General features: G+C 32.1%; 4 protein-coding genes across 9 annotated transcripts; 1 reads left to right on the top strand and 3 right to left on the bottom strand.

Annotated features, from left to right (window-relative positions):
• Nucleotides 1-22,545: 22,545 nt before the first annotated feature.
• On the top strand, nucleotides 22,546-25,957 carry LOC145955324 (uncharacterized). Of its 3 annotated transcripts, none has more exons than XM_083069986.1 (7): nucleotides 22,546-23,091; nucleotides 23,220-23,285; nucleotides 23,969-24,111; nucleotides 24,274-24,352; nucleotides 24,473-24,663; nucleotides 25,430-25,563; nucleotides 25,656-25,957. In XM_083069986.1, the coding sequence occupies exons 4-6, from the start codon at nucleotides 24,325-24,327 to the stop codon at nucleotides 25,511-25,513; spliced, it is 303 nt and encodes a 100-aa protein (XP_082926112.1). In that variant the 5' UTR covers nucleotides 22,546-23,091; nucleotides 23,220-23,285; nucleotides 23,969-24,111; nucleotides 24,274-24,324; the 3' UTR covers nucleotides 25,514-25,563; nucleotides 25,656-25,957. The 3 variants fall into 3 exon arrangements, with proteins under 3 accessions (XP_082926112.1, XP_082926113.1, XP_082926114.1); XM_083069988.1 differs by having other exon boundaries at nucleotides 22,828-23,091; nucleotides 25,469-25,563; nucleotides 25,656-25,938; XM_083069987.1 differs by lacking the exon at nucleotides 23,220-23,285.
• Nucleotides 25,958-26,941: 984 nt separating this feature from the next.
• Nucleotides 26,942-30,773, bottom strand: LOC109817871 ((3S,6E)-nerolidol synthase 1). 2 transcript variants are annotated; one of them, XM_020383220.3, is made up of 7 exons: nucleotides 30,546-30,773; nucleotides 30,148-30,418; nucleotides 29,406-29,778; nucleotides 28,520-28,738; nucleotides 28,294-28,432; nucleotides 27,723-27,971; nucleotides 26,942-27,354 (listed from the first exon to the last, which is right to left on the bottom strand). In XM_020383220.3, the coding sequence occupies exons 1-7, from the start codon at nucleotides 30,699-30,701 to the stop codon at nucleotides 27,067-27,069; spliced, it is 1,695 nt and encodes a 564-aa protein (XP_020238809.1). In that variant the 5' UTR covers nucleotides 30,702-30,773; the 3' UTR covers nucleotides 26,942-27,066. The 2 variants fall into 2 exon arrangements, with proteins under 2 accessions (XP_020238809.1, XP_020238808.1); XM_020383219.3 differs by having other exon boundaries at nucleotides 30,537-30,771.
• Nucleotides 30,774-42,234: 11,461 nt separating this feature from the next.
• Nucleotides 42,235-48,216, bottom strand: LOC109817866 (phosphoinositide binding protein). 3 transcript variants are annotated; one of them, XM_083068639.1, is made up of 4 exons: nucleotides 47,907-48,216; nucleotides 46,207-46,369; nucleotides 43,674-46,082; nucleotides 42,235-43,565 (listed from the first exon to the last, which is right to left on the bottom strand). In XM_083068639.1, the coding sequence occupies exons 1-4, from the start codon at nucleotides 48,018-48,020 to the stop codon at nucleotides 42,508-42,510; spliced, it is 3,744 nt and encodes a 1,247-aa protein (XP_082924765.1). In that variant the 5' UTR covers nucleotides 48,021-48,216; the 3' UTR covers nucleotides 42,235-42,507. The 3 variants fall into 3 exon arrangements, with proteins under 3 accessions (XP_082924765.1, XP_082924763.1, XP_082924764.1); XM_083068637.1 differs by having other exon boundaries at nucleotides 42,235-46,082; nucleotides 47,907-48,215; XM_083068638.1 differs by lacking the exon at nucleotides 47,907-48,216 and adding an exon at nucleotides 47,184-47,785 and having other exon boundaries at nucleotides 42,235-46,082.
• A 2,753-nt stretch (nucleotides 48,217-50,969) lies between these two features.
• LOC109817867 (eukaryotic translation initiation factor-like protein) lies at nucleotides 50,970-58,997 on the bottom strand. The gene is made up of 6 exons (XM_020383216.3): nucleotides 58,625-58,997; nucleotides 57,306-58,326; nucleotides 56,987-57,174; nucleotides 52,253-52,289; nucleotides 51,982-52,049; nucleotides 50,970-51,884 (listed from the first exon to the last, which is right to left on the bottom strand). The coding sequence occupies exons 1-6, from the start codon at nucleotides 58,720-58,722 to the stop codon at nucleotides 51,398-51,400; spliced, it is 1,899 nt and encodes a 632-aa protein (XP_020238805.1). The 5' UTR covers nucleotides 58,723-58,997; the 3' UTR covers nucleotides 50,970-51,397.
• Nucleotides 58,998-72,089: the final 13,092 nt, after the last annotated feature.

Here is a 72,089-nt window from a genome sequence, read left to right on the forward strand (position 1 = left end):
TAACGTCTAGTGTCGCACCAAAATCTCCTAATTCTGCAGAAAAAGAAAACACATCCAATACACATAAATTTCATTTCAAGGATCTTAATCGATAAAAAGGTTCTCCAAACCAATGAAATGCATCTACAAACCAATATTTACACATTTGAACATAAGCATTTAAATTTCTACTCACAAACCTAAAACATTCTTTCCTTAGGGTTACCATAGGAACCCAAGGACAATCTAAGATCAGCAAAATTAGTTAATTATAGTCAATTAAACATACATACATATCAAAAACATCAATTAGACCATTGAAGAATCATATGGAAAGCATAAACATAAGTTAAGGCAAGGTTTGGGATTTATCCCCCATAATGCATATAGCAAAGAAGAGATTAGGGTCAATCTCACAACTTGACATACATCTCATGCCCAAAGTGAGATTACTCATTCCTCTCTTATCTTGATGAACACTAGATGTAGTGTGAAGCACATCAAATTTTCTAAAATTATTAAAATGATATTTTAATCAATTAAATGAGTTTTAAAAAATACTTTAAAGGCCTCTAATAATTATGACTGTTTTAATTGAATGATAAATGTTTGTGAAATTTTTTTTGTATAATATTTATTGGAGAAATATGTATTTTTATGTTATATTGTTATAGAAAGTATTTGGAGAAAATATATGTTTTTATTATAATTTTTTTTATGTATTTTATTTTATTTATAATTGTGTTAGAATAAATATGTTTATTTTATATATTAATTATGTGTTATTTTAATATTTGAGGGGAAGGAAGTACAACCATGATTTATTTGATTAACTAATGGGTTAAATGTGTGTTAAGAAGTTTTATGAGGGGTTATGCTAGTTTTATGTTTTTATGTTTCTCATTCACTATTTATGTTTTTGTACTTTGAAGAACTGGAAGAACCAAAGATCATTCCAAAGATTTGCGCCCTATTCATCGAGGTAAACAAAATGAGTAGTCTCGCTCTAGACATGAGATATATGTTGGGTAATGAGATTGATCCCTAATCTCTTATCTGCTCATGTATGTTGAGAGGGAGAAATCCCAATTCTAATTTATAAATTGTGAATTTGTGTTCTATGCTCTTCTTATGTGTCTTATTTGGGAAGAAAATTATACATGTAATTAATTTCATGTAATTTGAATTGTTAGAGAATCTTTGAATGCTTGTAATTCTTGTAAGTAATCCTTGACTTATCGATTAAAGTAAACATTGATGTTAATTGCATGAATATCTGAAATTGATATTGAGTAATTGATGATATAATAAAGTAGCATTAAGCTTTAATTATGATTTTTATCAATTGGTTTAGAGTTTTGGAGTTTTAGGAATTGTGTGATTTTTGTGCAATCTGTAGGTAATTCACTAATTAGTATTGTGTTGGGCATCAAATGGGCCATGTCGGGTGCCAATTGATGGATTTCCTATTTAGTTTCACCCTGAGCATGACCTTAGCCATGTTAGGTGCATGTGTTATAGAAAAAGGTGTTGTCCTCTCTGCACCGAACATGATAACATTAGAATTAGGTATCATTGTCTTCATATGAATTATCTCCTTGAATGTTACCTTTCCAATGTAGTTGGAGTCACTCAAAAAGGATGTATATAAGTCAAGTTATGATCAAATTAGTGAGCTAAAGTTAGGTTGTTAAATTTAGGTTGAAATGCTACGAATTTGTAATTTTTAAAAATAATAGATGACATAATTAACTCTTAAGGTCAAGATAGAAGTTTTATATAATTATCTTAACTTTATAAAATAATTAAGATGAACTTGATAACATGTATATAACTCTAGACATCGTGTTTGGACCAAACAATGTCATAGAAGATTTAGTTATGGAAATGCAATTTGTGAATAATGATGATGAATGACTTTACCCTTTAAGTATTTGATCTTATAAATAGTTTGAGGTACCTATATTAATGTTTAGGAAATAGAATTCACCAGAGAGAACAATTGTGAATAAGTTATAATGAGAGTTGATTGTTAATGACTTGAGGTGTTTTGGTGATAGCGATGCCCAAGGAATTAATGTGTGATACCAATAATATTGCTAGACTAGTTAAGTTATTAATGTAAATGCTTAGTTTGATGATGATCTCTTAGTGAATACGGTTGAGGTGTTAATATATATGATTAGATAATTTCATAATAATTCTATCTTAAGGTATATCGGATGATGTTGTGCATGAACTGCGAATATGTGACTCTTGTACTAATTGATATTGATAATAAGTATGATATGTTGAGTATGTATTTATTTTAATGTGAGACATGATTGATGTAAAAGGATTTGAATCGGTATTCGTGTTGACCAATTGTTGTGTGTGGATCTTTTGAGGTTCATGTGATGACAAATTGGCAAATCATTATGAATATGTGTAATGATAACATGATATTATATTGAATATCATGTGGCATGCATCATATGCATCCAAATCAGTAAATTTAAAAATTGTTACATATGCATGATATATATATATATATATATATATAATTGATTGCCACCACATGCATATACACATTGAAATCCATGTCCATTACATTATGTGTGTCAATTTGTATTGGTGTGATGAACATTATTGTTAATCATGATTGATCTTGTTGCTCCATCTTATTATTCATATACATATCTACTATTGTTGTATATCTTGTTGTTGTGTGTTTGACTATCCGTCTTTATTCTACATCGTGAGATAAAGTGAGATGTTTCTTACTCCTTATTTTCTATGTTGTCTTTGATATGTATGTCGCTACAGGTGTGGTTCATCATGATATTAATGATGCTAGTGATGAGGCCTAGACCTTGTATGAGAGTGCTCTAATAGAATGTGACACTAGGGTTTAGCTAGGATTCTATTTTGTTAGTTTCTATATGTTTAGGATTTCATGTTAGATTTCATTTTGTAATTGCTATATTGGAATTTCTTTTTGTTCTTTTGTTGGCATATTATTATGTGATATCTCTATCTAAAGGGATTTGTGATTTTTTTTAATCACTTAATTTTATTTCCGAACACTTTTCTATCGTTGTTATTTTATACATATATGTGGGGAAGAAGGTGTCACACAAGGCGCAAATCTTCAAGGTGATCTCCTATAGTCTCTGATTCTCCCAGTTCTTTAGAGCATGAAGCGTAAAGAGAGAAAAAATGAAAAGTGTAAGAATGAAATTGACATAACCCATTTTAACTCCTTAACCCAAAATTAATCCTCTAGTAAAACAATTAATCCATAGTTATACTTCCCTCCCATCAATATTAAAATAAAACATAATTAATTAAAACCCATATATTTCATATTAATAAAATGCACTTATTAAAATCAACCTAATTAATTATTATAAAAACTATTATATATTTATTTAGCAAATATTTCAGGGTGCTTTAACTCTCCCCTTCCCCCTCCCTTTTTGGAATTTTGCTCCCAAAATTACCTAAAACGAACAAATAAGGATAGGACTCCCACATCTAACTCTTCAACTCCCAAATGGCACTCTCCTCAATATTATCTCCCCAAACAACTTTAGCCAAAAGAAGTTTCTTACCTCTCAGCTATTTAACCCTCTTGTCCGCAATCTTTAAAGGAACATTTTTATAGGTGAGATTATCTTTCAACTAAATGATGTCGAATTCAAGAATATGAAAACAATCGTTACATATTTTCAAGTTAGGAAACGTGGACGGCACATGAAAATTTGAAAGAGATAGTGGTAAGGCTATTTGATAGGCTACATCACCAATCCTTTTAGGAGATGTTTGGTAGAAGTTAAGTTTTTTCATACACAGGAATCATGATTCTTGGGTATACCTAAAAGAGTTAATCACCTATACAATGACAATGTAAAAATTTTTTACACTGGAAACCAATCATATCTTTTAATAGTGCCATGTCATTTACTTATTTAATCAAATAAAAATAAAATAAAATAATTTAAAAGATATGATTGGTTGTCAGTGTAAAAAACTTTACACTGGTAGTGTATGGATGATTAACTCTACCTAAAATATGTTTGATTACTCATAAACCTTGGAATATTGATACAAAATTCTCGTGAATTAAATATTTTCATGTTTGGTTACAATAATATATTTTTGAGTATATAAATGTTGTTTTACAAAGATATCTTTGATTAAATTAACCTCATTAGATATATTTATTTACCCAAATCTTATTACAAATATGATATTAAACTTTTCTTATGATCTAATTACTCTTTGAAGATAATAAAAATTAATTATATATAAATAATTTATATAAAAATATTTTCATTTGATAAAACTTAAACTATTTTAAGAAGTTGAAAACTTATAGTTAAAATGATTTAAATACATAACTCAACTAAAGAAATAAACAAAGAAAAATTCTACCTTATAATTAAAATTGACAATGTTAAAAAATAATGAGATATAAGAAAGAGGGAGAGAGAGAGAGAAATTGAGATATGAGAGGGAGAGAGAGGGGAGAGGAGAAGAGAGAGAAGGGGGAGTGAGAGTGAGAAAAATAACAAGAAAGAGAGAGAGAGAGATAAATAAAGAAAGAGAAAAAGACAATGAGAAAGAGCGAGAGAGATACTTTAAAAAAGATGAAACTCAAATATATATATATATATATATATATATATTAAAAGAGATATTGTGACTTTTTATATAATTAAAACATTCTCTCAAAATTGGGAAAGTTAGTTTCACAACCCCCTCTAAGAATGTTTTTGTGGAAGAATAAGAAAAAAATGATTCCTGGAAAATAATATTTCCTAGAAATTTTTTTTATATAATAAATACTAAACATGAGAAACTAAAATATCCTTAATCTAAAATTCTTAGGAAACTAAAAACTTCTTTCTTACCAAACGTTCCCTTAAGGATTTGATAGAGTCCACTAATAAAACACGGGATAAATTTGCAACACTTTAAAGCTCTACCGATCCCAATTCAATGAGTTTCCTTAGAGCACCTCCAATAGGGGGTGCTTATTGTGTATCTTAAGAATAAGCATCAGTGCTTACAAAAAACTCCCACTAGAGTGATCCTACTTGGCAAGACAATTTCTTAAATTTTTTGCTCAGTTGCTTGGAGAAGCAACAGTGCTTAGCACTCAAAAATATGAAATAAAGAGGTTTGATTGGCTGATATTCATCCAAGGTGGAACATGGGCAGAGGTTTTGGAAACCAAAAAATAGAAAAAAACTTCCTTCACCTGGTTCTCCTTCCGGTGGCCAAGTTCTTAGTCGTCGTCGCACGTCCGGGCGGAGTGTTGTCGTCGCCGGCCGCGCGAAGCTAGCTGGGCACACGATGGTGGTGGCGGAAACCCTCTCACGCGGGCGCGGCTCTGCCCGTCATATCTGTAACGACCCGCCATGGTCTCTACACTTAGTGGAATCGCACTACTACTAGTGAACTAAGGAAAATATTAAATTGGATAACTCATACATACAGGTATAGATAAGAATAAAAATAACCAAATTCTTTAAATACAAAATAAAATGCCATATATGTACAGTCATCCCAAAAATAATATTTCCTAGTGCCGGTCAAACAGACAAAAATCGCTACCCAAAATGGTAACCCTAACACGAGGATCAAACTCCCCGTCTCGCAGCGGTCACCTCGACTCCAAGCTAGCCCTGATCTGCTCCCATACCAAGTATGATGATCGCAGTTCCACCACATGGAAACAGAAGGGTAAGCTAGAATTCACAAATGAATCATAATAATCTATATTACACAATCGTATTCATAGAGTCACACCATACACTCTATCCAATACTACTCATGCATAAAATACAATCCACCAATCATGAAGTCAAACACCACACTTCATCATATTAATAATCATACAATAAATGCATCTCATGACAGATATCAATGCATATCAATCATCTAATGCGTCGTCACGCATACACCTAGGAGATCTCCACAACAATAGAGCTGTATAAGTGACATTCCATCCTACCGAAACCACCCCAACCGTTTTCACGCCCAATGCGCCCGCTCGGTCACAGCTAAACAGGATATATAATCCTCACTCGGGTTTACTCGGATGATGTCACTTACACACTTGGAAGTCCAGATCCACCGTCAGGTATAGCACAGCTGGGTACGGGCTTACCACGACCTTGGCATGCATTAACCAAGTCAATTGTGGAGTTCGCCCACCGACTATCCGCAAGGATCCACGCACCTTCCCGAGTACTTGGTTAAGGGAATAACCCTCGACCTCATACCCCGCTCCAACACTAGCTAAGGACTTAGAGGAGACTCACCCAACCCAGTGGCCTATCTGAGCACCACTCTCCCAAATCTAGTGGCCTCCCAGAGCACCACTCTCATATATTAGTGGCCTATCCAAGCACCACTCTCAAGAGACTCTATGTGAGCTCTTCCAGTTCGAAATATTTTTCCTCTCCTCAAGTCCTAGGCTAGACTCATGCCATAGGCATCACATGCAATCATGCATCATACATCATAATGGTCTGCCCACCATCATGATCAACAATCATACACATGTCATAAGACATCACATGCAATAATGCATCATACATCATAATGGTCTGCCCACCATCATGATCAACAATCATACACATGTCATAAGACATCACATGCAATAATGCATCATACATCATAATGGTCTGCCCACCATTATGACCAACAATCATACTCATATGAACATATACGCATGTCATATCATATTCAAACATTCATACGTATCATCACAAAGCATACATATGAATCACACCTCACCATACATCATATATCATACATACATGATCTAAAACTTTAACTTTAAACATGCATAAGCATCAATTCATTCATAAACTTATTCACGCTCGGCGTAGCCTGAGCTCGCCCAGCCTAATCCCAGCCTGAGAGTCCCAAGACTCATCCACGCCTAGCGCATTCAACCTGCGCCCGGCCTAAATTCCAATAACAGAGTTCACAAACTCTCATCCACACCAACAAATCCAGCCACATGCAAACACAAAATACAATGCATAGACTCCATACAACTTAAATAAACCTAGAATCAACATGCACCCATCTGATGCATCAAATTCACTAGAACCCCCATTTTTCCAAGACTTTGAACAATTAGCGAATTCTCCGATCCAGCCATAGATCCTCAACTTTCATGCATCAATTGAGTTTCTAAACTCACATGCAACTTAAATAACAAACATTCTAGCTTCCCTTACCTGAAGATTGGCTCAGATAGCCAAAGACTGAACAAAAGTATAATTTTCCCTCGAGGCTCAACTCGAAACTTCAGTCCTTCCAAAACAAGCTTTCTAATCTGAATTTCAAGAAAAGTCAGAAGGAGTTAGTGATCTAGAGGAGAAAAGGAGTCAAACAGAGAAATTTGGGAGAGAAAGGAGCTCACTGACCCAGAGACCTTCTCTCTAAAACTTCTCTCTAAAAACTCCAAAACTCCTGAAGGCCCCCAACCCCCTATTTATAGACTTTCGGATTGGCCCAGAACGGCCCGTACCGAATTCGGAACGGCCCGTTCCGAACTCCCAAATCACGCACAAAATTAACGCCCAGAACGGCCAGTTCTGAAATCAGAACGGCCCGTTCCGGAACTCATCCGGAACGGCCCGTTCTCCCTCCGGAACGACCCGTTCTCCCTCCAGAACGTCCCGTTCTCCCTCCAGAACTTCCCGTTCTCCCTCCAGAACGGCCCGTTCTCCCTCCAGAACGGTCCGTTCTCCTTCCCAGAACGGCCCGTTCTCAACTACAATATGTAGTTCAATTCAGTAGCTTGGAACGGCCCGTTCCAATTTGGGAACGGCCCGTTCTGGGCAACTGAATCAGCCTCTTCTTCTTTTTTTTTTTTTTTTTTTTTTTTTTTTAACAATGTTACAATACTCCCCAACAAATAGGAATTTTCGTCCCCGAAAATAGGTCTACCTGAAGAGAGGAATGGATACTGTTCCTTGAATTGACTCTCCACCTCCCAGGTAACCTCACCAGTAGCTGCATCCCAAACAATTCTCACCAAGCTGATGGATTTGCCACAAAGTTTCTTCAACTTGTGATCAACCACAGCTACCGGTCTCTTCTCATAGGTCAAGTTCTCTCTAACTTGCACCTCATCCATCTCTACCACTTGACTCAGATCTGGGATTTACTTCCTCAACTATAAAATGTGAAACACATGCTCTCCCTCATCAAATTCTAGAGGTCTCCTCCTCTTATCGGCATAGGACTTTCATCAACTCTGGGTAGCCCTCAACCTTTGCTGAATTTATCTCACCATCTCAGTAGTCTGAAGAACTAACTCTGGACCAACCACTACTGGCTCACCCTCTTGATACCAACATAATGGAGTCATACACCTCCTGCCAAATAAAGCCTCAAAAAGTGTCATGCCAATAATCAAGTGATAACTGTTATTATAAATAAACTTTACCAATGGTAACACCTCTTCCCAGCTACCCAGATGATCCAACACATAAGCTCTCAAGAGATCCTCCATTGACTGAATTGTCCTCTCCGACTGACCATCTATCTGTGGATGATAAACAGAGCTCAACCTCAACCTTGTTCCCAAAGCCTGATGCAGAGTCTGCCCACCGGGAAGTAAACCTTGGATCTCTGTTAGAGATAATACTGTAAGACACTCCATGCAACCGTACTATCTCTCTGATATACAACTGTGCAAGCCTCTCCAAGGACCACCTCTTGATAGGAAGAAAGTGCGCACACTTTAACAACCTATCAACAATCACTCAGATAGAGTCACTGTTCCTAGCTATCCTAGGCAACTCAACCACAAAGTCCTTAGTGACACTATCACACTTCCACTTGAAAATCTCCATCAGCATTAAGCTCAAAGCACTAAGCTCAAAAACAGCTGCCCTCTTAATACCAAGCAATCCCAAAATCCTCAACAATTCTAGATCATGTAATTGCTTAGTTCCCACCTGTCTTAAGAAATCATTAGTTATGGTGATCATACCACAACTAATGTGATCTTGGACAATCTCCACTTCTAGTCTCAAATCTCTAAACTACTCAATCAGCTCCAAGTCCTTAATCAACATAACCGACACATGAATGAATTTCCTACTCAATACATTTGCTACCACACTCGCCTTTCCAGGATATACATCAACTTTGAAATCAAAATCCTTTAGGAATTACATCCACCTCCTCTGCCTCATATTCAAACTCCTTTTTATCCTTAAATACATTGAATCTCGCATCATACAGATAGTGCCTCCACGACTTCAAGGCAACCACCATAGCTATGCAAGCTCCAAATCATGAGTAGGATAATTCCTCTCATGAGTCTTATGTTGCCTCGAAGCATACACTACTATTCTTCCTTCCTGTATCAACACACAGCCCAACCCCTGGTGAAAAGCATCACAACACACATCAAAATACTCACCAGTATTAGGTAACACCAAAACTGGAGAAGTATTCAATCACTCCTTCAATTCCTGAAAACTCTGCTCACAAGCGTCCATCCAAACTAAAAGCTGATCTTTCCAAGTCAGTTAAGTCAAAGGCATTACTATTCGAGAGAAACTCTTCATGAATCTCTGATAGTTACCCATTAACCCAACAAAACTCCTAATCCCCGTAACAGTCCTCTGACGCTCCCACTGGATCACAGCCCCCACCTTGGCTGGATCTCCTGTAATCCCCTCTATCGATATCACATGCCCCAAATCTCACCTCAGACAGTCAAAACTCACCCTTGGACAGCTTGGCATACAACTACCTCTCTCTCAGTACCTGTAAAACCAACCTCAAATGCTCATAGTGATCCTCCAAAGATTTAGAATACACCAATATATCATCAAAACATCGAAGCTCCCCTCAGTGGATCCATCAACTCATCAATTCTCAATAGCGGATACCTATTCCTTATCGTCAATTTATTCAGTTACCGATTGCCGATAATCACACAAACGGGCCCCACCATCTTTCTCTACTAACAGTACCAAGGCACCCCAAGGAGAAACATTGGACCTCACTACTATTTCTCCAACAAATCCTCGATCTGTTTCTTCAGCTTTACCAACTTAGCTTGAACCATCCTATAAGAAGCCACTGATACCGATCTTGCACCCAATACCAGGTCAATGCTAAATACAACATCACGCATAGGTAACAATCCCGACACATCATCTGGGAACACCTCAGGAAACTCACTGACAATCTCAATCCTAGTGATGGCCCTCTCCATCTCAATCATTCAAAACGACAAACAACATGAAGCACTCAGCTCCATCTTTCATCAACTACTCAGCCTGACCCGCTGACAACAACACCTCATCCTCCAACTGAGGAAATACCAATCTTCTCCGAGCACAATCTATAAGGATGTGATGGACAGATAACCAATCCATCCCTAAGATTATGTTAATATCTATCATGAGCAACCCAATCAGGTTCACTCAGAACCTCCTACCAAAACACCTCTATTAGGAATCTCACACACATCTCCAATGTCATCAAAGAAATTGAAGCCAGAGTAGATACATACAAAACAACGTGCCCTGCAAACACCAACAACCCAATCTCCCCACACAATCAACAAAAAATAAATGAATGTGTGGCACCAGAATCGAACAAAAATAAAACATCCTCACCTGTTGCCTTCCCTATCCCCTTCACCAAGTCTGATGAAGTGGAAGCCTCTACACCTGATAATGTAAACACTATCCCCGCAGTTGTAGGTCTAGGTGGCCTCGGGGCACTCCCAGATGAAGTCGGCGGTGTTTGACAATCTCTAGAGATGTGGCCTGGCCTACCAAATCTGAAGCAAACATTCCCCGGATGAGAACAATCTCTAACCATATGTGCTCTTCCACATCTGTAGTACCGCACCGACTGTGCTCCGCCCTGAGCAGTAACAGGTCGAGGTTCTCTACTAACAGCTCCTCTCTGAGACTATACCGGTCTGTCATAGGGTCCCCTCTACTGGCCTCCCCTCCTGAACTCTAGCAGCCTTACCACTGCTACTACCACCCTCCAAACTCTCAACAGTCTTTGCCTTCTCAACCAAGGCAGGAAACTTCACTATGGACATAGGGACTATGACCCTCTTCAGCTCGTGCCTCAATCCCTCTGCAAACTTTCTACATCTCCAAGCCTCAGATATGGCCTGAGAGTAGAAACGAGTTAAATGCTCAAACCTCATAGCATAATCTGGAACAGACAGGCTCTCTTAATGCAATCCCTATCAACAGGTACACTCCTGTTCTTTAACATTTGTTTGGTGTCTCTCCACCAGTACTCAGCCTCGCCTGCCAGTATACATATTGCATAGGCCAACTTCCTTTCCTCAGAAGATCTCAAAACACTGAAGATCTTCTCCATCTCACACAACCACTAATATGCCACATCAAGATCTGAATCCCCCTTGAACTGAAGAAGCTAACATCTCCTAAACTCTGCCTGAGAGACCACCGGTCTAGCTGCCTCAACCGCAGCTCTACCCACCTCCATCTAAGCAAAGTAAGCACTTTACTATTGCATCACTATGGCCATCATCTCCATAGTTCTAGCGATATGATCAAACTGAGACCTCACCATACTAAAAGAATTCAAACATTCTTTTACTAACACTTTACCACTACAACTCACCAAAATTAACACATATCAAAGATAAGACACAACAGAAACATAGAAGGATCACTCCCCACAGAGCATCCTAACAGACTCGACCGGCTCTGATACCATAAAAGTGTAACGACCCGCCATGGTCTCTACACTTAGTGGAATCGCACTACTACTAGTGAACTAAGGAAAATATTAAATTGGATAACTCATACATACAGGTATAGATAAGAATAAAAATAACCAAATTCTTTAAATACAAAATAAAATGCCATATATGTACAGTCATCCCAAAAATAATATTTCCTAGTGCCGGTCAAACAGACAAAAATCGCTACCCAAAATGGTAACCCTAACACGAGGATCAAACTCCCCGTCTCGCAGCGGTCACCTCGACTCCAAGCTAGCCCTGATCTGCTCCCATACCAAGTATGATGATCGCAGTTCCACCACATGGAAACAGAAGGGTAAGCTAGAATTCACAAATGAATCATAATAATCTATATTACACAATCGTATTCATAGAGTCACACCATACACTCTATCCAATACTACTCATGCATAAAATACAATCCACCAATCATGAAGTCAAACACCACACTTCATCATATTAATAATCATACAATAAATGCATCTCATGACAGATATCAATGCATATCAATCATCTAATGCGTCGTCACGCATACACCTAGGAGATCTCCACAACAATAGAGCTGTATAAGTGACATTCCATCCTACCGAAACCACCCCAACCGTTTTCACGCCCAATGCGCCCGCTCGGTCACAGCTAAACAGGATATATAATCCTCACTCGGGTTTACTCGGATGATGTCACTTACACACTTGGAAGTCCAGATCCACCGTCAGGTATAGCACAGCTGGGTACGGGCTTACCACGACCTTGGCATGCATTAACCAAGTCAATTGTGGAGTTCGCCCACCGACTATCCGCAAGGATCCACGCACCTTCCCGAGTACTTGGTTAAGGGAATAACCCTCGACCTCATACCCCGCTCCAACACTAGCTAAGGACTTAGAGGAGACTCACCCAACCCAGTGGCCTATCTGAGCACCACTCTCCCAAATCTAGTGGCCTCCCAGAGCACCACTCTCATATATTAGTGGCCTATCCAAGCACCACTCTCAAGAGACTCTATGTGAGCTCTTCCAGTTCGAAATATTTTTCCTCTCCTCAAGTCCTAGGCTAGACTCATGCCATAGGCATCACATGCAATCATGCATCATACATCATAATGGTCTGCCCACCATCATGATCAACAATCATACACATGTCATAAGACATCACATGCAATAATGCATCATACATCATAATGGTCTGCCCACCATCATGATCAACAATCATACACATGTCATAAGACATCACATGCAATAATGCATCATACATCATAATGGTCTGCCCACCATTATGACCAACAATCATACTCATATGAACATATACGCATGTCATATCATATTCAAACATTCATACGTATCATCACAAAGCATACATATGAATCACACCTCACCATACATCATATATCATACATACATGATCTAAAACTTTAACTTTAAACATGCATAAGCATCAATTCATTCATAAACTTATTCACGCTCGGCGTAGCCTGAGCTCGCCCAGCCTAATCCCAGCCTGAGAGTCCCAAGACTCATCCACGCCTAGCGCATTCAACCTGCGCCCGGCCTAAATTCCAATAACAGAGTTCACAAACTCTCATCCACACCAACAAATCCAGCCACATGCAAACACAAAATACAATGCATAGACTCCATACAACTTAAATAAACCTAGAATCAACATGCACCCATCTGATGCATCAAATTCACTAGAACCCCCATTTTTCCAAGACTTTGAACAATTAGCGAATTCTCCGATCCAGCCATAGATCCTCAACTTTCATGCATCAATTGAGTTTCTAAACTCACATGCAACTTAAATAACAAACATTCTAGCTTCCCTTACCTGAAGATTGGCTCAGATAGCCAAAGACTGAACAAAAGTATAATTTTCCCTCGAGGCTCAACTCGAAACTTCAGTCCTTCCAAAACAAGCTTTCTAATCTGAATTTCAAGAAAAGTCAGAAGGAGTTAGTGATCTAGAGGAGAAAAGGAGTCAAACAGAGAAATTTGGGAGAGAAAGGAGCTCACTGACCCAGAGACCTTCTCTCTAAAACTTCTCTCTAAAAACTCCAAAACTCCTGAAGGCCCCCAACCCCCTATTTATAGACTTTCGGATTGGCCCAGAACGGCCCGTACCGAATTCGGAACGGCCCGTTCCGAACTCCCAAATCACGCACAAAATTAACGCCCAGAACGGCCAGTTCTGAAATCAGAACGGCCCGTTCCGGAACTCATCCGGAACGGCCCGTTCTCCCTCCGGAACGACCCGTTCTCCCTCCAGAACGTCCCGTTCTCCCTCCAGAACTTCCCGTTCTCCCTCCAGAACGGCCCGTTCTCCCTCCAGAACGGTCCGTTCTCCTTCCCAGAACGGCCCGTTCTCAACTACAATATGTAGTTCAATTCAGTAGCTTGGAACGGCCCGTTCCAATTTGGGAACGGCCCGTTCTGGGCAACTGAATCAGCCTCTTCTTCTTTTTTTTTTTTTTTTTTTTTTTTTTTTTAACAATGTTACAATATCCCTCTCGCGCGCGACTCCGTAGAAGCCTTTTCCTTCTTGGCCTTATCTTCTTCGCAAGCTTCATCCTCGCCCTCTACTTAGGGATGGCAACGAGGCAGGTCGGGTACGGGTTTCATGATACCCGTCCCCGTCCCCGCGACTCAAACCCATCCCCGTCCCCATACCCGTACTTGTCGGGTACGTAATTTTCATCCCCATCCCCGTCCCCGTCGGGTATCGGGTTACCCGTACCCGTACCCATACCCGTACTCGTACCCATACCCGTACTCGTCAAAAAAAATTTTTAATAAAAATATATGATATTTTTTAATTTTTTTTATTTATTATATTATAATTATAATTAAGTTATTTCTCTATCTCATATTATAATAAATAATCACACATAAAATATTAAAATTCTTTAATATAATTAAATTGAAAGTGAGTATTAAATTAAAAATGGGAACGGGTACGGGTACGGGTACGGGGCGGGTAAGTACATACCTGTACCCGTACCCGATTTAAAGTATCGGGTTTTACCCATACCCGTACTCGGTCAAACTGGGTATTCCTCGTCAAAGTTGGGACGGGTTCAAGTATTACCCGTGGGTACGGGTACATTTCTCATCCCTACCTCTACTCCTCCCATTCCTTCACCTTCGACTCTAGCGAAAGCTTATCCGCCGACTGAGGAAGCCCTTCCTCCTCCGTGCTAGAAGCCTCACCCTCGACGGTGGCGGCGGAGACAATCAGCGAGTGTTTGTTCCTCTGGGGTGCGGAGAGGCGAGCTTCGGTGAAGGGCTTGGAGGGAAGAGAAAGGTGCAGTCTTGAAGTTGAAAGAGAGGGAGAAAAATGAGAAGAAAAAAGAGAAAAGAGGAAAGTTAGGGAGAGTGAAGGGATGGTTATAGTGTTTGAAATTTTTTCTTCTATTAACATTTTGATTCGTAGTATTAAAACATGAAAAAAAAAATTTATGATTAAAATTAAATAAAATTTGTTTAAAAATTAAAAACAAAATTTGACAAAATTTTAAATATTAAAATCATATTTTATTTTATTTTATTATAATTGAAACAAGTTGTCATGACCTATTATGGGAGACTTGTCGAGAATTATTAACTGCTAACATAATTATCATTTTGACTATAAAATTTCATGTGTTATGTTTTGTTATATGAGACTTTTTTTATTTTTTTTTATTTTAAAAATAAAAATAAATTATAAATGACATAAAATTAGCTGTTGTTATTGATAATTTGACACTTAACCAAATCAAAAAAGTTCTATATGAGTAATATATTTTGAAAGGCCCTATATATATATATGTATATATATAAATTGCCTGGGCATAACAATTCAATACACGACATATCAATGTTTGTAATTTTATTAAGTATAGGAGAATAAATATTATTATAATTTTAATTTAAGCAAATTAGACTAGTTTTATTGTAATTGAATTTATATTGTTTTGTAATTTTATTAGTGCGTATTTAATTTTTATATTTAATTTTGTTGTAATTTTTGGTAATTCTTTTGTTTGTTATTCATATTTATATATTATCCATAATAATTAATTTTATAAAAATTTATCATAAAATGTAGTGTGAGGTGTCAAAAAGTGTAGTATGAGTTGTAAAAAAGTAGGAGTGCTTATAAACAATTTCTATTAGAGCAAAAATTATAAAAATATAATATAAGTTGCTTATAAGTGACATGGTACAGTAGAACCCATTTAAAATGGTTGAAAGTTACTTATAAGCAACTCTCATTGTAGATACTCTAAAGAAATATATGACTTTTCTCTTTAAATTCAATAACATTGACAAAAAAGGCATAATTAGACTAAATATCCTAGACCGTACGTGAACCCACCTAACCGTCCATGTTTAGATAGATCATAAGTGTAATGTTCAGCTGTTCCTTTTTCAACTTATCTGTAGGTAGAGATAGTGACCCTCGTGGTCATGGATGCTTCAAAAAGACGAAGTCGAATAGATGTATGTTTTGAATCTCATGGGACATAAATGCTTCAACAAACCAATATTTGACAGCATTTCCATAACTAGCAAAATAGGAACCTTTGACATAAAATTGTGGACCACGCACGCTTTTGATTTCTCCGGCCGGCCGGAAAATATAAACCCCAACTTTTGATTTGAGACTAGGGATGGTAACGGGGCGGGGCAGGGCGGGTACGGGTTTCATGATACCCGTACCCGTTCCTGCGAGCTAAATTCATCCCCGTCCGTGTACCCGTACTTGTCGAGTATGTGATTTTTATTTCCATCCCCGTCCCCGTCGGGTATCGGGTATATCCGTACCTGTCAATTTTTTTTATTTTTTATTTTTTTTAAAAAATAATATTTTTAAATTATTTTTTAATTATATTATAATTATAATTAGGTTATTTTTTTATCTCATATTATAATAAATAATCACACATAAAAAAATATTAATTTTTTTAATATAATTAAATTGAAAGTGAGTATTAAATTAAAAATAGGAACGGGGACGGGTACGGGTACGGGTACGGGTACGGGTACGGGTACGGGTACGGGTACGGGTACGGGGCGGGTAAGTACATACCTGTACTCGTATCCGTACCTGATTTAATATATCGGGTTTTATCCGTACCCGTACCCGTATCTGGTCAAACCGGGTATTCCCCGTCAAAGTCGAGACGGGTTCGAGTATTACCCGCAGGTACGGATATATTTATCATCCCTATTTAAGGCTCTTATAAGTGTCTTGTTTAGAGGGCGTGGACAAAGGTGAGTCGTGGATACAGTTGTTGGGATTTGTTTTCCCTTTTTTTATTCGTTCAATTTAGAACATAACACATAAATTGGAAGGAAAAAAATCCATTTTTATGTTTTAATTTTTAATATAATTTTTTTACTATACTTTTCTCTCTTATGACAAATGTTTAAAATATTTTTAAAAGATAAGCAGAGATTAGAATACAATTAAAATAATTATTGTTGTCTTGAATTTTTAAATAAATGAATAAAAATAAAAGTATCTTAGTTATTCAACTTTTGCTGATATTTATTTTTAGTTATTCAACTTTTTCTTCCATTAATATATTTTAGTTTCTAATGTCAAACAATTTTGTAACTAAAAAAATCAAGAACTAAAACTAAATAAAATGTAAAGAGAGAGTTAAAAACAAAAAATTGAGACAAATTTAAATGCTAAAAATATATTTAATTCTATTTAAAAATAGGGCTATTGTGTGGTGCTTTGAGAATTTACTTAGCATTGGTATGTACTTTGTGGATAACTATCATATAATTAATGGATAAACTGGAACTTGCAGGTAATGGTAAAATTTAGATGACATAGCCTTCCCAAGCTCTTCAAGATGCATTATGCTTTTGTGATTCTTGAACTGTACTAGTGTTGGAGCTTGATCATGATCCTTGCACTGATCATTCGTTGTTGTTAAAACATCCTCCGCAGTTAAATTTTCAAAATGTGCGAAATATCATAAATGGGTACTTTGGAATGAACGGGATACATTTAGCAATTACAGGTTGTATTTAGTAATTTGCAAATTAAAAATCCAAATCAGAATAACGCTACCAAGCATAGCACACGAGTCGGGCCGAGCCCAAAGGATGAACGGGACATATCTGGAGGGGCTTGGCACCAATGCTCCACATAATAAATAAATAAATAAAACCTTTGAAATTTAATTTACCAATAGTATTGGACCGCTTATTAAATGTGAGCCAATGTTTTTAAGCAGATGATAAACACACCTCCAACCTCGTATAAGCACACCCCCTTTTTAAAAAAAAATATATAAAATGTCTAAATTACCCTTAAAAAAAATGAAATTCCTAAATTTACACCTCTTTTCCCGCACCCCGCACCCCCCTTCCCCGTGCCCCACACCCCACCTAACCCAAACCCATTTCAATTCTCGCACTCCCCATTTTTTTTAATCGTTGTTATATACGTGGTTTCTGATCTGGGATTGATTCAATTTGGGGGTTTCTGGGTTTGTGATTGAAATGGTCTATTTTCATAGCTCAATCTCTCTCTACAACTCCTCCGTTGACCAACCCATGGCGATTTCGGCTCGAAATCGAGGCACCGGAAAACCCCCAATTCCCTCCAGGCTCCGCCGGCACAGCATATCCTTAAGAAGTTTCAGCAGCACGCACCTTCCACCCCCGAGTGGACAGCTTAACCCCTATTATCATGAGAAACCGCGTTCCCACTAATCATGGTAAGATGTGACGTTCTGGACCGGGCATGAGAGGATGCGGCGAAGGCATGTAGCGGCATACGTAGGGAATGGAAGCACCTTAGTCGGGGGATAAGAGTCCCGTCCCTTACCGCCTAACCGAAGATGAATGGGGGTGCTACGAGCCTCGCTTTCCATGCTGCTTTCCTAGTTCGTTCGCTTCCATGCCATTTCCATCCGCAATTATTAATAGTTTCAGTTTGATCTCGTTCCGCAAGAGGCGTGCAAACAGGTTTGCGCATGCTGAAGGTTCGGGCGCAACCCTTCTCTACCGCATTTATGGCCCAAAGCCAATACAAAGGATTTCGGTTCCATCTTGCTCGAATCTTACTGTACCCCCTCCCGATCAGTGGTGGCCGACGTTGTGATTTTCGTGGCGGTCATCACGGCGTTCGGATTCTTATTGTTCCCCTACGCCCAATTTGTGGCCAGTGTTTAGGGTTTAGGGTTTAGTGTCAAAATTGGTGTTGTGGTTGTGAATTTGATCAAAGAAGAGGTTTCTGTGAATTTGGGATGCGGGGAAGGGGGGTGTGGAGTGCCAGGAAGGGGGATGCGAGGTACCGGCGGTGTGGGGAAAGAGGGTGTAAATTTAGGAATTTTATTTTTTTTAAGGATAATTTAGATATTATATATATATTTTTTAAAAAAGGAGGTGTGTTTATACTAGGGTAGAGGTGTGTTTATCATCTGCCATGTTTTTATAAGAGCAACCTTTGTAATTTAATTTAGCAACTTTGGCCCTTCATAGTTCATGGAGAGGTTTTTGTCTTTTAAGTAGCTCCCGTTTCTCTTTCTATGGAGGATTCTAAGTTATAAAAATTATTTCTCTCACCAAAATGGTTGTCCTTTTTCTTCTTGTTATTCACAAAATATAGGATTTAGTCGTTAAACCTTTTTTAATATTCACCTTTAGTCTCTCGAATTTTTTTTTTAATTTTTGTAATATTTCAAAATTTTAAGAAAATGTTTAAATCTATTATTATAATTTTAATTGTTCTTAATTTAATTTAATATTTTAATTATAATATCTAATTTTTAATAAAATAAATTCAAATTAAAGTCATAGTTAATTGTTATAATATTTTTATTTTTTTTGGTAATATTCTAAAAAATTTATAAAATTTTAAATGATAAAAATATTTTATTATTTGAAAAATAAAATAAATCAGTACTCTAAAATTACCTATTAGATATAAAGTACAAGATATCATTCACCAACAATATTACATGTGTTAATTATGCATATTTTTTTATTTATTAATTTTTTGGTTACAAATACTTAAGTTAAAGTTTTCATGAATAAGTTTGAATTATATGAAATAATAATTTATCAAAATTTTAATGTTTTTTCAGAGTTCTAAATATAAAGAAATATAATAAATTAATAGTATATTATATAAATATATAAGGAGTTTTCCTTATATACATACGTAATGTATATAAATTTATTATAATAGAAATAATGTTATATATATAATTATTAGAACATAATACAAATTAAAATGCTAATAATAATAATAATAATAACGTATTAAATAAACGTACGAAATCCTATTGTCACCCTTTTTTTATTATTCCCTATGTTATTATTTATTTCTACGAAATCTTATGTTAATTTTTAATCTTACTACGATATGCTATTATCCAATTTTACTATGAAATTTTATGCTATTATTAGATACTACGAAATCTTATGCTATTATCCATCTTTAAGTAATCTTATGCTACGTAATCTTACTGACACCTTTGCTATTCACTCCTGCAGTAATAAATTAAACCAACTAAAACTTATGTCTGTGTAATACTTAGTTGGGTACCAAATGAAAAGAAAAAAAATACTTATTCAATACTAACTAAGTAATGATTACCCATTTCCCTATGAATAGATATGAAAGCATCAAATATGGGAAGTAGAAAATAAAAGAGAAAGAGTGAAAACCGTGAGAGAAAGCAAGAAGAAAGGAGAAAGAGTAATAACGAGATAAAGATAAATTTTTACTCAATTTTTTTTTACATTAAAATAAGGGGAGGAGACTTTTATTCTTTTAAATTTTCTATACTATTATATTTGTTTCTTTCATGTTATATTTATGTGTATTTACTTAGAGAGGTGTTCCTAACCTCATTTACTTGTTTTACCTAAGATATTTTTTACTCGTAATAATTAATGAAATGTTCATAGTTTATGTTATTTAATTATTTTATAATATTTATCACTGTCATTCACTAAATTAATATTTTTTAATACATTCCATTTTTGTAAACTATATTATATTAAATTTTAAATAATTAAAAATACTCAAACTTATTTAGTTTAATTATTTTTATATTAATATTAACTATAATATAGATTTGTTAAAATATCTTAAGCTTATATTGTTGTTATTTCTTCATTCATTATAAAGATAAATATTATTCTATGGTCATAGGGAATAAAGTTTGAATTAATTTATAGTTGGAGGTTTGACCTTGTGGATTTAAATGAGTAAGGACTTGAGGTGAAATATCCTTTTATTGGTTGATATTATATGATAATGTTCATTTATCCTAACTAGTCACTACTAAAATAATTCAAATTTTATTATAACATAAAAACCTAATATATATATATATATATATATATATATATATTTAATGTTAGTTATAAATAATTCTGTATATTTTATTGAATTAATTGTATTTATTGGATAATTGTTCTCACTCCTAATTTTTCTTTGTTTTTTAAAAAAATTGAATTAATTATAATACAAAATAGATGGATCTACCCGCGATTCCAAGCCTTTTTCCTTCGGTTATTCAGTAGTATTTTCTGTAACAAGTTGGAGCGTGGACGCAGTTGCGAATTTGGTTACCTTCCACGGTGTGGCATTGTCGACTTTTTCAACTTTTACATTTTCTCCGACCCAAGAATTTCTCACGATTATTGATGGTCGTATAATTAGTTACCTTCTATCTACCTCCAGCCAACCATGTTAACCTTATAGTAAATATTGTAATAGAAGTGGGAGAAATAAATAATGTGTAAAATAGTATGAGGTTTTAAATATTTTTAGAATAGTATGTAATGTAAATATCAGCTAACAACTATATGTAAATAAGTTTACAAAATTTTCTTTATCTTTATGTAAAATATTATTAATGATATAGTTGTGTTAATAATATATAAGAAATATATATTTAATATTATGCCTGATATTATATAAATTGGGTGTTACAGTTTTAACTCTTAATTTTTTTTATGAACAAAATTTTTTGACATTGGAACTTCAAATTGTTAATAGAAAAAAAATGTAAGACTAAAAGTTAAAAAATTTAAGGACTAAGAATATATTTAATTCTAAAATATAATTTAAATTTATGTTTCACCAAGCTTTCTCTTGCACTAGAAATGTAGAGAACTTATATGTATGTATGTATGTATGTATGTATGTATGTATGTATGTATGTATGTATGTATGTATGTGTGCGTGTATATATATATATAGAGAGAGAGAGAAAAAAAAGTTTAAATAACACCGATATAATTTTTACCAACTACTGTATCACTCAATAACTTTCAATTAAATGTGAATCTTGTCAATCCAATCGCTAAATTGTAACTTCATATCACATTACATGTTTATATCAAATTTTGTTAAAATTGAACAATAATTTGAAACTAATCAAAACTTTCATATTTTAGTATATTTTAAAATGTATATATTATGTTATCCTATAAGAATGGGATATCAAATCACCTTGAATTAATATAAAATTTTATAAATATAATTTAGGGACAAGGAACTTTCGATCTAATCACTACAAGAAATTCATTAAATAGAAACTGATTTAGAGACTAAATTTATATAGTCACTTTAGCAACTTATTTAAATACTATTTTAGAGATCGACTATAATTGGTCTCTAATTCAATCTCCATTATCATTAATATTTTTAATGTAATCAGAGACCAAACTTTTAGTAACTAATAGTTTAAAAAATATTATTTATTTAATTAGATACAACTTTTTTAGTCTCTAATTAAAATCTAATCTGAGACAAAATTATTGGTCACTATTAAAACACTTTAGAAACTAATATTTTAGTCTCAAGATGCACCACAATTAGAGACTAAATTTTCTAGTTTCTAATTTAAATATTACTAGAGATTGATTTTTTTGTCACTATTGACTCAATTTACATACCATTTTTTCAATATCTAATTGGTTTTTTTATTAGAAACCAATGTATCAGTCTCTAATAAAAATATAATAAGAAACTAATATTTCAGTCTATTAAATTATTTTAGACACAAAAATATTTGGTCTCTAATTAAAATACACTAGTAAATAATAATTGATTTTTTAGTCATTATTAACTCATTTTAATTTCTTTTTAGTATCTAATTGTGTTATATTCACTAAAAAAAATAGGTAATTAGTAGGGATTTTTTTCTCTCAAACTTATTTCTCTTGCAGCAAAATGAAGCGGTTTCAACACTTTTCCTTTTCGATTTCTCGATGTTGATTTTTTTTTCTCCTTGAACAGAGAGTTTCTTCGATGCAAACGTTCAGGGAGAAGGACAAGAAAAGATCGTAAACGAGGCGCAATCGCCGTCAGAGGTGCGTGCGCGTGGTGTTCTTGGTTTGTGGATTTGATTTTGTGATTTTTGCATGAACTATGCTAGCGATCGAAAGAGAGTGAAATTGAGAAACATACCTTTGTTTTTGTGTTGAGAATGTGAAAACAGAGGAAACGGAGGCGACCTAGGAATCGAAATCTGTTGGAGGCGAATGCCAAGTTCTGCAGAGTCTAGGTTCAGCTTATTCACAAACTCATACTACACACACAAAATCAGATAGTTAGTTAAGCTTTATGGAATTTTCTATACATAATTTCTCATTATGTTTTTTCTTTTTTAATTTATGTGACTTTCACATTGCAAATTGTACTTATTTTTTATTATTGTTGCATTTTTTAGAAATAAAATGGCTCACAGTGTTTTGTTATTGCTCTATAATAGAAAAATATGTATATGATTTCAACTGAAATGGGGTGGGAAATTAGAATTAAAGTTCCTCCAAGCTTCACTATATATAGATCAATTTGATTTTGTCCCAAAATTTCGTTTGGTTGCATTGTGGAGAGAAAAATATATAAAAATTGGGAAGCCATAAATAGTTATGGTGTTATTGAAAAAAAAAGAAAAAAACTAATTGTTAAGAGTTTCTTCAAACAGTGAACCTGTGTTTTCTCCCTGCTTTAGATCCAAAGTACTTCTACGTGGAGGAGTGTCTTGGAGTCATAAATCAAAATCCATTCTTGACCGTCTACTGTAGCTACTTTTGACGAAATAAAAAAGAAAACTATATCTCAAGTTATATTAAATAAATATTACTTGAATTCTTAACTGAGTTTGTACTAAAGTAATAATGGTGAGAAAATATTTGTTCTCTATAAAATTTTTTCTGTTGAATTTGGAAATTTTGTTCGGTTCAGGGACATACAGAGGGTTATATGGCGCTGCTTCATGTAAATACTTCTGCGCGAATCTTACTTCGTTGAATTTGAGCTATGCTGATGTCAATGTGCTTCAGCTTAAATCAATTATTCGACACGGTCATAAGCTGCAAATATTGTGGGTATGTATTGTGCCATTATGTGTTTTGATTGCATTCTTGTGGATTTGAATTTAGATTTGGGGCAGATTTGGAGCTGATGTCTAGGCTTACATTTTTGTGTCTCTGTATGTGTGTTTAATGTCAATACTGAATATATAATATTTTCTCATATTTTGATTGAAGGATGTGGTTTTGCTAAATACTCTTAGAGAGATATGGCTCTGGAAGCTATTAATGGACTTAATGAACCTACACAATGAGAGTAAGAATTTTTTTTTGTATTTTTGTTGATCCTGATTTTTTACTCCAACAATTTCTTCTTTCTTGTCACTTATATATTGCATTAACTACTCCAAATCAACAAGTTCCTCTCTTTGTGCAGCAACAACCACTTTAGCCTCTTCAGCAATCCCCTTCATTAGCTCAAATGTTGTCACAACAGACACAGACTTTGCAAGCAAGCTTTCATTCATCTCAGCAAGCCTTTTCCAGCTTCAACAACAATTGCAGATGATGCAACCTTCTAGTCAAGCATTGACATTGCAACAAAATGCAGAAACTACTAAAAAGCAGGTATGTTTTGTTAAACTCTGCCAATGTTATATTTTAATTTGAATTCTGTTAGTTGTTCCACATCTCTCCTAGTACAAGGTGTCACAAGTTGACTAGTATTCTTGCTTAATTTGCTTTGATTAGACTGATCTATGAAGTTTGGTTCAAATTAGTTGTACAATGAAAATAAACTATGCTGCGAAAATATATTGCTTACTCACTATTCTGAAGAAACGCTTTGGAAAAAAAATTAAAGTGGAATCTTCTTTTGGCTAACTTTTGACATTTTAACGTTATAGACCCACGTAGTTCTCCTATAATAGCTAGTATTTGATAAAATCAATAGAGAATTCACACATGTAATTCTTTTGTAATCTAAATGCTAATAAGCTTTCATGTAAAGTTTTTAACTTGGTTAAATATAAATTTAATCTCTCATAATAAGTTTATTTTTAGTTTTTGAAATTTAAAATTAATATTTTTAATAATTTTACAAATATTTATTTTAGTCTCTTTGTCCCACCTGCAACAACAAATTAGACAAATTATGCATATGTGAAGTTTTCACTAATATAGACTCTTATAATACTAATAAGTGACTTTTTTTTGCATGACAAATTTAGTAGATGGTAAATCGCAACTATGGTAATTCTTTAAATTAAAACTCCAAATGATATGTCCTTATTTTGAAGAAAGGTACCTCTCAACCTCTGGATATATATAAAAAAGGAAGAGATGATAAAATAGGAATGAAAACTATAGTCATTACTTGCTTCTCTTTTTATAGGTGATAAACTACAATTTCGGGATTTTGTTATTGGTACAGGCGTACAGCAATAAAGTAGAGTCAACAAGTCCAATGATGATGTAAATGTCTCTTCCTTAAACATTGTCAGTAACTTCCTTACAAAATTTGGGCAGGTGATGTATTTCTAAGCTATTACTATTACTTTTTTGCTTAGTTTTACCTTTTATTTTATTTTAATGGATCTGAATATACTTGACATGCATAGTGCTTTGGCTGATGCAAGAGACCATGTTTGGGAGATGACTAAAAAGGAAATCAACATCTTGCTCTAGAAGACATTATATTCTGCAATAAATTCTTGTTATAAACTAGAACAATTTTTTATTTTTATTTTGCATATATTTGTTGTTGAAAGTGTTCTAAATTTTTGTGTTTTTCTTAAGTTGTTCTTATCTTTGGGAGAAAGAAAGATAGAAAGACATCTGGTTGATTGATGTTTACTGGAAGTGTTAAAAGATAATTTGTTACTATATTAAAACTAAGTATTATCAAATGAATTTTTATAGAAAGTAATTGAAAGTGATTGTTTGAGTATTATAAATACAAACAGTTAAGATTGTATGTTTGGAGGATATTATGTGCAATTTTAAAAAATTAAAAAATTTAATTATTTAATTTTCATGTTAGTATATAGAGAATGTTGATTTTTTGCATAATAGTTTAACATAGAATAAACATGTGAAGTAAATAAATAATTATTATGTTTTATTAGAAAAATAATTGAAGTTATGTATGTGGTGAATTTGAATAAAGAAGATAATAAATATGAAAGAAATACTTTCTTTTTGTATTATATCAGTCACTTTGAGTCATAGAAAAATGGGTCACTAATTCAATTAGTTTAAAATTTGGTCACTAAAATGGTCACTTTAAAATTGGTTATTATAACAGTCACTAAATTGATTATTACAAAATAAGTTGCTAAGTTTGTCGTTATAAAATAGGTTACTAAATTAGTTGTTATCAAAATTTGTATCTAAATTGGTTACTATAATATTAGTAATTAAAACAGTCAGTATAAAATTGGTCAATGAGATGGTCATTAAAAATTGGTCAATAAATTGGTCATTGTAAAATAAGTTACTAAGTTGGTCATTATAAAATTAGTCACAAAATCGGTCATAAAAAAATTGGTCATTAAATTAGTTTTTAAATCGGATTCTAGATTGGTAGCTAAAATTAACAACCAGTAATTTAGCTACTTTCTACAATTGGTATCTAATTCAGTCACTTATTGATTTAGTAACTGATTTTATTAATTTGGAGACTGGAAATTTAGTCTCTAAAGACAAGTTTTCTTGCAGTGAATGATAAGTTATATATATGTTAGCAATAAATATCATAAAAATCATTAAAAAAAAATAGATATTATGAACTAAAATGGCACCAAATTACAATTTTAGTGATTAAAGTGATATTATGTTTATATTTTTTAGAATATTAAAAAATAAAATAAAAAATAAACGTCACTTAACAGAAAAAAAAAAAGGCTAAAATGAATGGCAGTTTATAATTTTGGAGAATATTATTTTGAATTTAGTTAAATTCAGTAACTAAATTGACAAGCAGTGACAATTTAAAGACTTAAATTGGCCATTTATTGTACTAGATATAATTTAAAGAACATTATCACAAAGCAAGGACTTGACTTGCTGCTCTAGCCCTGGAAGAGAGTGCTTGTCATCATAACTATACATCAATGGTACCATCCTTGCAAGATTGAGTGAGACCTTAGTGAATGCTGAATGGAAATTGCAACCAAACAGACACTCTTGGTTTAGACTCTTCCATGCATCACAGATCTTACTCATTACCCTCTCTCTTGCTGTTCTCATTGTATAGGCTGGCTGATCCATCATGAGACATTTCACGTACGATCCATCGTGACCTTGTTGATTTTCGTCCTTCACAAAATCACAAAAATAGTTCTATGCTTATCAAAAACAACAAAATTGTGTGTAACACTGAAATAGTATCTTTCACCGAGTCAGGACACTCTAACACAGTAATACTCGCTTCCTAACACTTTTATTATTAATAATCAAAATTTAATGAAAATCATAAATTGTACGGATAGGGTATCTAATTTTTAATGAATATCTTTTTTGATTTAATGATAGGACTTATTAAAATTTATAATTTTTAACCAATGATAGAAAATATTAAGTTAAAAAAAGTGTTAAAGTGACTTTAGTATTTCTTTAGTGGAGGCATTTGTCATGCTTTCAAGTTTCAACCTTAGTTAACGACATTTCCACATGAAATTCGTTACCTCTGCATTTCCCAAGTCATCCCAAAGTCGAAGAATTGTTGCAGGGGAAGAAATGATGCGAGGGATTGTGTCTATTATCTGAACATTTTCCGCGGTTAATCCATGACCCAATAGAAAGAAAGCGTGAACCATCACAATGTGCACTCCAGAGCTTACTATCCCATTCTCCAAGTATTCTTCAGCACAGGGAAAGGTCCCTGAGGCAAACCATTGTGCTTCAACTAGGAAGGCTTTGCACAAACTCTTCCACTGCAGAAAAATGAACAATCTATTTTACGTTCTATGATAATCAACACCACATATGAGTTAATTCGGATAAAGTTCTTGATAAATAAATAAAATAAAATAGGAAAATATAGTGATGTAAACTTCTTGTGTAAACTGCAAAGTGTCAGTTTTTTCAAAAGCTCTCTCATGTACATTGTGTAGAACTTATAAACCTTAAAAATGTCTTAAACTCTTAATGTAGTAAGGTTTTACATCGAAAAGTTTCATATGCTAAAACTAATCAAAATTGAGCCAATATGCAAATAATTAAAGAAGCTTTGTGAGTGTTCTTTTAACTAATTACCGCATTTTTTAGTGAGTCTATGGGATTCCACCCATGCTTCTGATAGACCTTGGAGCTAATTTCATTTGTGAGATTATAGAGAACCCTGAAACATGTCTTCATGTAATCGGGTAGTTGTTCAGTAGCTGTTATATCCCATCTGCATTATTCAACAGTCATTAATTAATCATTGTTTTTAATTTCTTTTCATTAATTAAAAATTAGTGATTGGTATTTAGTATTTTACCTGCAAACAGCTTCAGTGAAAAGAGTTAATTCATCTAGAGTCCCATAAATATCGAAAATGTCATCTATTATGTAGATTAAAGATATTGGTTTTGCGAGTTCAACCCTTTCCTCTGACAAAGCAGGATCCTCAAAGCATGCCAATGACCAAATGTACCATTTGAGTGGTTGATTTCTCGCATGCTTTAACTCCTTCGCTAAACCAAGCTCTGTCCACCATCTGCAAAACAATTGAACTAATGAGAACTAGGCTTTTGTAAAGAGAAAATAAACTAGTCCATCAAATTTAATTGAATTACATTTTGGAGAAAATTTATTTGGAGTTTTCAAATGCAATTGATATTATTCTCTTATGAATTAAATTTTTGCATTTATAATATACGTAAATGTATATTAATGATATATATATTAAGAAAAAGGGATTTAAGTTTATCTAAACTAAATTCGTTTAATAAATATTTTATATCAAATTTCAATAATTCAATCATGAATTTAAAGTTATAATGTATAGATTAAATTTGTAAATTTTTAAAAAAAATTAAAATTATTTAATACTTTATTTCATTAATTTAAATTAATGGATAATCATAAAATTATTTTATATGTTGATTTGAATTAATGAAATATAATATCAAATGATTTTCAAAAATTTTTAAAAATTATAAATTTGATTTATACATTAAGAATTTTAAATTTAACGATTAAATTATTAAAATTTGACGTAAAATATAAGTTATTAAATGGTGTAAGTCTTGATAAATTTATTCTCTGAATAAATGATTCCCTTCTCATGTATTAAATGCAAATATATATTATTGATGCAAAATTCAAATTCTAATTAAAGAACATTTCTAACCGCACTTAAGTTTGTTTTTAAATTTACATACCGGGAAATTTGTGCAATCTCTAGATGGTACAAGCATTGCAGCAAACTGAAATCCATTCTGGCTAGTTCTTTTAAGGAACCTAACCATATATTGGTGCCATGAAGATCACCAAAGAAATTTCTAGCGGTAAACATGGGCAAGCTTTTGTGAAAAGGTTGCTCTAAGGTTCTCTTCACAAACATGGCTTCGTGATTATGAATACCATCCACCCTTTCCTTCAAGACCTTTTCACTAAATTGTGCAGCTTCAGCAAGTATGTCTTCCCCTTCTATGCCTAAATGTGAGGCTTCATATAAATCTATCATTCCCTTGATGTTTTCACCTAGTTTTGGGTTGAATTTTCCCTCCTTGTTTGTGAACGAGTCAAACACCTCTGCCATGTTTAAAATGAACAAACATCTTAATCTTCCAACATCAAAAGGGAAATCAATCACTCTTAAAACTTTGGCAGGAAAGGGGAGGAGAGAAGAATATATAGTATTTTTCACACATTACATGTCATGTTATAAGTTATAGTCCCCGTTAATTTCCACATTACATGTTATAGAGTTTTTTAACCTTACAAGGAATAATTAATAAATTCCAATTGTGTATTGTAAATATTGGTCAGGATCCTATATAATAATTTCTCATAACCACACATTCTTTTATGGATTTTAGCATAAAAGTGGGTGCATATGAAATATGGTATAAGAAATATGGCACGTGAAAAAACATTTTTTATAGGGGATTAGAAACTAACCTGTGGGAACAAAGTAACCACGTTGTCTCAATAGCCTAAAGCTAAGTGCACTCTCATGAATATCATTACCATAACCAGCCGCAATAGTACTAGAATTCACATATTGCTTCCATAGGAATGCTTCAATTTCTTCTTGGAAGTGGTAATCAATATTTAGACGCTGCATGGCATCAACCATGTACAAACCTTTGAATGAATTTTCAGCCACAGTATTCCTAAATTCATTCTTCACCACCTCCAGTTTTTCTGAGTGATTAATGCATAGATCTACCTGCCAAAGGAAATAAGGAATTAGTTCAAGCTTTGATGGTATATATGTTTGTGTGTTGGTTATCCATTTCAAGTTCTAACAAGAAGATTAGAAGGACAGTAGTAAAATTTGAACATACAGATTTTACTTTTTCCCTAGAACTTTCTTCTGGAACAATGTTCCATTTGTTGGCAATATGAAGAGAATCACGTTTGACATGGTTGGAGCTTTGAGAAAGATGAGCTTTTGTTGCAATAATTTGAGGTTTGAAAGAAAAAATGCACGACTCGAAATGTACTCCCATGGCAAACAAAATATGTGAAAGCCAAGGCAGCACTGATAGATACTCGTGTCGTGAGTTGAACCAATTAGCTAGCTAGCTACATTTATATGGTAACGATTGCATTTGCAAATGAAAAAGTGTTAGGTGCATTTTGGCATCTCATCAAAGAAAACGTGTTACAAACTGACTATTGAAGATTGATTCAATTATTAAGTAACGGACTCATATATTGGATTTCATACTTAAATTTGATGAACTCCAACTCGATTCACATTAACTTTTTAATAAAAAGAAGAAAAAAAAACGTGTTGCTTAACTTGTTTGACAGTATGTCAATACAATGACTTTGTAAAAAAACAGTAGTCATCTTAACGATAATCGATGTCGGTGTTGTTGACAGAAATTTATATCCAAAATCGATATGAAATTTGAAATTTTAAAAATTGATAACTTCTTACCATATCGATTTAAAATAATAATATTTTTATTTGTTGCCAAGTAAATACAGTGTTGCAGTAAAAAAACAATATTTTTAACTTAATAGGATTTCATGTTTAGAAATTATATATACGAGGGATCTATTTGTTTTAAAAATAAATTTACCTAAATTTAGTTTATTTAATAATTTATATTTTATATTAAATTTTAACGATTTAACTGTTAAATTAAAAAAAAAATTTAATACATAAAGTTTATAAATTTTAAAAAAATTAAAATTATTTAATATTTTATTTTATTAATTCAAATCAATATATAAAATGTTTTAATGATTATTCATCAATTTGTGCAATTTTTTGGATGGGTTCATTATCCCACTCAATTAAAATTTTACAAATTGAGTTAGGCTGAGTTTGTGCAATTTTTTTAAAAACCCTACCCAACTCAACTCAATTACAAATGAGTTGGGTTAAATTAGGTTAATCAAGTCAATATAATTAAATTCATTTATTTTTAAAAAAATTTAAGTATTTCAAAATAAATGTAAATCACTTAATATATTACTACAAATACAATGTTATTAACCTATAAAGTAAACAATGATACAAACTAAATTTTTTTAAAAAAATATTAATCTGTTACATTATAATTATCAACTCAAAAAATCAATATTAATTAGTATAAAATAAAATTTAAAATAAATACGTCATATTATTATAATGCTATCAGCCTAAAAATATAAAACTTGTTCTTAAGTAAAAGTGACAAAGAGTATTGTCTTGAGCAAATAATCATTTAAATATTATTATTATTATTATTATTATCATTATTATTATTATATGATTGAATTGAATCGTGAGTTGAAAATACAAAATCTATTACCTAATATGTACAGTATTGGATTTTGATCAGATTGAATTAAGTATGACTCAAATATTGAAAAAATTCAACTCGTTGGGTTGGTTTGGATCAGTTCGAATTTGCTAAAATGACTAACAGATATAAAATATTAATTAAAATAATTAAAAATATTTTTACAAATATAATTTATTTAAATAATATATATTAATTATTTATACTATATATAAAGGGATACCTCCTTTTGGTTTCCACATTTTTAAACATATACACTTCTTTATTATATAATTTTTTTTTACCATTATATCTCTTAAACATAATATAGAAGAAAAAATATTTATAAAAAAATTAATTTTCTACTCTATCAATAATTAAGTAACCACATTTTATCTCTAATTTTGTTTAAGATTATTTTACTCTTTTTTAATTATATATTATCTCACTTGATTTATATTTTGTAACCTCTATTATATATTTTTATTTTTTATTTTTTTATTAGTTTTAAACAAAATGCATTGAGGCAAGAAATATAATTTACTTTTATAATTTATTTTTAATAATTATACTTTATTAAGCCTTTTGGTTTTCACATTTTTAGACATATATACTTCTTTATTATATTTTTTTTTTCCATTATTATATCTCTTAAAGGTAATATAGAAGAAAAAACTATTTATAAAAAAATTAATTATCCACTCTATCAATAATTAAGTAACCACATTTTATCTTCAATTTTGTTTAAGATTATTTTACTCTTTTTAATTATATATTATCTAACTTGATTTATATTTTGTAACTTATATTATTTTTATTATTTTTTATTTTTTATTAGCTCTAAACAAAATACATAGAGATACATAAATACGATATATACTTTACTTTTATACTTATTTTTAATAATTGTACTTTATTAAAAATATTACTCCTTTCATCTCATAGCAAGTGTCGTGCTAGACTATTTTACACGTACACAATAAAAGGCTAATAAATAAAATGAAAAAGGATAATAATTTTACACAATTAACCTTATGATTAATTATCTTTCCTAGAAATGATACAATACAACATATGACTTTCTAAATAATATTATGAGATACATGAATAAAAAAGTAATTAATATTATATTTAAAAACTAATATGACACTTATTTTGAAACATATATTTTCTTCAAACACAACATTTATCATAGGATTAAGAGAGTATAATTTAAAAACTAAAAAATAGAACAATATTGGAATAAAATCACTATTCATAATGTTTTAATTAATTAAATGAGTTTTATAAAATATTTTAGAAATTTTTAATAATTATAAGTGTTTTTAATTAAATAGTAAATATTTTTTAAAAAAAATTATAATATTTATTAGAGAAATATGTATTTTTATGATATTTTGTTATAATAAGTATTTGAAGAAAAATATGTGTTTTTATTATAATTATTTTATATATTGTATTTTATTTATAATTGTGTTGAAAAAATATGTTTATTTTATATATTATTTATAAGTTTTAAATATTTTAAGGAAAATGTAACCATGGTTATTAGACCACCTAAAGGTAAAATATGGGTTGGAGAGTTTTAAGAGGGATTACAATAGGTTTTACGTGTACACTTCTCACATTCATTTTCTCTTGTACGCTCTATGCTTTGAATAATTGGAAGAACCAAAGATCTATCACTGAAGTTCATCCTAGAGATTTGTGTCCTATTCGTCAAGGTAAAGAGGATTAAATAGTCTCGCTCTGGGTGTATGATAACTGTTAGGTACTGAAATTGGTTCTCAATCTCTTATTTGTTCTTCTATGTTGTGAGGGAGAAATCTCAATTCTATCTTGTAATCTATGAATTTGTGTTTTGTACTCTTCTTATGTGCATTATACGTGATATTTGAAATATATGTATAGTTAATTTCGTGTAATTTGAATTGTTTGAGAATTCACAAGTGTTTGTAATTCATGTAAGAAACCCTTGATTTATAGAGCAACATGAAAATTGTTGTATATTTTGAGATATTTCAAAAGGTTAATTAATTTGTGAAATTATTTTGAATTTAAATTTAAATTCAAAATGATTATTTTATTAATCATATGTTTAAGAATATAATTTATATCGATTTTAATGAGGTATTATAATCTAACTGTTGTAGTTTTAATTAATTTTAATTATCAAATATTTTAAAATTAATTAGTTTTAATTCTCGTAATTAATTATAGTCACAACGGTTAATATTCTCTTTCTATAAATACTGAGAATCAATAGGAGTCAAAGATATTGATCATTGCTCTCTTCTTTATTCTCTCTTTTTTTCTAGGTTAAGAACTTGTTAGTTGTGCATCCTCAATCTATTATTGGTATGATCCTATTGTATTTTAGGGGACTTGTATGGAGTTAATGGATAAGTCCTTTAGGACAGTACGTTGCATGCCTTAGGAGTTTGGATCAGTTTGTGTATTCAGCATCTATGGACAACAAAGATTGATGTTAATCGCATGAATACATAAAATAGAGGTTGGATTTTAGTAATTAATGGTATAATAGAGTAGTATCAAGCTTTGATGATGACTTTTACTAATTGGTTTGGAGTTTTGGAGTCATATTATGTGATTTTCATATATTTTGTAAGTTTCTCACAAACTAGTATCGCACTATATATGTCAAATGGGTTGCTCTGGGTGTCGTTTAACATTGTTTCAACGAGGTTTCATGCTGGATGTGACATTAGTCACATTAGGCATAGGTGCAACAAATAGAGGTTTTGTCTTCTCTATACCAAGTGCAAAAAAATGTTGCATCAAGCATGATAATGTTAGAATTATATTTTGTGGTCTTCATAGGAATTGTAGCCTTGAATGTTAGCTTTCAATGTCATTGGAATCATCTAAAAAGGAGATCTATAAATCAAGTTATGGTCGAATTAGTGAATAAAGGTCAAACAATCAAATTTATGTTGAAATGTTGAGGTTTTGTAATTTTTAAAATTAGTAGATGATAGAATTAACTCTTGAGGTCAATATAAAAGTTGTAGATAATTGTCTTTGCTTTCTACCAAAATTAAGATCAAGTTTAGCTTTAAGTGTTTGATCTTATGAATGGTTTGAGGCACCTATATTAATATTTAGGAAAGAGAAATCATGAAAAAAAAAATTGTGAACAAGGTTGTCAAACTCGAGAGTCTACACAAACTCGTGGAGCTCTCATAGACTCGACTCGTAGACTCGTAAGAGTCTACCTAATATTAAAAGATATTAAAAAACATGAACACACACAATATGATATCACTATTTCAACATTCTAAGTCTGAAATAAGTCAAATAACAACAATAAAATGTCATAATACAAATCTTAAACCATACATAAACAACAAAAAGTTGAAAACACATAGGTCCACAAATCAAAAACATAAAACAAGATCTAAATCACCGGTTTCAGGGGCATTTTTCCTTGCTCTGGAAGAAGAAACTGCATTGCTTGAAGACTTTGAGCCACCACCGGTTTCAGACATCTTGCTAATTTTAGGAGTAAGAGACTAAGTATATAAATTGTGAATAACACTAACAGACTAAAAAATCAAAAAATGCTAGAGTGAGAAGTAGCACTCACGTAGACAGACCGCGTTCGTATGCAGCAAAGATGCAGCGGAGGGAGAGAAAACAGAAACAGACTCGCGTCCTTCCCAGCAAGAGGACGCGCGTTCGTATGCAGCGGCGGCATTCGTATGCAGCGGCGGCGTTCGTATGCGACGGAGATGCTCGTTCCTAGTGGCGGAGATGCTCGTTCCTAGCAGCGGAGATGCTCGTTCCTAGCGGCAGAGATGCTCGTTCCTAGAGGCGGAGATGCTCGTTCGTAGCGGCGAAGATGGGCGTTCGTAGCGGTGGAGATGGGCGTTCGTAGCAGCAGAGATGCACGTTCGTACCAGCGGAGATGAGTGTTTGAACGCTCGGAGGGAGAGAAACCAGGTCAAAAATGTGAGAATGATGGAGGCATCTTCGCGCGAAGGGAAAAATGCCTAACCCTAGGTAAAACGACGTCGTTTTGGGCCATTTAGGGGTGAAAAAAAAAATGGAACCAGACTCGTGGACTCGGCCTCAGACTCGCGATTCTGACCGAGTCTACCCGAGTCAGCCCGAGTCAGCCCAAATCTACCAAAAAACGAGTCTATGAGCGAGTTAACCCGTTTGGCTATCCTAGACTCGTAAACTCGTACGAGTTTACGAGTTGACTCGCGAGTTTGACAATCATGATTGTGAATATGTTATAATGTGTGTTAATTGTTAACAACTTGAGTTATTTTGGTGATAGTGATGTCTAAGAAATTAATGTGTGATATCAATAATGTTGTTAGACTAGTTAAATTATTAATGTAAATTCTTAGTTTGATGATGATCACTTAGTGACTATGGTTGAGGTATTAACATATGATTAGATGATTTCATAATGATTCTATCTTAAGATGTATTGGATGATGTTGTGTAACTGTTATGCTTAAACTACAAATATGTGACTGTGATGTGGATAATTGAGTATGATATGTCGAGTGTGTATTTATGTTAATGTGAGACATGTGGTGTGAATTGGTATTGGTATTGACAAATCGTTGTGTGGATCTTGTAAGGGTCAAGTGATGGAAAATTGTAAATATACATATTAATAACATGATATTGCATTGAGTCTCATGTGGCATGCATCAAATGCACGCAAATCGCCAAATTTATACATTGATACACACACACACACATATATATATATATAGAGAGAGAGAGAGCAAGGATCCACTTACTCCAAGAGTAATTTTTGGTAAACTTACTCTACTCAATAACTCATCATCTACATTGAGTTTCAACGACCAACCATTTAATTAAAAGTTCTTAATATATGGATCAAGTGTGCAAAATTTTTTAAAAAAATTGAAAACTATTTGATACTTCATTTCATTAATTCAAATCAATGTATAAAATGTTTTTATGATTATCTATCAATTTGAATTAATCAAACGGAGTATCAAATAGTATTCAATTTTTTTAAAATTTTGTAGACTTGATGTATGCATTAAGGACTTTCGATTCAATGGTTGGATTGTTAAAATTTGATATAAAACATGAGTTATTTAGTGGAATAAGTCTAGATAGACTTATTCTCAGAGTAAATGAATCCTTCCTCATGTGTGTTTGTATATATATATATATTTGGCTGGTGTCACATGCATATGCAAATCATAATTTGTGTTTATTACATTACATGTGATGTGTGAATGTGTATTGTGTGATAAGTGATGCAATGAATCGTGATTGACTTAGTTGTACCTTGTTTTTATTTAATTGTATATATGTTGATGGTACTTTGTTATTGTGTTTGGCTATTCGATCTTATTTTATGCTGTGAGATAGACTGAAATGTTTCTCACTCCATGTTTTTTGTGTTGTCCTTGGTATGTATATTGTTGCAAGTGAAGTTCATCAAGATGTTGATAATGTTAATGATGAAACTTAGACCTTATGTAGTTATATTCTAATAAGATGTGATATTGAAACGTAGTTAAGATTTGTTATTCATGTTGTTTAATCGTGTTTTAAGACATGATATTTATTTTGTAATATTTTTAGTAAAGGTTATTATTATTGGAGTAACGACATGTTTAATTATAATGTTTTGATATATATATTTGCTTCCAAACTTAACATTACTTAGTGAATTTTCATATATGAACTCGATCAGTTTTTTATTAAAATGTTTCTTTATTATATTTTTTAATATATGTGGAATAGAAGCTATCATAAGTCATATCCATCAACATAACCTAATAGTCCAATTACACAAAATTACTATATTAACTAATAAAAAATCATAATACATAAATAATTAATTTAATTTAAGTTGATTTAATTTTAAAAGTGTAAATACAATATCTAAACCAATTAATTTTACCACAAAAAAAATCCAATTAATCAAAATTTCAATTAGTTTAACTTGAATATAACTTAAATTAAAAAAATCAAACTAATTTAATTAGTTAAATTTAGATCATTGAATTCTTCGAGTTCAACCAATGTTGGGAAAAAGAAATTAACAATTTAATATCCTTAACTTCAAAGTAAGTTCGTGGGTGGATACCGCCAAATATTTTGGTTGGTAAACATGCACTACATACCTAGTGTGATTGTACTATTGTCGGAATGAGAAAAGTGATAGAAATGTGACGTAATTTCTAATTGGAAATTTCACTAAACAGGGATAGCAACAAGACCTGGACTGTGGACTTCCATGCTTCACTAAACTAAATAATCGTGCCAATTATTGTTCAATCGTAATGGTACTGTTGCTGGTATGATTTTGACGGCAAATTATGTTGAAAAATGAGCATATGTACCAAAAAAAAGAAGTGGGTATGTGTCAACAGAAAGAAGTGAGACAGAGAAATGAAAATGTAAATATAATAGACAATTTGATAAAAAGAAATAAGATAAAAATAAAAAATTTGATAAATTTTTTTTTAAGATTTAAATATATTTTTAATCTCTTAAAATTTAAGATAAAATTTATGTTTAGTCTTTTAAATTTAAAATTAGTTTTTTTGTTTTTATAATTTTTGAAAATTTTATTTTAGTCTCTCCACAATATCATATCTAAAAATGATAAATTGAAATAATTATACAATATCAATTAAATTTAATATTATAATTTTTCTATCAAAAATACTGATAAGAAGATTTTATGTGATAATATTTGACAGATTCTCTACTCTCAATCAAAAATAATATATCTAAAAGTGGTAAATTGATGTAATATTAGTTGAGTTTAATATTATGTTATTACTATTAAAAATATTAGTAGATAAATTTTGTATTATAATATCTAACAAACTTCTTAAAAAATATTGAGTACAAAGACTTAAATAAATTTTTTAAAAATTATAAAGATTAAAAAAATAATTTTTAATTTGATAAACTAAAAATAAATTTATCAGAACTGAAAAATATATTTAAAATAATAAAATTTCTTTAGATTCCTAATATATTTCAAATGTCGATCTTTTGCTTTACTTCTTTCAAGACAGATTCTTATTGTAGGAGGGGAATTATTAACCAAAGACAATTCTCCATGGATTACAAATCAAATTTGTTGGTTTACGGAGATAAAAATCTTTGGTTCTTCACCATCAATATGAGAGAGTGTGCATTGCATACAATTCAAAATTTCAAACATCTATGATATCCAAACGTTAATTTACAGTATTTTAATAAAGTAAATTAAATAATTTTAATAGCTAACATCTCATCATCTAGTAAATGTTATGGGAGAGTTTAAAAACAATTTTTATTGTTTTAAAAAAAAATTCTTCGCACCTATGTAATTGAGACTAAAGAGTTGTGGACTGTCCTAACTTAATATCGATCAAATCAAGATTAAATGTCCAATGGATGATTGGCCTGATACTAATCATCTTGGAGCCAAGCTAAAATTAATCTCATAGCCCCTACCAAAAAGATATGTGAGAATTAAAGAAAAATGATAATTCTCACCATGATAAATGAATATTAATAATATAAGTTAAAGATAAAAGACAGATTCAAAATATAAGGAATAAAAGATAATATGAGACTATTATTTAAAGGGTACGATTAGATAAAAATAATTAGGTTTCTGTTGTAATCTCATTTCTATGTTCCGGATAAGAACATCCTAGATTTTATATTAGAACAATTTCATATAATTGAAATTTATATAAAATAGATATTTTTATTATATAAATTATATGAAATAAATACTTTTAATATATAAATTATATTTTAAATTTGTAATAAATAATTCATATTATGATAGGAGCTATTTTTAACTTCTACTAATTTTTAAAAAAATTAAAATCTAATTGAAAAAATATATATAAGAAGTTAAAAAAATTCTTAAAAAGTTATGATTAAAGAAAAATCCCTAAAAATTTATTGCTAAAGAAAACTCCCCAAATATTTTCCTATTCAATTATAGTTATTCTTATATATATAAATGTTTTTAATATTTCACATACTTTTATTCAAAAGAGATACAATTGGTTACCCAATTCCACGAGTTAAGGCATGAAAATTTAATCAAGCTAAACTAAATTTGCATATGGGCCATAATTTGGTATGCTTAAGTTGGTCCATCAAATCAGGCCAAATTAACCCAAACTTTTATTCTTCTTACATTTTTATAAGTAAAGTAATAATACTAATTTTGGGATAAAGTTTCTTGGTATTAATCCTAAGAAATCCATCAAGTTGAGTCGAATTGATCTTATTCTTTTTTTACATGAAATTTAAGAAATTAATCAAACCTAATTTGTGAACTATTAGAACCCAATTCATTTTGTATACCTCTATACTTACAATAGTATATTATATATCAATATTTATTTTGTAGTTACATTTTCATATTTTATTTTTTTTAAAAATACCTAACTTAATAATATAAGAAAACAATTCAAATAAATAAGGTCCCAAAATACAAATATTAATACTAAATAAAAATTAGGTTATAACCACACAATTTTGGGACTGAGTTAAGTCTAAGTTTTTACACCTCAACTCATATTATATACAAAATTAATCAAGGTTGTCCATCAAATCCAACACTTTTAATTTTAAGTTTACTTAATTTAATAACTTCAATTTTCATATCTTGTTAATGTAAAGATTTTCTAACCAAATATTAATTTGAAAATCTATCAAATATAACTTTTAAAATAGTCATTATCAAACTCAACAAATTTATAATCTCAAATTGAATAACAAACAATGTATTTTACGAAATTTGTTCATTTAAGTTAAATTCATTTAATATTATATAATATTTTTTAAAAACTTTTACTTTTAAAAAAATTATAAAGATATTATAAACTTGTTGACATGATTTATTTAAATATCAATATTTAAATATTAATGTAAGTTATTTAAAAGTATGCACTATAAAGTACCATTTAATTTAAATTTTTCATCTTTGAAGCTTTACAACTTAAATCGTACATAATTACCTGTATGTAAGTATTTCTAATTTATTCAAATATTAATTTAATCTAATTTCAACCTAATCGCTTTAGTTGACTTTTTTTTTTAATCAAAGTCATATTAAGTCTTTTATTGTTATTGTTATATTTTAACAAAATTATATTTTTATCTTTTATCTTATTTTAAAAATTTATTTACTTTTTTTATTTTATAGTATTTATTTTAATCATTTATCTCTTAATTTTGAATCGATTTAATCTCTTTGAAATAATAATTATCTTTATTTTTTAAATTATTTTAAATTATTTTTTAACTTATTTAAAATTTAAAATTGATCTCATAATATTCAATTATATATGAGGAAGGTTATAATAATACCAGTGTAACTTTTATTAAGTGTTGCACCGTTCAATAATTTTATATTAAATTTAAATTTTGTAAACTCGACTATTAAATTGAAAGTTCATATCACTTTATATGTTTATATCAAATTTTGTTAAAATTGAATAACTTGAAAGTAATCAAAGTGTTTATATTTTAATATATTTTAAAATGAATATATCACATCAATTTTATTTTATAAAAATGAAGTATCAAAGTATCTTAAATTAATATAAAATTTTATATATATGAAACGGTTAAATTTATAAAATTCACATTTAAAATAAAGTTATTAAACGATGTAATATTTAATAAAAATTACACCAATGTTATTATAAATCTCTTATATAATATATATATATATATCACATAATTTTTATTATGTTTATAACTCTTAAATTTGAACATCGATTCAATTTTATAATTTTTATATAAATAAATTTTATTTTACAAATATCACGTCTTGAATCAATTAAAAATAAAATAATTATTATTTTAAAAGATCAAATCAATCTAAATATAAAATATAAAATACCTAAATAAATATTTTAACAAATAAAGGACCAAAATGAATATAAGAAATAAGTTAAAAAAAATAAAAATATAATTTAACTTTTTATTTTTTATTTTAAACATATCAAATAAATAAGCGTTCATTAAAAATGAAAAAATTATCCTCCCTTTATTTCCCTTCATAACTTAACTAAAGATTCCATTAACATATTTCCGGGATTCGTGCTAAAGCTTACTTACTTAAGGAGAATACTTGAAGCTAGTCCACTTTGTGCGCATCAAGCACTGCATGCTCTATATCTGCAGCTAATTAGCACCAGAAACCTTAAACAGTTATTTGAAACATCACAGACTCTTACGGTGCCAGTGGCAAACGCTTGCAATGTGTCGTGGGAATGACGATGTTTGAAAATTTAAAACATATGTAAACACATCATAGTTATGCAACATCTTTTCATATTTAGAACCACATTTGAAAATTGTAAGTTGCGAATGATCGAACATGTATATATTCTCCAATATTTTTGAACATAATAAAGCAAACATGCATGTAATGAAAGGAGCAACTTCCTGTGCACCTTCTAGTCCTCCTAAAAGTGACTACCAATTGGAACAAGGGAGGACTTACCACCTTGAAGTTGCAGTATTTACTTCATCATCAATCAGATGTTAATGAATTTAGCTTCTTTTCATACAATTTGGCACGTCGAAGAGCATCTAAGGCTTCAGCTTGTTTCCCAGAACGTTTCAAATTAAGTGCTTTGACTTTTTCTTCTTTGATTCTTTCTTCTAGCTGAATTCTCTCTTGGTTGGAGTTTTCAACTTTAGCATTGGATTTTGCAGCCTCTTGCCTTTCTGGGGATTTTGACACAACCCTTGCATTGTCAATTCCAACAGCTTTAAGAGCGGATAAGAGTTGAGGATCAAGAAAGTCCTCAACACTCACATCATCTACACCATCTGACTTGCTGGAATCTTGAGCTGTCAACTCCTCCAACTGGGTTTCAATTTCCTTTGCCCGTTCAAACTCGGCTTCGGCTTCCTCTATTCGGCCATCCCTCCGTAGCTTTAGAGCTTGACGTTTGTGCCCAAGAGACTCCTGTTGCAATTTGAATCGATCGCGGCTACTCAATGGTTTTGCACTAACATTTGACGATTCTTGTTTCTTTTGTACGACATTTGATGCATGGGAAACATTGCTCGCAGAGGCAGTGTCTGGCTGCATACTTTCATCCTCCAAGCCCTTCTCCAACAGCTTGGCCTGCCGGAGTTCCTCCTTAGCTTCTGCTAGTTTCCCTTCTCTTTTCAAAGTAACTGCTTTTCTTTTATGAGCCAAAATGTCCTGACGCAAGGTAAGATGGCGCTGAGAAGCATAATCCTGAACAGCATTTGACTCTTTCATGTTTGGCTTTTCAATTGCATCAGCCACATCTCTTTTTTGAGTTGTATTACTGTTTATGTATTCCTGATCTTGGTGGAAATTCACTGAAGAGTCCAAATGAATAGCAGGACCAGCTTGAGATGAATTAGCTAAACCAAGTTTATATTCTTTATGTTTTTGAGTCGAGATTTCAGAACTATTACCAGTAGGTAAATCTAGCATATCCATAGCGTGGTCAGATGAGGAGCTACGACCAATGCTTTTTTCTGCTTTCATCTTTTTTGAAAGATTTTCACTTGAAGTACTACCATCAGCAGATAATGAATGCTTACCATCTGCAAAGTGAGAGGTTGCGGGAATTAAATTATCAGACTTCCTTAAGATGGGAATATTTGTCTCGTTGATTCTTTCTAAACCAAATGTTGATTCGGAACTATTCTTACTTGACCAAACCACGGATGAGGCTGAAGCATTATCAACTGCAGAAGCAGCTTCCAAACTTCCATGCCTTTCCTGGAAGTCAGATGATTCATCCTTGGAAACTTTGAGTGACAAGTCCTTGCTCTGGGTCCCAAAATCTTCTATTTGGGCTTCCAAACTTTTGGCCTTCCTTAAAATTTCCTCAGCCTCTTCTATCTCTCCATTGCGCCTAAAAGCAAGTGCCTTCCTTTTCAATACTAGAAGTTCTCTTTGAATCTCTACCTTGCTTCTCAAAGCTGTAGCAGGAATGCCTGAAGAGAAATCAAGTGAAGATAGATCCACAGTATTTTTAGACCTACCAGTAGCTTCCTTAACTGGTTCTTCTTTTATGGTCACAGGTTCAGATTCATCATCCTTCCACCCTAGATTAGTAAGCATTGAATTCAGGACAGGGTCATGCATATCCTCTTCTGAAACAACCGCATCCCTTTCTTCATCAACTGGAGGATTGAAAAGTCCGCCTTTCATCACAGTAGCCTCAACCTGTGCTTTATCGTTTGCAGCTTCCATCCCTGCCATCTGGTCTTCTAATTCTTTGGCAATTTGAAGAACTTCCTCTGCATCCTCAGTTTTCCCTTCACGCCTGAAAGCAAGGGCCTTTCTCTTTAAACCCAAGAGTTCCCTCTGAATTTCAACTTTACTTCTTGGAGCTTGAACCAAGATATTTGTAGAATGCCTACTTAGAGAAGCATCCTTGACTGGAACAACATGATTATCATCTTTCTTCAAAGGCTTGCTTGGAGAATTAGAAAGTTCATTATTGTCATCTGTCCAACCCAAGTCACTAAGGAGTGAAATATACGTTGGATCAGTCATATCTTGATCTGTTACATCATCTTCATTTCCTTCCTCAAGTGGCACATCTCTACTGAAATCAGCATGCTTATGTGTTGTATGTGGAACATTATCAGCAGTATTTTTCTGTGATGCTTTAAGATTAGAAGCCTTATCCATCTCCATCAGCTGACGTTCAAGAGCTGCCCCCTTCTGCATTTCTTCTTCTGCTTCATTCATTTTCCCTTCCCTTCTCAATGTGAGAGCCTTCTTTTTCAAACTCAAAAGCTCTCTTTGAATCATCAATCTGCTTTTTGGTGCCACCGTGGAAGCAACATTATTAGTTGCACTAGTATTTGTATCATCTAGTTGAATGGAGTCAGATCCATTACCAGAAATTTCAGAACTCACAATTTTCCTTACAGCACTGGATTTTTGTGACAGAGAATTATAGTCTTCAGGTCCCGAGCTGTTAAGGCTCCTTTCTAATAACTTTGCTTTTTTCAGGAATGCCATTGCTTCTTCAGTATTACCTGCTCGCTTTTGATTAAGAGCCTCTCTTTTAAGAGACTGAATTTCACTAAGCAATTCTTCTTTGTCCAAGGTTTGAGACTTCGAAGATGTATTTTCAGGTTCAGTCCAACCTAATGATTCCAAGGCAACAGCTATTTCAGGATCCATCATATCATCATCGGTCACTTCAAAATTACCATCAAGGTCATCAGAAACGGCCAAAAGGCGTTCAAAATCAAAACCATGTCCATGATCATGCAGATCTGAAAATCCTTTATCATCATCCATGCCACGAATTAATGCTGATAGTTCATCATCAGAATCTTCGCCTTCAGCAAGGAGTTCCTGTTCTTCCAGTTCCTTTTCTAAAATTTTAGCTCTTTTTAACTCCTCTTTGGCTTCTGCAAGCTTACCCTCACGCTTCAGCATTAGAGCATTTTTTTTCAGAGCAACAACTTGGGACTTGTCAATCTTGCTGCCCTTTTGTTCACCACTTTTTGTAAAGATTTCTCCAATTATTGATGAGAGTTCACCCTCCACACTCAACTTTGATGACTTTTTGTCTTCATTATGTAGATCCATATCAGACCATCCAAGCTCTCTAAGTTCGGAAGTAAGATCATCATTTTCTCTACCAACATGAGAAAGTGACTTTGTTTTTCTGTCAGACTCTAGAGGAACACCTCTGTTATGCACATCAGATAAGTTTCCAGAAGGCAAACTCTTCTTACGAGTCTTCCTTAAATGAATTTCCAAAGCATCAGCCTGCCTCTCAAGCTCCTTCCCTCTCTTAAAAGCTCTCAATGCCTCCTCAGATTTTCCCTCTCCTTTCAGAATTTTATGCTTCTTTTTCTCCTCTAAAGCTTGCTGACGTAACTCATCAGGAGTGGTGGATCCCAAATCAACACCCGAAACATTAGGCTTATCATCTGAGACAACATTTTGTATGTCTCCATCAAAATCGGAAGTACTCGAAGAAGATGCAACACCAACTGATCTTTGTCTGCTAGGAACTTTGTCACTGGTTTGACCAAGAATCTGGTTCAAAACTTCATCTTCATCTCTAGGTGTTGATTTCAAGCTTCCTGAAGAAATTGAAAAGAATATTTAAAAGTATGGAACAGTGCAGTAAAATAGAATAAGATGTGCTACTCTAACATAAAATAGAATAACCTTGAAATCCATATTAAGTAAAATAAATAAAAATACCTCTCCCAGGTCTGCGTCCATGTCGCAACTCAAATCGTGCTGCCTCTTCAAGCTTCTTACAAGGTTCACATATACGCACAGGCGAATCACCTTGTCCGCGTAAAACCATTCTTTGTTGAGTACATTTGCCGCAAAAGATTCCCCCACACCTCCTACAGTGATGCTGAAACATAAAAGAAAATTGCAAAAATGCAAATAAATAAATTTTGGACAAAGAATTCAATTTTAAGTTCAATCAGCTTCTTCATCTAATAAGCAAACATGGAAAATCATCTTTCAGTACACAGCATGTCATGTTTCACAAAAATGATGAAATGAAATCGACATGTGTATTATTCATTTATTGTAACCAAGGATTCCCTGAAGCTTCAAACTAAAAGTCTGATAAAAGGATTCAACTGGGAAAGCTACAAGCATGATTAATTTTAAGTTATATCCTCTCTTGGGCAAGTGACAGATGCAATGCACAAAGGAAGGAGAATCAAAACTCTGTAATGTGACAAACAATTTATACTTCCTAACTCTACGAGAAAGCAAAGCAAAATTTTCACTTATACACTCCTAAGAGGAAATTGAGCAGCAAATGAACTGCTATTAAACATGGCTTCACATAGCAAAGAGAATTTGTCCATAGAATATTTCTCTTAATCACATTCACAGAAAATCCATGCAATTAACTAATCTGGTTAAGAAAATCAATCAGCCTAACCTGATTATCCCAAACAGATCCACGAAAGCCCCAGCTAAGTTCTAATCACTTTTCATTGAAAAAAATGTGCAAACTTAATACGAAATTGACCATCTGAACCATGTTGCCAATTTCTGATATATTAGGGAGCAAACATTTGGTATTTCAAGTTTAAAACTGTTACCGGAAGTTGTTACAATAATGTGGTCCATTTTTCAGCTTATATTCGACCCATTATCAAATAGCAACGTCTCTGAAACATATTTGGTTAGAAAAACCTGGAACCCACATTTGTGAACATTGCACCGTGTAAGTTGAGCTCTCTGATGGAAAGATTTCAATAAATACCACTTTTGCTATCTGTTTTGGTAACTGAACCTACTCTTTTCTTCCGTGTACAACACCATCGAGCATTAAGAGTGAGGGTTTGGAAAACCGAGTGAGAATATCATGCCGGTGCAACGACTACAACGAGAAGGAATCAAATAGCAATGGCAATAGATTGGTTTTTCTTAATCTCTTGTAGCCTCACTATATTGATCTGAACGTGTATTATTTGTAATGTTTAAGAGTCCATTTCGATACAAACTAGAAGCACTTTTGAGAGCTTCTCAGCTCAGTATTTTCCGGTAGCGAGGCTAAAGTGTGCTTTTAAGTTTGTATCCAAAATGGCTCTAACATTTTAAGATGCTTCAGTCTTTCGTACCATACAAAACAAAAATTCATAAATAAACACAAACGTCCAAACACAGGAAGCCAAGAACCAACTAGCATAACGACATCAGCCACGAAGTACTAACCATTCATGAATAATAAATAAGCGAAAATTTATCGAATTTCAGATTTTCAGAAATACCCACATAAAATCCAGCATTCTGAAGGGAATATTAAACATGGGTTTTGCCTCTAATTGCAAAAAGTGTCTACATGTAGCCTTCGGGAAAACCCCCAAAAGTAAATTATACAGGAAAAAAGTGGAAATCGAAAATGAAAAATGATAATTGGAAATAACCTTGCGATTGATGAAGGTGAACTGAGAGGTACAGCCCTGGCAGTGTGAGGCGTCGACCACCCAATTATTCCCTCGCAGCGAAGGCTTTGGCGGCAACCCGATCTTCTCCAACATGTTGCTCCTTTTTACGTCTTCTTGAGATCAAAAGGCCTAGAAATCAAAAAGAAAGATACAGAACCGCGTTTTGTCACAGTGATGAAAAAGTGAAGAAGAAGAAGAAAAAGTGATGATGGTTGGCGATGAAGATCGCAAAATGAGTTCACGCTTGGTTCCCGTACGCCAATTTGCTCGTAATTGTCAAATACAAAGTACGTCGTCGTTTTTTCTTAATTCAAAATATTTATAAATAAAAAAAAGTATATATTACGGATGAAACCAAAATGATATGGCCTATAAGTGATGGGCTAAGCCGCGAAGGTTTAAGGAATTTTAATTAACCAAAAATAAAAATAAAAAACTGAATCAATTACATAAATACTAATAAGATTTTGAGAAATTGCACAAATAATTTCTACTTTTTATTTTTATAATAATTCTTTAGTTATTTAAAAAGCATTACATTACATCTCTTACTGATTATTTGAAAAATATTATAATTTCATGTTAATAAAACATAAATGTTAATATAATCTTGCGAAATCTCAAAAAGTACGTGTAATTTATTTAAAAAAATTTGTTGACTTCAAAAAAAACATCTATACCTTTTACTAATTGGTTTGTGATCTAAAAGTAATTTGGATCAATGTTATTTACACGAATTTTTTTATGTTTATATCCATTTATTATTTTTGAAAAGACTATATTAATCCTCCCAAAAATACTTTTAACCCTTTTTACCCTCTCCCTCACTATACATCTATACTTTCTCTTTCTCCTTAAATATAATCATTTTGAAAGGGTTAAGGTTGACCTTGCTCATATAGGAATGTTATTCCATTGTAAGCAACGCCATATTTTGTGGTTTTGATAATGAATAGAACAAATACATAAGAGACAACCATCACTTTAGATGTTGAGTCATCTCTCCTACACATACATATTACTGGTGCACTATGTTACCATGAGTAGTCTTCTCCTGATGAGACAATTAATATCTTGATGTATGAGATTAGTGTTGATCACAACATTGAAGGAGTACAAGTGACATTCCAATGGTTGCACAACAAATATTGTTCATGTGTGGATGTCAATTAAGTTATCTTTGCAACAAAATCTTATTTCCTATATTTAGTTGGTTACACAACTTTTTCCCACTAGAGTCCCACACATGTGCTCGTCTTTTCCATGGGACTTTTTCACAATCTTTATAGAAGCTACAAGTATGTATGGAATTCCTATGTGTCGGCTTTCTTGAATGGCTAAGCTTAACATTGTCGACTTGTATTATATGATGCATATTGATTAGGGCGAAAAAGTATGTCGTGACTCGCTATCCTGTAAAAAATTAGTAGAACTAAGTGGACATTCTTGTTTATTGGGCCAATTAGTAGTCGAGATGGGTTGGCTTGCCAGTCTGCTTAATTATTAGTTTTAATTTATTTTGTAACTTGTGGTGTATGTCAGTTTGTGTTGCAGTGTAGTCTTATTATTGAAGGATTATTAGTACTTTAACACAATTTTGTATTATGGTATAGTCTTATTATTATTGAAGTACTATTAATGTCAGCTTTCTTGTATGACCAGCTTAGCATTTTTTACCTACGTCTAATTAGAAAAATTAACAAAGTTGAGTGAAGATTCTTGCCTCTTGGGCCAGGTTGACCTAGTTGTCTCGCTAACTTGCTTAATTTAGTATTATTTTTTATTTGTTTTGTAAATTGTGATGTATATTACTTTATTTTATGGTATAGTCTTATTATTAAAGGATTATAGTACCTGTGTTGTTGTTCTTAAAGATTATTATGATTTTGTGTTTATAATAATTTTGATTAAAAAAGAAAGACTTTTAGTAATTTGTAATTTATCATTTTTGTGTTGTAGTTTTGAAGTTGAATGACAAATTTATATCATAAATCTTTTAATTAAATTTTGCAATTGTTTAAAAAAAACATGAAATTTTGTATGTATTAATTTGATCGGTCCGTCAACCCATCTCTAAGTGGCACAAGTTAAGATGATGAAAATTTTGAGATAGAACCCTATGAGTAAAGGTGCTAAATGGGTTGGGAGCCAATCAAATTAACTTGATTTATTTTATTTTTATTTTTATTTAAATCTTAAAAAGGAAAATAATTAAAAAAAATATTATGCAAAATAGATCCCATAGATTTAAAGCTTAAAAATTATTAACCCCAAGCGTGTGATTTAGCAGTAGGGGTTGATCCACGCTTAAGCAAGGTCAGGAGTTCGAATCCTGCCTTGTGTATGCAGCCGCGTTAAATCTTGGGGTCAGTTATCTCACTCTTTGAGGTGCCTCCAACGTAGAGAGAAGATTAGTCACTGCTGTCGGCGGTAAATACTCCAGGCACGAACCAAAAAAAAAAAGGCTTAAAAATTATTAGCCTGATTTGGATCGATTCGTTCGTTTGGACCGGACTAAATTGGCATAACTCTTCTCCTAAAACGACTTTGGACTGAGTCATCTTTTACACCCTTTGAAGGACTTCATTGGCTCATTGGCAATAAGGTCAATACTAGATCAATTGCAACTAGAATTCCGACATCCTACGAGGAGCAAGCCTTCCAAAGCATCTCTTGTTTTCTAAAACTTTTTTATATCTCGTCCCTCGTTATGTCCCATCTAAGAGGGTTCTACGACAATTTAGTGACCTTACTACCAATTATTGCACAACACAAACAAATTTCCGTTGTAACTATTCACAACAGAAATGTCTCGGTATAAGATATATTTTTTAAAAAATAATATATTAAGCTGAAATGTAAATTTAACAAAATAGAAAGCGTTTGAGAATAACAAAGCCCAATAATGTGGTTGGAGTTACCATTGCAAAAAGAAAAAGAAAGTTTCCCCACTCGAAAAATAAAACTGAACGATTGACTTTGGCCTAAAATATTTGATATATTGTCAAAATTTACTGCTTTGCAGATAAACTAGCAATAAGCTGAGCAGTAAGGAATCATTTCAAATTAGAAATCCGAGATCATGATCCATAAATTGTCCAAGATAACTATGATGAAACTAGAACAATTTTATGGAGTTAATCATGCTACAATGTTTTCATTAGGCAACAGCCCTTTCACCTCCACCACAATGACCAAGAAAAATAAATTAGTGTTCTGGAAGCAAATGATATGGGGACAAGGGAAAAAAAAAAAAAAGGATAAAACATGGTGATTGTAAACTGGTATTGTCATAACTAACGCTAGGTAACTGGCAATCGTTTTAACTTTCTCACTCGTGCTTGTGATTGAGGAGAAAATAATCAAAGCCACAGCCCCTCCATGAAGTGTTTTGTAATTCCACTCTCCGTGAATCCAATGCTGTCTCCTAGAAATTGGTCTTTGATGAGTTTCAATTATCCACCAAAGACTCAATAACCATTGATCTGAGGCCTTGATGTAGGACCAACAAGTCGTGAAAAAGGCACCTGTGCCCTGCTGCTGCCAGTGTTCAGCCCCCTTTGACCTGGAAACCTATTATCATTTACTTTTGGATCTGATACAGATCTGGAGAATGCTTGAGCAAGTTCAACTGCCGAAGCTGCTCTACTGTGCCGTATGCCAGCAGCACCAGCCGGAGATGATCTAGGCTGCTCCACTGGCTTACGCCATGTCTCAGGTGAAGGTTGCCTCTCACTGGGCTGCTGCGGCCTATCGATCTCCCTCCCATTTCTCCGATTATCACCTCGCCAGTTCCTCCTCGGCGTATGAACCTTTTCACCATCTGCCCTTTGCTCCTTCCTTTCCGGTTTTCTGCCTGTCCTTTGATCAAGATGAGCATCCTCCGCTTTTTCACTGTACCGAGTCTGGGTTGAATGGTCAGGATGTTTCTCAGCCCTCAAAATATTGTTTTCAACCCTTCACACACCATGATTTATTGACAAGCATTGAATCAGACTTGGATCACTATTGAGTCAAATTGTATGGTACATAGAAAGACAAAACAGGCCCTTACCTATTTGAATGCTCGACCACATCATAATTGATTTTTGCAACATCATCAATCCCTCGGTCCTTCAATACCTGTGGGAAATAAAATAATGTCATTGCTGCAATTAGCATTACATGCCACATTCTACAGCACATATATTAGTAAAAACGGTTGTTTAACTGGATATCCCAACCACAACACCATAAAAAAACTAATAATAATAATAATAAAATAATTAAACTCAAGAACAAATTTTAACTGCCATTCAGGATAATATATTAAGGGAAAAACTTACTAGTTCTCGTGGGCGAGCTCCACCAAATAAAGCATTCCTGAAACATTTGCATAAGTCATTCCATTATTATTGTTACAGATATTGTGAATATATTACAGATATTGTGGATACATATATTATGGTTATTATCCTCACTATCAATTAGGGATATGATTAGATTAATTTCCATAATATAAGAGATTAGTATCTCTATCATTTATTGTATTCACTATATAAATAAGATTGGTGTGCGTACAACCACACACACAATTCCTGAATCACAACATGGTATCAGAGCTTAGGTTTTTCTTTTAAAATATATTTTTCTCTCTTCTTGCAAAGGCCCTTGCTGCCACCACCGGCTGCCGCTGGCCGCCGCGCCGGCTGCCGCGCCGGCTGCCGCTGGCCGCCGCGCCGGTGGCTACCGCCTCCGATCGCTGCGCCGCCGACCACCGCTTCCGGTTGCCCACTCTGACCGTCGTCGGCTGCTGCGCTGGCGGCTACCACCTCCGATCGTCGCACCGCCGACCGCCGCCTCTGGTCGTCGTGCCGCCAGTTGCCACGCTGCCGACCGTCGCCTCTGGTTGCTGCCTTCAGTTGTCGCCTCCGACCGCCACCTTGGGTCGTCACACCGCCGCCACTGGTCGCTTCCTGTCGCCGCGTCCAACTGCCGCTTCAGATTGCCACCTCTGACTACCACTTCCGGTCGCCAACTCCGACCGCCGCCTCCGGTCATCGCCTCCGGTCGCTGACTCCGACCGCCGCTTCCGGTCGCCGCTTCTGGTCGCCAACTCCGACCGCCGCTTCCAGTCGCCACCTACAACCGCTTCCAGTCGCTGACTCCGACCGTCGCTTCAGGTGGCCGTCGCCTCCGATCGCCGCTTCCGATCGCTGCCTCCGATCGCCGCCTCTGACCGCTGCCTCCGGTGACCAGTTAGCAGATATGTTCACAAAATCGCTTAAAGGACCTCGGATTGATTACATTTGTAAGAAGCTTGGTGCATATGATATATATGCTCCAACTTGAGGGGGAGTGTTACAGATATTGTGAATATATTACAGATATTGTGGATACATATATTATGGTCATAGTAGTCAATCCCGGATAGCGGAGCGGAGCGGTCGACCCTAAAAACGGGATAGCGGGATGACGCGGAGCGGGATAACCGCTATTTTAATATTAATTTATATATATTAAATAATTAATAATATATATATAAAAGCTAAAAAAAACTCTAACTTCATGCATTAAACATTTTTAATAATTAAAAGTTCATAGTACTCAAACAATACATAATATAAAATGTCTTCAAAACAAAGTGTTAAAGTTCTAAGTAAGTAAAAAATTAAACATTATAATTTAATCTTCTTCTTTATCAAGATTAAAGTCTTCCTCTCCCTCAAATTCATAACCCTCACTAGCATTAGAAAAATCTGCTGAATTAAATTTAATCAAAAATTAAAAATAAAATCTTCTGAATTAAATTTAATTAGAAATTAAAAAAAATTGCTGAATTAAATTTAATCAGAAATTAAAAAAAAAATCTGCTTAATTAAATTTAATTAAAAATTTAAAAAAAATTGCTGAATTAAATTTAATTAAAATTTAAAAAAAATTGCTGAATTAAATTTAATCAAAAATTAAAAATAAAATCTTCTGAATTTAATTAGAAATTAAAAAAATTACTGAATTAAATTTAATCAGAAATTAAAAAAAAATTACTAAATTAAATTTAATCAGAAATTAAAAATAAAATCTGCTAAATTATATTTATTCAGAAATTAAAAAAAAAATTGCTTAATTAAATTTAATGAGAAATAATAAAAAAATCTGTTGAAATATAAAATTAGAATAGAAAAGAGAAAGAAGACAGAGGGGGCAGTTGGAGCGGCGCAGCGTCGGAGTCGGAGCTGGAGGCGCGCGTCGGAGCTGGACGAGCTCGGAACTGGACGACGCCGGAGCTGGACGAGCGTCGGAGCTGGACGACAGCGTCGGAACTGGAGGACCTCAAAACCGTTGTGCATCGGAGCTGGACGACTGAAAAAACGATCATCCAGGGAGTGCGAGGCAGCGAGAGTAGAGAGAGAGGAGAGGGAGTGGAGACGTGAGAATAGCAAGATTTCCGCGAGAGGGGGGAAAAATTAGGGCAAATAAAGCCCAACGGGAAGACAAACTTACCCTTAATGAAGGGTAGGTCAAAAACGCGCCGCGATTTTCGCGTTTCTGGCCGCTCTGCTCCGCCACCGACACGGCCGCTCCGGCCGCGACACTCATCTACGACGCGACAACATCCAAATGGCGGGGTCGGGCCGCTCCGCTCCAGAGCGCCGCGATAGCGGCCGTTCCGCCCGCTATTGACTACTATGATTATGGTTATTATCCTTACTATTAATTAGGGATATGATTAGATTAGTTTCCATAATATAAGAGATTAGTATCTCTATCATTTATTGTATTCACTCTATAAATAAGATTGGTGTGCGTACAACAACACACACAATTCCTGAATCACAACAATTATTAAATAGCCAAATATTTTTTGCTTAAAGTAGCACTGTTATGCTATGCTTTGAGAAAAGACACAAGATGAAATTAATATATTACACAGTTCAACATAATCATTACTTCATATGCATTTTGCTTGTAAACAACTGCAGAAATAACCCTTCATATAGGCAGATCATGGCCATGATTGAGAAATGACTGTATTAAATATATGTATGATGTTTGATTACACCAAAAAAACCACAAGTGCTGCATACACTGGGTTAAAAAAAATGAAAAAAGGTCATACATTCTTTGTGTCATGAGGCTCCTTAGCAACCATTTCTATAGTTACAAATAATTCACAACAGAAAACACAAAGAATTCCTTATATGTAAGATGCATATATGTAATTCCAAGGTTTCCTTTTCAAATTTTGTTTCATAGAATAAAATAGAATAAGAATTTAATAAGAATGCACTGCAATGTAAATATCTTTTACACTGTCATCCAATCAAAAAATTCCCACGTATATTGACTTTTCCAATAATTATTTTAAAAGTCATATCTAGGGTGATTTCTACTTAGTTGACAGTCTAAAAAATTTTACAATGATAATGTATTAAATTAATCTCATAGAATAAATTTATTAAAATGAAAACTTAAATGTATAAGTAAGGAGCAGACAGGAAAATAGACAGAGATAGAGGAAACTGGATGAGGCTCATCATCAAGGAGTTAATTGATTAACAACTAAATTTAAAAAACAAAAAACAAAAAAAACAGGGATAATAATTTTTTCCTGTACAGACTGGGGAATGCTAACTAACCTCCTTCCTCTTATGTAGATGCTAACATACCACCATTTTCATCGGACAAAAGTAGCATTCTATATCTACTATTCATTAAAAAAAATTACAGAAATTTAAGTCCTTTTCTAGCGCCAATGGAGCAATGTAATAGTCTTTTGAGACTTAAAATCATTTTTCTTCCTTTGACTAACCTTCCCACTTCTCTTGGGAGCACAACTATTCCACAAAATTATAGCCTTTGGAAAATGGAAGTAACAAAGTCACAGGGAAACTTCTAAGATTTCCCATAATTCCAATTTCATGGACAACAAGAACGAGGAAGTTAGTATTCCTCATGCATGTACACAAGGGTAATAATCCCCTTTTTGTTATTTTCATTTTAAAATTGATTTAGAAATTATAACATATTCTTCTCTTTCTTATGTATTTTAGGAGTATGAATGTGTGTACTTGTGTGGTAAGTGTTGGAATCACATTTTCTTCCTTTCTTGATCATTGTAAACAGAAAATATTGAAGTTGCAGTAAAGGAGAATCTCTTTTCTCATAAAGAAAAACACAAGTATTCTCTACTGTTCTGAAGACAACCTAAACCTCTAAACTATTACCAATAGGTGGCTTGTATTTAGTTTAGGATTTGACCTGACATGTGAACCAACCTGAAAAACCCAGTATGTATGTAGGGGTTGTTTGTGGGACAGATTTTCCTATGTCCCTACCACCCCAAAATTTTGATAGGGTCAAATTTGTGAACCAGATACAACCCGATTAAAACCTGATAATATTTGGGACAAATTGGATCAACCCGACATCAACAATATATTAATCTTAACATTATATACCATTAAATGGTAGAAGTAAGAAAAGTATACACCTACAATTAAGAAATATTTTATAATATAAATTTTAAGATAAATGATATCACTATTAATATTGTATATTGTATGATATAGTTAAAACATTTATTATTAAGAGTTTAAGACAAGAAGTTGTATCACTAATACCTAATTGTTTAAAAAATTATATATTTTTTAAAAAAATATAACATTAAACTGGGTTAGGACAACCACAAGTATAGCCCGAACCCATTCTCAAAATACACCAGATCTAACTTCTTAAACTTGAACCCATCAAAAGTCCCTTCGAGCTAGGCCTGGCCGAGTTGGTGGGACAAGCCAGGCCATGAACAACTCTACCAATATGTATGTTCTACCAAATTAAGTATTCCACAGTGCATATTTGGAATATTACTGATTTAGGAATATTACTGTATTAAGACTTCAAGTGATGGGCTATTCTTGTAATCTTAGGCATCTACTGTGGTAGTAGACCGATGGCCATAGTTCACTATAAGGTAACCAACTGGCAATGTTTCACAGACAACACAAACACAACCACCACAAAGTAGATATATATACAATAGTTAAAAACTCTTAAATTGACTGTCTCATGAAACTGACCTGTCTCTTTCACTGTTTCCGTCCAACTTTTCAATGGGCTGAGACCTAGGCTTCAAATTCAGCTTTGGGCGCTGTCCTATCTCCTTCCCACTTTCAGTCCCAGCTGATACAGGCTTCATAAAATTGGCATGGCCATGCGCCTGATAAACAGCTTCAACATGGCCAGAATCATTAACCTGACGATTACCCTACCATGAAACAAATAAGAGAATTCATGAAACAAATATAAGAATAAATAGAAGCTGACCACCCGATCCTCCTGCCAAAATAAAAAAATACTCTTGTAGAAGGGAATCTTATAAGCTTAACTTGTGAATACCTGTGTATATTCCATAACAGCAGGTTCTGAACTTTCCAGTGGCTTTACCCTTGGCAGCAACTTCAGTTTAGGTCGCTCAATAGGTTCAGAAGGCATGGGGTGCTGCAAATCAGACCCAACAATTTTGCTATCATTTCGAGCCAGCTGACTCACGTCAGAGTGATAAGGTGCAGTTGTCGGCCGAACATCTGAATACCTGGAAACCCCAGATCTTTCATAATTCAACAACTCATTCCTACCGCCCTGCATCTGATTATCAATGCCTAAACCCCTTTCAGCATGTCTAGCTAGCATTGCATCATAATACTCCTTTTCACCCACTGCATCCACCCTATTATAAACACCAACGCCATTAACATTGGCACGTGGTCTATTCTCCACTTCAGGAGACCTAACCACCTCAGCATCCGTCTGATAATGCACAGCCTTTGACTGCCATCTACCAGAAGACACCTTCTCAAGCGCACTAGCATGCGCCAACTTCGAAGCAGCACTAGCACTAGACCAAGCTGGCTGCTCCGGCTCAACAGCACTTGCCACTTCTTTCCTCATTGACCATGCATTGGGATAACCACCACCACCACCACTACTACCAGCAGTTCCCTGCTCCTTACTACCTCCTAAACTCTGAGGATTCATCCCCACATGAGCCGCATCAGTAAGCCTCGCCGAGTATGAATTACCTGTCCCAACCGGAGTTTGAGACACTGGAGCCACTTGCCTGCCCAATGAACTCCCTCCCAGTCCATACTCCAGCCGCGCCTCAACACGAGAAGGCGGCCCACGGATGCTCTCATCACTGATTGTCCTCCTTGGAGCAGAAACACCATCAAGGGGCTTCCTCTCATCCTCATCAAAATTCCTGCCAATTGGGGCAGTGTGTGACAGAAACGGAGTTTTGTCGTCATAATGCCTAGTCGCCGGCGACGTGTGTGGCCGAGACCAATGATCCGACCGGCCCATCCCCGTCCCCCACGCCGACGGCCGATCATAACCAGGACGATCTGAAGCCCTCACAGTCCTGCAAAAAAACGAAATTAGGGGCAACACATTACTAGGGATTGCACAAAGCGACAAACAGATCCATCAATGAAAAAACCTCATCACACCAAAGGAAAAGAAAAACTATGCACAATTGGAATCCACAGATCTAATCCCTGTCTCAAACACCTTTTTTTTTTTTGTTTTCACAACCACAGCATCAACAGAGGTACCCATTCGCAAATAATCGAAGACAAGTCAAAGCAAAACGGAAAAATTAAAAATTTATAATCATATGTTGAAAACAAGGGGAAAAACAATAAAGGGGAGGTGCTTACACGCCGGGAGCAGAAGGTAGAGGGAGATCAGAGGGTATGGAGCCACCATGGAAGTCCTTGAGCGTCATGGTGTTGCCACTGACTTTCTTCTTCGACATTCTTCCTTTCTCCCTCACAAATTATTAAAAAAAAAAAAAATCAGAAAGAGAGAGAGAGAGAGAGAGAGAGAGAATCGCAATCCCAAAGCCTAAAACTGATTGAGGCTCGTGGTTGGTGTTGGAAGCGAAGGGTGGGAAAGGGGAAAGAGTGAGGAGGGCAAGCCCAGGAGTGAGAATGGAAAAGAGCAGGAACAAGAGCGCGATTACGATTGGTGATGGATTTGGGAAGAAAGTGAAGAAGAAGATGGGTGAGTAGTGTTTGTGTGAGAATGATTGCGAATGATATTTGATTGTGTTCAATTTTTTTTTTTTTTTTTTTTTTTGGGATTGTTATTGTGTTGTACGGTATAGTGGGATTGTCCATAGGATGTTGCCACGTAAAAGGACTAAACTTTGTCATTGTAGGATGCAAAACGAAAATCCTCCGATGTATAAAAAAGATGTTTTAAGAGATAAAGAATTATTTAAGAGATATTTTTCAATAATTTTTATATTTGTATAAAAATTATATAAATATCCCTCAAAAAAAATTATATAAATATCGGATCACAAGATTTTAAAAGATAATTTTAATCTGAATATATCTTATTAATTTTAATAAATTTTAAAATGTTTTTAGAAATATTATGATTTTTATGATTTTTTTTAAAATTTAAAATTTGAATTTTAATCCAAACTTTGTAATTCAAATTTTAATGAATTTTAATGAATTTATATTATAAGATTTTATGGGTTTCAAAAAAAAACATGGATTTGTAATACTAAAATATTTAATTAAAAAAATATAACATAAATAATAAAGAAAAGTAAAATCAAAATGATTTTTTATCTTTTGAAAAATAATTAATTTTATCTTTTTGATAAATTATTGACTTTAATATCCTCCTAACTAACATTTCTTCACATATTTAAAAAGTTATATTAGTCATTTATGTATTGACATATTCTCTTTCATACATTTAGATCTGAATAATATATTTAAAATTATGATTTTCATTAAATAATATCATTAAAGATAAATATTTTTTTACTAATTCTATTAAAAATTCATCGAAATAACATTCTTTACAAAGAAAGTTATTTAATATTACATACTAATAAAAGTTTAACTTGTGTCTTAAATAGAAATAGAGGCTGACTTAAAAATTGTGAAGCGTAATTTAAAAAAACTAAATATCTTCTCAATCATATTTGAAAACTTCATTTTCATTTTGAGGATTTTTAATATATGTTTCAAAATTTTATATTTCAATATTAATTTTTATTAAAAATAAATAGTTAATTTTTAAAATTTTAAAATAGATAATATTTAATAATATAAAAATCATTTTCAATATTTAATAACTAAAAAATAAATATTGATAAATTAAACATGAATTGATAGATAAAAAAAAGATAGAAGAAAAAAAAAGATAAATGAGAGAGATGAATAAAAATAATAAGAGAAAATAGATGGAAAAAAAATGAGAAAAGGGGAAAAGTGAAACAAAAAAAAGGTGGGAGAGAAAGAGAGAAAAGAAAGAAGACAAAGAGTAAGAGATAAATGAGATATATCAATAAAAAAAATAGAAAATAAGATGGAGAAGAAAAGAAGAGAGAGAAAAGCAAAAATGACAGAAGAGAAAAAGAGAAGAAAAAAATATGACGGAGAGAAGCAAGAAAAGTGAGAAAAGATTTAAAAGAGGGAAAAAATAGTAAAAATAGAATAGGAAAAAAATCCTACAAAACTTTCAAGATTTTTGTGAGATTGTTTGATAAGTGAATTACATGTAAAATGTACTAAAAAGTCTTACAAAAATTATTATTTAAAATATCCATTGAAATCTTTATATTTTCTAATATCAACATATTTTTTTAAGTAAAAAAAAAAGTCTTAATTAAATACCACCAAATTTTGACGCATTCCTAAAAAAGCATTCATTGTCTTTATTAAATGTCACATGACTTTTTTTATATTAAAAAAAATCTTGATTGAATACCACAAGACTTTTTTATAATAAAAAAATCTCTTAAAATTTAATAAAATCTTAATCCAATACATCCCTTTAAGTTTAATAAATTTTACTATAATTAACTTAAAAGATATAAACCAACACAAGTCAGTACAAGTGGTTAAGGTCCCAAATTGAACTTTTACTTTTAGTTTAAATCTCTTTGATGTTATTTTCCCTGCTTAGTGGACAACCCTTCTTAGGGAAGATGGTTCGATCCCCCTAATGCCATTTTTGTTACAGATATAATTGCATAAGAGCTAGTTAGTAGATTTATTAGTTTTGGTGTCTATATAAAGGCTTGATGTAATTTTTTTGTACACATATGATATATTCATATTTTCAATAGATTATTTTTAGTTTATTTTATTTTCCTCTACTTTACACCATGAATACAAAAAAAAATCTATTGATTTTTTCATATTCTTTTTTTTAAAGAAATTCAATTTGTTACCCTCTCTCTCACATGTTAGCTTGGGTGATTTTGAGAAGTACTAGTTGCATCGAAAAAATACACATGCTTGGTGTTGTGAGTTTTAGGCTCCAAGAAGTTCAAATGTCTTTTTCATGTTCCTCCAGCATAATCTACAAGTGTATTATAGTTTGTATCAGCGACTTGGTTTTGGTGTCATGGAAATTCCAATTTAGCATGATCTTGGGAGGTTCCACAAACATTTGTGATTTTCTTGAAGCATTTTTGCACTTTCATTTGGCTATTTTCGTTCTTGGTGGATGAAGATTTTTGTTTGAAGATTCTACATGGTTCCATAGTTATCTTCTTGATAATTGCTTCTTATGCATACCAAGTGTTCAATGATTTACTCCTTTGATGATTTTAGTATTCCTTTTTTTTTGCTTGATTTTTAGCTTCTATCATGTAAGAAGGTTAATAATTAATTTGTTTTATTTTTGTCTTGAGTGATTACGATTATTTTTGGCCTGTGCTAGTTAAGCTTTATTGCTTTTGCCTTATGGTGGTTAAGCATTTACTATTGTTACTTTTACTTGTTAGGTGGTTAAGGATTTTTGTTTTTGTTAAGTAGTTAAGCCTTGTGTTATGCCTTTTGCTTAATGGTTAAGCTTTTGCCTATTGAATCTTGATTATTTTAGTTTTTATACACTTTTAGTTGATATATTTTTAGCATCTTTTGTTATATTTTACTTTGTTTTGCTACTTGTATTTTTCATCCCAAGTTGGACATGTTGTAAACACATTCCAACTCGTGGGACTGTTAGAGATATAATCATATAGGAGTTAGTTAGTTAATAGAGTTATTAATTTTTGTTGTCTATTCAATGGCTCGATGTAATCCTATTGTACACATATTCATATTCTCAATACATTGATTTTTAGCTTATTATTTTATTTCTCTCCTCTAAACCATGAATTCTCACAACTTTACTCGCTTGGTGGACAACTCTCCTTAAGGAAATCTCTTGGTTCCTAGGGGCTAGTTAAGTATAATTGTAATTAGGTGAAACTATTTGCAATTTAGACTTGTGCAATAATCCTTTAAATGAGACTTTTCTGGTAGTCTTAGCATGTTATTGGTGCCTTCTGGTAGTATTGGGAGAATGTTCTCATTCTACCATTTTTTTCATAAAAAAGAAAAAAATTAAAAGATATGACTTAATTGATTTTCAATGTTAAATTTGACACATTACACAATGAAGAAACTCTTATTAAGGGTTGAGTTAGTATGCACATAATCACAGGTTCAAATTTTCTTCTTCTTGTTGTTGTGATTTTTAAGACTATTATTAAGACATGTAATGATCCGACAAATCATTACACTTACTACAATACAACGACTAAGTAGCAAAAAATATAAACATCGTTTAACCTAGGATTCACATGTAAGTAGGATCTAAATATTCAAGCAACAAATATATGTATAGGGTGTAGAAAACATAAATCAGTCTTTACTTATAACAACTTGAAAACAAAAAGCCCCTCTTTGAGATTACAACAAAACCATGTGTGTCTATATACAAATACCAGTATTAGAAATCAATAAAATCCTAAGCTTTCAGTCAAGCATCTATATAAAGTTGTAATAGACAACCTCCACAAAATGGCATCTCATGTATGGCAAACCATCATATTTTCCCTCTAACCTAATCATGACCTACTCACATAACAAGTATGATTATCACAGTCCAAAACATGAAAAAATAAGGGTAAGCTTATGTAAAAATATTCAATATATAGTATAAGAAGCAATAAGCTAATTATTTGAACACCATCAACTTAAACAACTCAACAACAATTATAGCTCAACTAGTCAACATAATTAGTTAACCTATAAGATTAACATCACAACATATATGTGTGTGTGGAGAAAAGATAAACACTAGGAGAGGAGTTGAATAGTTTATATTAAAATTCGCACATTTTTTGTAATGAAGTAATAACCCTAGTCAGATAAAGCAAGAAAAGCATTTAGATGGAACATTAGATATCTTTATACTGATTCGTCTCAACCACCGAGACTACTTCTAATTCTCAATCCAACCAGATTGAGTTTCACTATCCTTACACTTTTGGCTCAACCATAAGTATTAATTGACATGTTTTTTCAAGCAACTACCCAGGTATTTTTTTTAACAACAAGTCTCTCCATGCTTAACAACCAAGTATTACTTTTTAGTTAAGTCTCTCCTGGCTCAAGAACAAGTATTCCTTTTCAGACAAGCCTCTTCAGGCTCAACCTTATAACAATGGTTATGAAGGTTACATAGAAGTTGTGTTCATCTCACTAAGACATTATACAACCAATTATAGAAGAATGAATGTTTACAAGAAAAAATAGATTGACAAAGAGTGGGTTTCTATACAAATGCATCTATGTAAAATTAGCATCTTTGTCTTTTTTGTGCTTTGAAACTTCTTATATAATAGCTTAGAGAAAATGACCATTACAACACTTTGAGTCCAACTCATAAGTTTGTTTTGTCTATCTTCATATTTCCATGTGATTGTAGGTGATTACTTGACTTATTTAATGTAAGCATTAAATGTATTTCACCAAATGACACCTCTTATCTGATTAAGGAGGCTACTTATTAACTTTTCATACCAAACGAAACTTGTAAAAGCAATGTCAGCACAAAGCAGTTATATCTGTGACTTTATCTATTTTTCTTTGTGATTTTAGAGATTTGGTTCTGATGGAAAGCATGATTCTTCTCTTTAACAAATTTGTGAGTTATGAGATGATTTTCTGATTCAATTTGTTAAGGAATCAAACATTAAAACAAACTTTGTCATTAGTCTCAATAAATGATAAATATTTAATGTATATAAAACAAACTGTTTACTTCATCTAACTTACAACGTCTTAAAGATGATTTGCGTCTTACACTTCATTTGATAGGCTTTTGAAAGATATGTTCAAAGACATTTTTGCAAACATTTCTTCTTTATAAAAACGTTTTATTTGTTATCATTAAAACTATGAGTTTAGGAAATCATCTTTTAACTTAACAATCTCCCCCTTTTTGATGTTGACAAACACATTTTATTATTTTTGAAATGTTCATTTTTCTTTGTTCTTAAAAAGTATTTTGCTTTAGTAAAATGAATGGATTTTTGAAAACTCTACATTTTTGTACTTCTTAATTGACAATCTAAAAAGAGATGACCATGGGATCATCTTGATTTGGGTCCATGTCCTAGAAATCTTCATTTGTGAAGGTGATGGGGGCATGAATCTGACTATCTAAGCGATCTATCATGCATGGTCCTGGTGTTGTTGATGGCCCTAAGATGTTTTTTGGGTGAGGAGTTGGTAGGGTCGTTGCCAGCGAATTTGTCGATAATTCTTCTCGAAAATCATAATCAAGTATAATATATTCACTTAATATAATATCTTCACTTATTAGTAAAGGTGTCAAATAGGTCAGGTCAGCTTGATCCAACTTGACCTACACGGGCCAAAATGTTGTTTTAGGCTAGGGTAGCCTAAGCTATATATATATTTTTTTGCTATCAAGCCCAACCTGACCCATGTCGAGCCATTGTACCAAATTGGCTTAATCAAAAAATACTTTTTAAAAAATTAAATCTATTTTTACAATGAATAAAGATAAAAATTATAATATAATTAATTGATACTATATAATGTCATGAAACACCTAATAACTTTACATGTATACAATCTTCCACAACATTGTATTTGCATTTACCCACCCCATCAACTAAATCAATCTTTTTATAATAATTCTACACCTATGAGGTATAAGGCTTAGTTTTCTTAACCTTTCCTAGTATCTTGGCATTCTTCATCAATACTCATATTATTACTTTTATCACAACTCCATGAGCATAAACATGAGTGTGATTGGGTCTATCTTTTCGACAAATGGAACACAGTTGACGATTCTCCAAGTTAAGTCATCAAGGGTTTAACAAGAGCAACAAAATTCTCATAATGGCTAACTCTAACTCTAAGTTTATAACTACAATTCTATAAACGAATAAAAAATAGTGAAAGACTATTACTATTATTTTATAATACATTACAGATTTATATATTGATAGTAGATCATATTATTCCACTTATTGATTTAATAGGTTAGCTTATAAACTTGTGGCCTAGTCTGACCTGGGCCATTTAGTTTACTAAGTTTAGCAATCTAGGCCAAAATGACCTGCTCCTGTTTAGGTCATCATTTCTAAGGCCTAACCTGACCCTTATTTGTGGGCCAATACTCACTTATTAGAAACAATATCTCTGTTTATCAAAAAAAAAAATTTCCATACAATCACCATAATATATCTTCAAGATATCATACAACATTATCTCTAAACCTAGAAAGATAAGATCAATCACCTACGTATGAAGTACCAAGTATCATTATATCATAATCTCATTCTTAACCTAAACTCTTTTAACTTGAGCATAGAAGTGTCTTTATACGTGTTTTTCACCATCACTAATATTGGAACAATAAGAACGTCATTCACTATTGAAACACTAACAAATTCCAATAAAAATACTTACATTCTCTGCTTTTGTAACGTAGCTAGTAGACTGGAATAGGGCGTTCCCAGATTGGAACAGGTCGTTCCAAACTACTAAAACAAGGGTGATTTAGTAGCCCAGAATGGGTCATTCTCAAACTGAAATGGGTCGTTCCAAACTACTAAATAGGCCTATGAATCTTGGACTGGAACGGGTCATTCCAAAATGGTCATTGTGAGTTAAATTCAACTCCAGACGGTCCGTTCTAATTTTAGAACGGGCCGTTCTAGACGTGCCAGAACGGGCCGTTCTGATTTCAGAACGGGCCATTCTGCATGTAAATTTTACACATGATGAAGGAGCCCAGAACGAGCCTTTTCAGATTTGAAACGGGCTGTTCTGGCCACTTCAGACTTCTATAAATAGAGGTTGTGCAGTTGAGGAGAATGAGAGGTTTTTAGAGAGAAATTTTAGAGAGAAAGACTCTGGACTAGGAAGCTTGCTTTTGGTGGATTGAAGTCCCGGGTTGAGCTTCGAAAAGGAAATTCCAATTCTTCTCAATTCTTGGCTATTCTGAGCCAATCTTCAGGTAAGGGAAGTTAAATTGTATGTTGTTTGGTTGTATGTGAGTTTAGGAACTCATATGAAGTTGTATAATTACATTGAGTTTTATGATGAGTACAAAGTGAAATGAAGAGATGCATGTTGAGTATAGTGTTGTAAACTAAATGAGTAGTTGTGTCAAATAGAAAATGCGTTGAATACATGGTATGTTGCTAAAGTTGCTACATTTATGTGTGAATTATTTATATGTTGTAAAATATGATGAAATGATAATGTTGTGAGTTGTAAGAAGCATGATGTGAAATGTGTAGACGTGTTGAGATTTATACAAAATTTATTAGTAGACCATGTTGTTAAGTTATTAGAGAAGAGTTGTATGTTGCTATAAAGTTGTATGTTGTGCCATGTGTTGAAAAGATATTATTTTATGATGATTGAGTTATAAATTATGAGTTGAGCTAATAAGTTGTTAAGTTGATTGTGTTGTTTTAAAGTTGAAATGAGATGTTGTGTTGTTAAAATGTGTTGTTAAACAACGTTAATGAGTTGTTGTGCTGATATACCATGTTGTTTAAGTTGAAAGTTGATTGAAATGATGAGTTGAAAGTTGTGTGTTGTTTAAGTTGTTAAGCTGAGTTGTGCTGTTGAGTTGTAAGTTGATTCAGTTGTGATGATAAGTTGTTGATCACTAGGACTAGAGGAGATATTTTCGAAGTTGCTCATCCCATTGTGCGAATTAAGATAGTTGTGGTGCTCTGAGAGCCCAATTTATTGAAAACTCTCCTTGGAAAATTGTCCCTTGAAGTGGACGTTGTGTTGTTCTCCTCTAGGACTTAGTTGGTCCCGTGTGTAGGCAAGGTCGAGGCACAGGTGTACAAAGCGACCACAGTATAGGGGCAAGGTCGAGCTATACCGATTACAAAGCAACCAATTTGAGTATAGTACGAAGTCGGGAACTTAGTTCCTAACCGAGTACTATACTTCCTTGTTTAAGTGGCAGAGTTTGAGAAATTGTTATCGTGTTGTGGATTTCTATCCAAATTTGTTGTTTACCTAGCAAGCCCAAAAATGTTTTGTGTTGTCGGTTTGGTAGGACCTAACCACTTAGACTACTTACCACGTTGTAGGAGATCTCCGAGTTGAAATGCGTGACGATGTATAAGTTGTTGATGAGTTGATTTGTTATTGATAAGAGTTGTATCTATGTTGTTGTGTTGTTAACTTGTGATTGTGTTGTATGTTGATCCTGTTGAGGATGATGATAATGTTGTTATGTTGTAAGTTTCTTAATTGTATACAAGTTGATGATGATGCTAGTGTCGCTAGATTTCCTGTGTTGTAAGTTGTTTTAAACATGTGTTGTTGAGAGGTGTGTAACACGTGTGTTGGTTGTTGTTATGATGAATATGATAACTATTCCAATGGTTTGTACAGTAGTTGCGTTGAAGTGTTGATACAATGTTGACATGTAGAATCAAGTTGAAATGATGTTAAGATGTATAATATATGTATTGTTTATCTTTTGTGTCGGATGTGAAGATGATTATATAGTTGTGTTTCATATTTGATATTTATGAGTTGTTTATTGTCTTTAGCTTACCCTTGCATGTTTCCATGTGGTTTGGACTATGATGATCATACGTTGTATGGAAGCACGGCAGGGATAGGCTAGGAGATAACTGCTAAAGGTCACAGGAGGTGCTTGGAGATGAATATTTTTTTGTAGACTACCTTATAGTATCATATTTTATTGTATATAACTGGTTGTTGTTGGTTGCTTGATTAGCAACTTGTGTTGTAAATATTTTATTATACTATTTTAGTATATATATTCTAGTAGTGTGTAGTGTTGTTTTGTAGTGTGACGGCAGCGAGTTGTTAAAGCTTTTAAACTATAAGTATTATTTAGATTTTACTATTTTTATTTTTTAAAATAAAAGCATCGAGGCATAGAATGGCTCTTTTCAATTATATATATAATTTTGTTGTCTAGTGCATGAATTTGGAGGAAAGATTCCTGGCGGCCGAGTATTATTATTGCCATAATATTTGTCAACATGGACTTTGGATCCATTAAAGGTTTGGGCCAATTGGTCTGAGAGCACGAGTTCGACTGTCCATAGGCAGCATTTGTTTTTATTAAATTAAATGGCGGGTTATATTATATATTTTTTGCTAAATTATATTTTTTATTACTTATTTTATTTTTATTTCTTATTTTAGTTTTTGTTTTTTAAAATAATTTTATCTTTTAAATTTGAATCGGTGCAATCCTTTTGAAACATTAATTATTTTTAATTTTGAGAATCAATTTTTAATAATTTTTTTAACTAATTCAAAATTTGAAATTTATCTTATTAAATTCACTGATTTAAAAATTATTGATTGTAATTTAATTTCAAATCAAAAAGTGTTGTAAACATGGTAGAAATCATATAAAAATAAGTTTAAAAAATTTTAAAATAATTAATTTTATAGTATTTGCTAGTTCCATTTTGGTGTTGAACATCAATCAAAATTAATTATTTTCATATATGTGAATTCAATGTTACAAGTTTCATGCTATTTGATTAAAAATCGTATTGTAAAATTGAAAATAATTATTATTTTAAAAAAAGAAATTAATCAAAATATAAAAGGTAAACAAACATTTTAAGACAAAAATGAATATAAAAAATAAAATAAAAGATAAAATCATAAATTAATATATACTTTTCCTTTCTAGTTCAACATTGTTATTTCTAGGAAGTGAAAAAAAAATTGTACTTTCATGCATTTTTAAAATAAAAATAAAATAAAAGTATGTAGTTAACAACCAAGCAACTTTTGAGTAATTGTAATGATAGTTTTGACGAGTTTTGAAAAGGAAAATTTATGGAAAAAAATAAAATCTAAATAAAAAATGGTGAAGAGAGAAAAGATAAATTGAGAAGTAATTATAAAGATAGAGTTATTCATAAAATATGTAGACAAAATAAAATAATTTATTTTATTTTTACTAGTGTATTAAAGACACTATGTGTCTTTGAGTATTTAAAAAAAAAGTAAACAATTAATAATAAGAGGGTATTATTAGTTTTTGAATACTTATAATTAAAAGGATAATTTTTTAAAAAATGGTAGATAAAGAAAAAGTAATTTGTAAAATAATTTTAGAAATAAGATTATTAAAAATATAATGAGATACTTTCATTATTAATGGTATAGAAGTATAGATAAATATATACTAATAATATAGAAGTATTGATTAAGGATGCATATAAATATAACATGTGATATGTGTATGAACATATTTTGCTTATGAATGAATGTATGATAATAATTAAAGAATAAGGTTATGAAAAAATAGTCTTATCATGGAACAGATCGCTGACTAAGTTATGATAAACTTTTGCGAAATAAAAAATAAAACATAATCTTTTTACCAGAATGAATTGCGGTATATATTTTAAATGAAAATATTTTTGGAATTTTATTTTACAATAACGTTTTTAGCATCATAAAAAAATAAAATAAACAATAAGGCTTTTAGAGAATTCTATTCGATGATAATGTTTTAGGATTTTTTTTTTCAAATTTATCTCTTTAGATTTATCACTTTCATATCTAAATTGAAGTTAATTTAAAATACATTCATAATATTAATTACTTATTTTAAATCTAATATAAAATTTATATATTAAAATATTTATTTATTTATTTTTATAATATAACTTATATACTTAAAATGTTTATTTATAAAATAAATATTTATCATGTGTTTTCACGCATTAAAGTACTAGTATAGTAATGATAACAGGGACAGATCTAGGTTGTCCATAGTGGGGCACTTGCCCCCACTTCCATTTGATACATGCATATTTTCTTTATTTAAAAAAATTATATTTAAAAAATAAAAATTATATTTTAATAAAATCAACATATAGATTTAAATTATTATATGTATAAAATATAAATTTGGAGGAGATATTCATTTATTAGATGTTTGTCAAATTTTTTAAGGAATTTAATTCTCTTATATGATAAAGAATATTCATTAATAAATAACGAATCAATTTTTAAAAAAAGTTTAATTATACTATATATATATATATATATATATATCTTAATACTCATATATATAATATAATATGTTAAAAAAATTAATTTTTGATAAAATAAAATTTGCAGCATATATGTTTACTTTTTGTGTTTTCTATTTATTATATATGTTGATTAAAAAAATCAAAATAAGAAAAATTAAAAGATTTATGTTGTATTTAGAATTTTTATTATAAAATATATTTTAAAATAAATTATCATCTAAAAATACATATTAGATATTAAAAACATGTTTATATCATAAATAAATTAAACTTAATTTTTATAAAATTTAACATATTTATTTTTATATTTTTTTATTAGTGTTAAATTATTATAAATTAAGTTTTTAAGATTGTAGTTCTAATCAAATTCATGGCAGATAAATAAGTCATACTTAGGATATATATTTTTTAAAAATTTATGTTCAAATTTACTAAATTCTAATATAATATAGTATGACTTAATTTATTTTTATCTTTAATTGTAATCGTAGATATAAAAACTTGTAAAAAATAATTATGATATATATTTATACTTTTAAAATTTATATATAATTTTTAATACTACAAATATATTAATAAATATTGTTCCCACTATCTAAAGTTTTTAGATCTGTTAATAACAATTTATATTAAAAAGAGTTTTGGATCTTGACGTTCGGTAAAATTTATTGGGAATTCTATTGTTTATGATATTTCTTAAAGTCCCTTCAGAAATGATATTTGTTAAAATTTCAACACTTTTAAAAATATTGTCGGGAGTAAAAGTGTACTTTGACCTAAACATTTGACTTGTAAAAATTAAATTTTTGAGATTTGGCTTCACTAAAGTCGACGAGGAACAAATAAAGAATCAGTCTTTGACAAAAATAAATAATAAAAAAGTCGAATTGACTAATATTTTAACCCATTTATTATTTATGTATATGTAAGATTTGGCTGTCAAGTGAGGAGGTGTATTTCATATGTAAATTATATTTATAATCATTGATTTTTTAATCCGAGAATCAAATCTTATGTAATAAAATATAAAATTAATTACATTATCAATGATTTTTTTAATTAATAATTATTATTTTACTTATTTTTTAAACTGTAATTTTTCTCATTAAAAAAGTCAAATTCATGCATGTGAATATAATATTAATTGTTACTCTTATTTTTTTGTTATTGATTTTAGTAAATTTTTGTTTCTATTTGTTTATCATTTTTAAAATTTAAGACAATATTAGTTATTATTATTATTTTTTTTATCAATTATACTTTTATATTTTGTAACGACTTGCTATAGTTATCATATTTATAAATCAACTACTTCTAACAATAGAAATACAACTACTACTTAAGATTATATACTCATAATACATAAATATGTATATTATAGCATGTATATACGTAAATACAACTAAAACAACTATGCAAATATATGAACATTAATTTGATAAATATCGAATATAAATATCCTATGTTGTTGGTTAAATAATATTTATATATACCAATAAAATTATTCATTGACTACATCTCTAACAATATGACCTCATTGCAACTCCAAAAGCTCCCTCTAGCTAACTCTGCCTTGCTCTCATGAAAATTATGACTATCACAGTTTAAACCACATAGAAAACACGTAAATGTAAGTTAGATTTCAAAAACATGCAAGTATTGGAATAAACATTTATATTACTCATCATCATGTAAATCGAATAAAACATGCCACATGATTTACAACAGTTAACAAGTGACATATTACCAACATGTTTGAA

This window comes from Cajanus cajan, chromosome 2, assembly GCF_000230855.2.
Source record: "Cajanus cajan strain Asha chromosome 2, NIPB_CcT2T_4, whole genome shotgun sequence".
Classification (NCBI taxonomy): domain Eukaryota; kingdom Viridiplantae; phylum Streptophyta; class Magnoliopsida; order Fabales; family Fabaceae; genus Cajanus; species Cajanus cajan.

Bases quoted from the DNA above. Each gene is read 5' to 3' on its own strand.
- LOC109817866 (XM_083068637.1), bottom strand. From the start codon at position 48,020: ATGTTGGAGAAGATCGGGTTGCCGCCAAAGCCTTCGCTGCGAGGGAAT. The intron at 46,370-47,906 runs GTTATTTCCAAT...TTTATGTTTCAG, and splicing joins TCACCTTCATCAATCGCAAG to CATCACTGTAGGAGGTGTGG. The intron at 46,083-46,206 runs GTATTTTTATTT...CAATTTCTTCAG, and splicing joins TGGACGCAGACCTGGGAGAG to GAAGCTTGAAATCAACACCT.
- LOC109817867 (XM_020383216.3), bottom strand. From the start codon at position 58,722: ATGTCGAAGAAGAAAGTCAGTGGCAACACCATGACGCTCAAGGACTTC. The intron at 58,327-58,624 runs GTAAGCACCTCC...GTTTTTTTGCAG, and splicing joins CTACCTTCTGCTCCCGGCGT to GACTGTGAGGGCTTCAGATC. The intron at 51,885-51,981 runs GTAAGGGCCTGT...TGGTGTGTGAAG, and splicing joins GTGGTCGAGCATTCAAATAG to GGTTGAAAACAATATTTTGA.
- LOC145955324 (XM_083069986.1), top strand. From the start codon at position 24,325: ATGGACTTAATGAACCTACACAATGAGA. The intron at 24,353-24,472 runs GTAAGAATTTTT...CTCTTTGTGCAG, and splicing joins AATGAACCTACACAATGAGA to CAACAACCACTTTAGCCTCT. The intron at 24,664-25,429 runs GTATGTTTTGTT...CTCTTTTTATAG, and splicing joins CAGAAACTACTAAAAAGCAG to GTGATAAACTACAATTTCGG.
- LOC109817871 (XM_020383219.3), bottom strand. From the start codon at position 30,701: ATGGGAGTACATTTCGAGTCGTGCATTTTTTCTTTCAAACCTCAAATT. The intron at 28,739-29,405 runs GTATGTAAATTT...ATTGTTTTGCAG, and splicing joins GAGATTGCACAAATTTCCCG to ATGGTGGACAGAGCTTGGTT. The intron at 27,355-27,722 runs GTAACGAATTTC...GATTTTGTGAAG, and splicing joins ATGACTTGGGAAATGCAGAG to GACGAAAATCAACAAGGTCA.